The sequence below is a fragment of the Podarcis erhardii genome (assembly GCF_964252035.2).
Source record: "Podarcis erhardii genome assembly, chromosome: 17".
Lineage (NCBI taxonomy): Eukaryota > Metazoa > Chordata > Lepidosauria > Squamata > Lacertidae > Podarcis > Podarcis erhardii.
Window position 1 is genome coordinate 10,250,516 of NC_138515.1, and position 72,089 is coordinate 10,322,604.

At 45.0% G+C, this 72,089-nt stretch overlaps 1 protein-coding gene across 1 annotated transcript; it reads left to right on the top strand.

Moving 5' to 3' along the window:
• The first annotated feature begins 10,210 nt into the window (after positions 1-10,210).
• On the top strand, positions 10,211-38,622 carry GABARAPL1 (GABA type A receptor associated protein like 1). The gene is made up of 4 exons (XM_081845727.1): positions 10,211-10,514; positions 13,891-13,969; positions 30,363-30,481; positions 36,449-38,622. Exons 1-4 carry the CDS (start codon positions 10,425-10,427, stop codon positions 36,512-36,514), a joined length of 354 nt encoding a protein of 117 aa, XP_081701853.1. The 5' UTR covers positions 10,211-10,424; the 3' UTR covers positions 36,515-38,622.
• The last annotated feature ends 33,467 nt before the right edge of the window (positions 38,623-72,089 follow it).

The window sequence follows — 72,089 nt, forward strand, 5'->3', positions numbered from 1 at the left end:
AAAATGCAGGCGTCATGGAGGGTCAGTTGTGGGGGAACAAGAAATGTCCTTCTTTTCATCTGAGGAATGTTGGAGGATATGCTTCTGATGTTCCTAGGAACAGGCTTGCAGTCCTTCTCCACATTCTGCTGATCTAGGCAAAAATGCACCCATTTATTAATACTGAGTGTACTGAGTGGGTGTCTTTAGGGTGCTGTAACAATCATAAAAGTTATTACAGTCATACCTTGGGTTGAATGTGCTTCAGATTGAGCGCTTTCGGGTTGTGCTCCGTGGCAACCCGGAAGTAACGGAGCGCGTTACTTCTGGGTTTTGCCGCTCGCACATGCGCAGATGCTCAAAATGACGTCACATGCATGCGCGGAAGCAGCAAAATGCGACCCACACACGTGCAGATGCACCGTCGTGTCTTACGTTCTATTCAGGATGCGAACGGGGCTCTGGAACGGATCCTGTTCGCATCCCGAGGTACCACTGTATTCTTTTATTATCAAGCACCCGTGTGTTTTCTTATTGGTTGCACTGATTTTTCTCTGCCTTTCTCCCCCTCTCTGTTTGTCTGTACTGCACTTGTACTGATCGCAGGTTTCCTGGGTTTGTCTCATCATGAAATGAACTTGTCAGAACTCCAAGCACCATAGTTAAGCTAAATTTCCAGTGCATTTTCTGATGTCAGACAATAGGTGGCAGTATAACCCACTTGATGGACAGACTCCCAGGAAATCCACCTTTCAGGTGAGCCAACCTCCCATTCCCCACACCCTCCTCTTTTGTTATTGCAACCCAGCTAATGTAAGGTCAATTGGGTTAGCTTTTGGGTAGATGTGGGAGCTGTTCTGAGCATGCTCAGAAGCACACTCTACAGGGCAGATGTAAAGAAGGGAATGGTTGTTAGTTTGGCAGCTTGGTTATTTAATTAATATTTCCTAACAGAGAGAGAGAGAGAGAGAGAGAGAGAGAGAGAGAGAGAGAGAGAGACGTGGGTGGCGCTGTGGTCTAAACCACTGAGCCTCTTGGGCTTGCCGATCAGAAGGTCGGGGGTTCGAATCCCTGTGACGGGGTGAGCTCCTGTTGTTCGCTCCCTGCTCCTGCCAACCTAAATTAAAGTTAATTTGTAAATTAAGTTAATTTGGATCTGCAGAAAATATTAAAATTAAATTTAAGGAACTGTAGAAAAAGGGGGAAGGAAGACGAGTTTTGAAATGTCAAAATGATGGTAAAATTAGTGAAATGTATAAACTTGAAAAGTACAAATACATTTATTTTTTTTAAGAGTAAGCTGTTCTGCCAGGCTTAGCTCACCTTAGGAGGGACTAAGTAATCAAAACTTTGTTCCCCTGGCCTACTTGAGAAGCTCAGCATGTGAAGAGCTTTATGGCTCTTAAAGGCCACTCTTGAGTTCCTAGACCAATAATTTAGGAACTTCCACCACTATAGCGTAACCAAGTTTCACTGCCTACCCAGCTGTTCTGGCTGATTTATGGAAAAGCTCATGAACCTGATCCCTGAAGAGTTTGTAAGTACGTAAACAAATTTTTAGCTTATCAAACGTGGTCTTTTCCAGCCACTTTCTCTCAGCCTATCCTACATCACAGGGTCGCTGTGAGGATAACATAGGCATAGAGAAAAGGAGACCCACCCAAACCACCTTGAGCTCACGGGAGGAAAGGCGTGGACCCAGATTTTGAATCGGTGGAGGGATGCGGGAGGCAGATTTGGATTCATGAAGACTTGACCTAAATAGCAAGGAAAAAGAATCTGGGACACAACCAGGATATTCAGATCTAAGAACAATGGACATTATATGTAGGTCATCAGGAAATCCGATGTGTGCTACACTTGATCTTAGCCAAAAGGCCGAGAAGTGTGTGGACTTCCGGGTTAGCGCCATCGGCAATGGCGGAGCTCCTCTGACTTAGAGGAACCCGCTCCACGAAAATCGGGTCTTGCCACCGCGGCGAAGGTGGAGACCCTTTAGAAATCCCAGGCGGATGAAGCCTGGGAACGTGGGATTCGGCTGACACCAGAAGCGCCCTCCCCTACCCGTAGGGAAACCCCTTTTTGGGGGCTCCGAAACGATGTGGGGTGAGCGGCGCGGTGTTTTGAATCGACCGCTATTTTTACGGAGTGAAGCCGCACAGCCGTTGCCAGAGAGCGCTGACTTTTTCTTGTGTACAATTGGATTTCAAACAACAACCCGTGAGTAGAACGGGAAATTGGGTTTTTAAAACAATTTAATTTGGCAAGGAACGGGGGAAGGTCTAAACAGGAAGTCCACCTCCCCCTTCTGTAAATAGACTGAAGCAAAGAGTTTGTTAACTAAGGTCTTGGAAAGTTCTACGTAAAGGATTAAAACTTCACTGATTGAAACTATTACTTATACTCCCTTTGGAAGCAGGGGAAGCCTGCTGGAGAAGGTAAAATTTTGGAACTGAAGCGTCACGTCTCCAAACCCGGGAGAGGTCCGCGAGGAGCCCATCAACAGTGAATAGACAGGTTTGACAGCTGCCAAATTTGACAACTGTCAAATTTGACAGCTAGCTGTTAAGATACAAAGAAAGACTTTGTTTCCATTGTCCGTTTCTGCATTTAAAAAGAAGGAAAGGTAACTGGAATTGTTATTAATTTACTTTTGAGACTTTTGGGACTGTGCTGGAAGGATTGATAGACTGCTTTCCTCTAGAGGGAGTTTTGGGACATTGTCACAATAATGCAGCTGGGAAATTAGCCTAAAGATAAAAAAGAGTTTTTAGGCTGGGAAATTAGCCTAAAGATAAAAAAGAGAAACTAGCTTTGACCTTGGACATTTCAAGGATGTCGGTGGAGAAAGAAGTTACGCTTGCATTGAATAGGACATTTTATCTGTTGGGAAAGCTGCATGAACAGATAGATGCCATGGCTACCAGCGTTGATATTTTGGGAGCAAAAGTGGGCATTAGTAAAGAAGTCGACAAGAATCCGGTACGAGAATCTTTCTCAATTGAACAAATTGAAGAACCAGAGAAGGAGAAAGTTGTTGTTAAAGTGATGCAAGGGGGAGCTTTAACCCTACAGAGACAATTGGAGGATTACAAGTTGAGGCCTTACATGATTGTAATTAGGAGAAGCCAGTTTTTGGAGATGGGAGCCTGGCTTGATTTGGAAAATGAAAAGTGGAGAGATCACCCTATGTGGGGATCAAATGACTTTTGGGATATGAATTTGAGCCAGGAGGGGATCGAAGTTTCTGGGGCCTTTGGACTCGGAAGAAGTGTGAAACAAGATTGGGAATACTTTATGGGCCCTATCTTTAATTATGGAAATCTGGCAGACTTGATAAGAAGGAATATGACCATCGTTGGGTTGCAGCTCCCCCGAGAACTGCTTTTTAATATTAAAGATTATCAAGAAGATCGGCAGATGGGACATGAAAAAGACTTAAGAGCCTCGGATTTGAGATCTCCAGGTTGATGGACTGTTGTAAGCCGATGGAACTGTTGATAGGGGCCGAGACCGGGGAGGGGAGACGGCGAAAGAAAATTGGGAATTTAAAGTGTATATATTGAGATTTATTTATTTTTTTAAAAAATTGCTTTTAATGAGAGATGGAGAAATCGTGGAATGGAATTTTTATGACCCTAGGGGAAATATCTTAAGAGAATAGGTTTAAATATATCAGTTTTAATGAGAAATAAGATTAAATAAAGTAAAAGTGGATGGTTAATTGGTGAAAGAGAGAATGGAAAATTACAGTATATTAAGATAAAATTATTAGGATAAAAATAAAGATGAAGGATTTGCTGAAATATCTATTTGAACTAGAAAACAAAGAGGGGAGGTGTGAGGCGGTCAAGGAAATAAGTCTTAGAAAGAAAATTATGTAAAGGTTTAACTTGGTTTTTTTCTGTTTTGATTGTATGTATTTCCTAATTATTTTTTTCCTTTTTATCTGTTTTTCCTTTTTTCCTTTTTTTATTTTTTGCATTTTTTCTTGGAAATGTCTTGTTTTTCTGTATTGTGTTTTCTTCCTTTTTTTGTAATGTTTTAAAACCTGAATAAATATTATTATTTTTTTTAAAAAAAGGAAATCCGATGTGTGGTTGTGTGCTGGAACAGGCACCCCCATATTTGTATGTTTGTATAAGAGCAAGAATGCAGGGTGTAATCCATGCTCCTACAGGCTGTGCAAACTGCATTCTTGTCTGAATCACCCCTTGCAGCTTTTTACTTTTCGTAACTGCATTTTAAATTTGCCAAAGCGTTTCATAGTCTTTTATCCTCACAGCAACCCTGTAAAGTAGATCACAGTACAATTTTAGCAAAGCAACAAGAACAGTACTCTCGCTAAGCTTTCATATATATATATATATGATTTTCAGTTATATATATATTTCAATAGTTTCAATAGTACAGTCATTCTAACATTTCAAAACTCGTCTTCCTTCCTCATCTTTCTGCGGTTCCTTAATTATTATTTTTTGTACATTTCCTGCATATTTTAGATTAATTTAATTTATCCTTTTATTCATCTACTTTAAATATATGCTCCTATGAAACTGCAGGTTACTACAATAATCCTGCCAATGTTTTTATCTGTTTACAATTTATCTGTGAATATTCAATAAACCATTTCCATTCTTTTATTTTTAAAAATTGTTATCTTGATTTCTTATTCTTCCGGGAAGTTTCGCCATTTCTGCATATCCCATAAGTTTTCGTATCCATTCTTCCTTTGCTGGGACTTCTGCTGTTGTAAACAAAATCTGCCCTTTTTCCCTTACGGGGTATCCAAGAGCCCATACAGAGTCCTTATGTAGGTTCCCTATTGGTAGGAGAAAATAACAGAGGCCAATAAGAGAATATTGAGAAGCAAAGCAGCTAGTAAGCCTGATCTTTATTGATCTGTTGCAACAGGGTGCTCCCCTCACATGCAGGAGGGAGGAGGGACCCAGAACAATGGCGCTCAAGACCTTATATAGGCATTTTAAATTCACTGCCCTGGAGCTCAAGACCACCCCTCCATACATCATACATACATCATAGAAAAGGTGGTCTAAAACAGAAATCTGAATGACTTGTTTATCTCGTCTGACAGGTTACCTGTTTAATGGTCACTTGATTGGATTGCCTGCTTACTTGATTGGATTGCCTGGGGAGCCTGGCCAGTCTTTTGTAATGATAAATACTTAGTTCCTGGGCCAGGTCACAGGCTCACACCCTATTCAAACACAGACATACCCTTAAGACAGGATTTGTGAAGGAAAAGACAACGGGGAGGCTTTTCCATTTTCCTTTGACCTTGCAGAGAAAACATTTGGTCAGTTTGGGAATCAAAAATGGTTCCAGGTCGGTCTTCCTGGGCTGATCTATGTAGGTGCTTGGTTGGTACACTTATGAACATTTAACATATATCTAAGACCTCAAAATTCCTATCACACTGCTACTTTCCATTTTGGGGCAAGTAGCATTTTTGCCGCTGTAGCAGCATACATGAATAAGTTTCTATACATTTTAGGTAGTTCTTACCCTATAATTCCACAAAGGACAGCTTACTCTTAATGTTAATGTTAATTACAGTGGTACCTCAGGTTAAGTACTTAATTCGTTCTGGAGGTTCGTTCTTAACCTGAAACTGTTCTTGACCTGAAGCACCACTTTAGCTAATGGGGCCTCCTGCTGCTGCCGGGCCGCTGAAGCACGACTTCTGTTCTCATCCTGAAGCAAAGTTCTTAACCTGAAGCACTATTTCTGGGTTAGCGGAGTCTGTAACCTGAAGCGTATGTAACCTGAGGTACCACTGTAGGCTCAAGCATACTGGTCAAATGAGGCTGGTTATCCCACATTCTGAACCAAAGTAAGATGTTTTTCCATTTAGTGAGGTGCAAACTATTTGCAAAAACAGCAATGCTTAAATGTCTGCAATATCTTTGCAAGGGTGGATGATGGGGAGAAAACCATGCCCCTGTGAGCTCTCATTGGCCACAACCCCATGACTTCTTGGGAGCCCCATCAGGTCTAGTGGGCACCAGCTGCCACCGGTTCTCCCCCTGCTGTGCCTTCTGCTCACAATTCTGACTTTGCTTTGAAGGTCATCTGACGCAGTTGTTTACACCGGGACTCAGCCTCAGGCAGGTGATCACAAGACCTAGAAATGCTAAGAATTAGCTGGGCCAGCTCATGTCCAGGACAAGAGGAGAGAAGGGGGTGGTGGCAGCGACGGCAGCAGAAAGTTACGAAACAGGAACATCCAGTAGGAGAAGAGGGCACTTTCCTGAGTCATGCTGCTGTTGTCTATTCCTCCTCCTCCTCCCTTCCTCTTGCAGAGTTGCTAGGATTTCTCTTCACACAGCGCAGCATTCATTCCACAAGCTCCTGAGTCGCAGCAGGACTGTGCACAACGCCATGTGCCCTGCAAAAGGGACACTGCCTTGCACTGATTCACCCCCACCAGCCACATCAGTGTGACTAGCTAATTCCCAGCTGGGTAGGGAAGAGACAGTTTTGTGCTGCATGTGATAGTTAGATCAGCACTGCAAATTATAAGCAAAGCTGGAGGTGTTTATCTGCAGTGCTGTGGCATGGAAATAACAAAGATTTCTTTTTATTTTATTTTAAATTATTATTATTATTATTTTGCGGAAATAGCAAAGCTAACTGGAAGAATCCGATATCAGGGCAATGAGAAATTCCAAAAAGAATGGTCCAAATTTATGGTATACTTAGAGAAAACTGTACATAAATAACGACGCTCACAGGACTGAAATTAAACTCATAACGTTTATTGTAAACATTTGGTTAGACCACAAGATGTAATGCTGTAATATAATAAGGAAGGTATGTCGAAAGTATAATACAAACATTTATTAAGGAATTATAGACATTTATAGAATGTATATATAGTAATCACACTTAAGTAAGAGCAATGTAGAGAAGGCAGAAGAGGAGTGGAGGGAAGTTAATTCGGATAAGATATAGATTGAAAGGAGAATAATATTGTTAAGCTGTATTGTGTTTAAGATATTTGGAAAAGAGATAATAAAAATTATTGGGGGGGGGGGAGGAAATAACAAAGATCTCAGACAATTTCAGCTGGTGAGTGTTAGATGATGGTGTCCAACTGAAAACCACATGTGCTTCTGAAATCTGGTGGTTCCCAAACTCTCACCCCCCACCCACCCACATGGATCACTTGAAAATTGCTAATGGTATTGGTGGATCACTTAATGATTTTTCCTCCCTGCTGTAGGAATTGCACTGCCCTGTGCTAGACAGTTTTTTCTTTGTAGCTGTATTTTTAATGCCTGCTTTATTTCTTAATACCGTATTTGATTGTATTATCATTTGCATTCCGTAGAATTCAAATGGCAATAAAAGAAAACACAATATAGGGAATAGCAGCAAAAATACAATTTAAAAAATCAATGTTAATTTTTAATGCATATGTGCTGTGGACCAACTGAATGAAGCTGGTCCATGGACTAAAAACTGGGAACCCATGCTTTAAGGCAAGGAAACTCTGGTTAAGAATCCTTGCATCGTTTATGTGAATGTTCCATTTCTATCCCACCTTTCCTCCAAGGCTGATGTTTATGGTTCTCCCCCTCCCTAAGAACGCTGAGAGGTAGGTTAGACAGAGATACTGTGACTGGCCCAAGGTCACCCATTGAGCTTGATAGTTGAGTGAACCCTGGCCTCCTGTGTCCTAGTCAAACACTCTAAGCAAGGCCCCTCTCATGGACTTAGTTGGGTGCAGAGGTGTAGAGGGAGGCACCAGCTGGGGAACCCCAAGGGAAGAAGGCTGAGAGCCTGGGTATTGGTGGTAGGACTACAATGAGTGGTCAGAGGGAGAAGAGGGAGCAGCCTAGGAGGAAGTGTCTGAAGCTGAAGAGGTAACAGGGCTTAGTGAGCAGAGAGAGTCTGCGACAGAGAGAAGTCCGGAACCAGAGGCAGAAGCGGAAGCTGGAGTGGAGGGTGTTCAAAAGGCAGGGATGACTCAGGCTGGTGAAGAAGGTAGTGTGCCTCCTCCTCCTGCAGCGACCAGCTCCCTTGCCTACTGTTCTCCCAGAACCAGAAGAGATATGATGAGAGAGGAACAAAGACAGGCATGACAACTGTCTCAGATTGCTTGGGAAGGATCTGGGAGAAGAGAAAAATTTGGTAACTGTGGGAAGGCCTTTAGACTGATGGGGCAAGATTGACCAAGGCAAGTTCCTGTGCTCACTGGGCCTGGCCTCCTTAAGCCGCCCTTGTTTCCTTGAGTAAGGGGTTAACAAGGTATCATTGGAACCTAGAAGCCACCAAAGCTGCTTCTCTGGCGGAGAGGGCAGCGGTGAGGAGGGCACACCAATGGAGGCGCCTCGTGGATTCCTCTGCCTAAGGTGGCTGTCTCAGTTTGCCTCAGGGATGGGCTACCCTGAGCAGCAAGGATGGCTGCTTCAGACCGCCATGCCCACTTAGAATAACAGAACCACAGAATCATAGAATTGTAGAGTTGGAAGGGAACCCGAGGGTCATCTAGTCCAACCCCGTGCAATGTAGGAATCTCAACTAAAGCATCCATGACAGGTGGCCATCTCGCCATAGGATTGGCCCCATAGGCATGAGAAGCATTTGGAAAACCTGCTAGGCTTGCATGGCCTACCTTTTGCCCAGTCTGAGCAAATGATTAACAGAGGCTGTAGCTAGATTTCTCTTTCTGGCTACAAAAACACGGAAGGAAATATCCCCCGTTTAAACCTATCCTGCTGTTCTCATAGGTCACAATTTTTAAACTAGGTATGTACATGCTTGCTTGTATACAAATGACAGCGAATAGGAGCAGCTACCTGCACGGCTTGCCCACCTGCCCTCTCCCTCTTGGAAAGAACAGCCGGCAGGTCGGCAGGTCGGATCACCACGGTGGAGGGAATTCCCGTTGCTCTGTCCAAGCTCCTGCCAACCTAGCTGTTTGAAAGCATCCCTGTGCAAGCAGATAAATAGGTACCACTGCGGCGGGAAGGCAAACAGCATTTCCATGCACTCTGGCACTTGTCGAATACATGCCTATCCAAATTAACTTACCGGTAACTTATTCTTTTATTTATCACACACACACACACACACACACACACACACATGTAACTGCAGGTTATTACAATAATCCTGCCACTGTCTTTATCTGTTTACAATTATCTGCAAATATTCAATAAACCATTTCCATTCTTGTATAAAAAGTTTGTTATCTTGATTTCTTATTTTTTCGATAAGTTTCACCATTCCTGCATATTCCGTATGTCTTTGTATCCATTCTTCTTTTGCTGGGACTTCTGCTTCTATCCATTTTGGGGCAAGTAGCGTTCTTGCCGCTGTAGTCGTATACATGAATAAATTTCTATACAATTTAGGTAGTTCTATCCCTATAATTAAGGGACACGGGTGGAGCTCTGGGTTAAACCACAGAGCCTAGGACTTGCCGATCACAAGGTTTGTGGTTCAAATCCCCGCGACGGGGTGAGCTCCCGTTGCTCGGTCCCTGCTCCTGCCAACCTAGCAGTTCAAAAGCACGTCAAAGTGCGGGAAGATAAACGGCGTTTCCGTGCGCTCCTCTGGTTCGCCAGAAGCGGCTTAGTCATGCTGGCTACATGACCCGGAAGCTGTACGCCGGCTCCCTCGGCCAATAAAGCGAGATGAGCGCCGCAACCCCAGAGTCGGCCACGACTGGACCTAATGGTCAGGGGTCCCTTTACCTTTACCTATATTATAAACATGTCAATAAATTTTTCAAAAACAAGGTTGCTATCTATTTATATCCACATGCCCAGATTTATATCTATACTATAGCATGCAAAACACCTGTGAGTGTGTATACTTATCACCATCAATTTACTGTTTTACATCCTATGCTATAACTTTCCCACCAGCCAAGACGGGACTTCGCAGCTCCTTTAATGGGGGGCAGTGGGAGCGCTCCACTGACCACCCCGAGGGTTGCTGGCCCAGGAAATGTGACGCTTTTGCCACCCTTCTCCGTTAACAGCCAGCAGAACTGCAAGGCACTTGGTTGGGGCACCAGGACGGCGATCTTCTCGAGGACGGTGCAGCCGGAGCTTCAGCCGAGAGACTCGGCGTCCGTTTTGGCAGGCGGACGGCCCTCCCCGCTCGCAGCCCTTGCAATGGTGCAATCTAAGAGGCGGGCCGGCGGGAGGCCGATGCAGATTCGGCGCCGGCGACGTCACAATGCCCGGGCTCGGAAGGCGCGCGCGTGCGCACTGGGTGGCCTTTGATCAGCTGCTGGAGAAACAAGCGAGCGAGAGAGGATCGCGCGCGGGGTTGCAGCGTCGGGATCGCTTTTCGTCCGCCAGATCCTTGCAGGCATTGCGAGCTGCCGGTTCGGAGGGAAGAGAGAGAAAAGGAGGGAAAGAGGGGGAGGGAAAGAAAAGAAGAAACTTGGCGTCTTGGGACAAGCCATGAAGTTCCAGTACAAGGAAGACCACCCTTTCGAGTACAGGAAAAAAGAAGGGGAGAAAATCCGGAAGAAATATCCAGATCGGGTGCCTGTGAGTGGTGCAATAATCGTGCTTTTTGTGTGTGTGCATGATCTTGGCTGGGGGGTTGTTTGGAGGCGAGGGAAGCAGGCTTAAAGATTTAAGGGAGGGAGGAGACGGGTGCCTTTGGCCTGCCAGGTCCCCAGTATTAGAGGGCCGGAATGCAAAGGCTCCTGCGCTTTCCTGGACTTGAGGTCTGGTGGAGAGGAAGGAGTTAAATTCCCCTGTGCCACCTCCCTCGTCCCCCCCCCCCGACGCGCCGCCAAGCAAACATGGAGGCAGAAGGACAATGGATGTGTTAATGATGTCACCTTCAGAAGGAGATTCGGGAGCTCTCTCCCCCCTCCACCATCCCAAATGTTGAGATGCATCTCTTTCCCCCTGCCCTAGATTCTGGCCTGCTTTTGGAGCCTCTCCATCTCCTGGTCCTTAAATGCCAGAGTAAGAAGCAGGCGACTGGAGCGGGGAGGACGCAGGAAAAGCAAAGTCATGGTCTCACAAGCGCCTCACATTTGCCCCATCTTGTTCTGGCCCTTCAAAGCAATCCGTGATTGCAGGAGTGTGCACCTTGCTTCACAATTTTGCCATGACTCGGGATATTTGTCTAAGCCGGAGCGAAATGAGCTTCAATTCAGAATAGCAAAGCGCAGCTATTACTGTATTATTTTCCTCTTTCGTCATGTGCCCCTTGCCGCCAAGATAGTTTCATTTCATTAATGTTGTTCCCCCCCCCCCCCCGTTGGCAGATGGGCAGACTGAGGTTGCCTTATAGGAGCGGTTGGATACTTGTGTCGAAATATTCCCAACCTGTCAGATGTTCTTGGCAACCACTTAGCCTGGGGAGTGGGGGGTGTTCCCACATTGAAGGGAGATGACACAGGATCAGATCAGTGCGGCAATTTCAGTGGCACTTGCAGTACATCAGCCCAGGGGGAATTCCTGGGGAGGAATGTCTGGCATGATGATGGTGATGATTAAACTGTAAACAATCTCAGAACTAGAAGAACAGACTGTGTAACTGAGGGCTGGAAGAGTAGGGGATTAGGCCAAGGCTGGAATAGGGCTGTGTGGGAAAAGCATAAGGCAGCCGAGTTTGTGGCAAGTGCTTTTGGCCTAGTATGGCGCTTCATTTGCAGGAAGAATGGAAGACTGATCCCGTCAGAGGCCTTTGTTTTTGTTGTTCTGTGACTGTGCAGGGCATTTTTCAGCTTCATGCCGGTGTCTGGTGAGGCTCCCTCTGGCCTGTGGCAGAAATGAAATCCACACTGGCAAAGCACAGGCTTCATGTACCAAAAGGTACAATTGTCTGTGTGGGAAGATCCTTTGAAACGCCTGGCAAGGGTGGGCCAGAGCATCCTTGCGTTTCCTCTCTTCTGAAGGCTGGTTTCAGTTCCACCGGCTTTTCCACTGCAGTGCACCCAGCATGCACCCTTTTCCTTTCTATAACAGATCCGTGGCCACAGCAGATGCTACCTAATGACAGACATATCTGCCAAGAGCCTGCGTTATCTTTGTTTTCTACAAAACAAGTAGCCTTCAACAAAATGATTGTCTCGTGGAAGGTTTCTGTTCAGGAGGAGCCAGCCATGCTTCCTAAACATTCTTTTCCATTCCTCTTCCTCTTCCTCTCCTGTTTCCTATTCTGCATCCTTGGTCATCATTCTGTGCCCTTTGCACATGCTCAGTTCTCACTGCACTGAGTTGTTCCCCCCCCCCCGCTACTTTTGCAGCTCTTGGGGTTCCCCCAGGTCTCCCTCCTGTGCAAGGCTACATAATGATCCCCCCAGAGTGAACTGAGTTTGCTATTACGTTTATGAGATCTTTGCTTTCTGCAGCTATATTTTTTTAAAAAAACACACAAAATAAAACATTGCAGAGTTTTAAATTAGGGATAAGCGAGGACAAGGGATGAGAAAGAGGTGGCGATAGCTGAGGTGATACCTTTCAGCTCAAATGTCTTTGCGATCTTATGTTTTACTAACGCAAGAAGGCTGCATCGCTAACCACCTTGTTTGTTTTTGTGCTCCATAGTGCATGTCCTCTTGGACTGGTGTTCTTCCAGGATTTTGCAGGGTCCCTCTGCAAGATACCTTCAGTGCTCCCCCTTAATTTCAGAAGAAATAGCACAAACGAACAGGATTATCTCATTGTGCCTCAAAGCACCTTCTTTGGTGCTCTTTGCAATGTGAAAAATACATGTGCAGGGCCTTAGCTCCCAATGGATCCAGCCCTGCTCCCCTGCCCCCCCCCCAAATTCCTTTGTCTCTTAACTCATTGGTTTCCTACCCCCTGTAGCATACACACACAAACACACACACACACACACTTTCTCTCTCTCTCTCTCTCTGCACCAGTAAGGTCTATAAACTTCAATATATATGTCTTGTTATATGAACTAGGGGAAACTAATGAAATGGACAGGTTTTCATGCAGTGACCAACCTGACCCCATGGAATGCCTGCTGCGGAAAATTAGGAAAGCTAACAATTCAGCGGTTGTTGGGTTGTTGTTGTTTTTAAATTCATGGAGTCGGGGGCATTTTAAACTTGTTCAGTGGAGGTGAATAAATATTCCATGGCCGTGTTACTGAGACAAAGATTTGAGACTTGTTTTGATATAAAAGGTGAAGGATAAAAGTAGGCTCAAGTGAGAAAATTTGCTAGGCGAAAGATGCAGTGTGTCTGCACCACACAGCAATTTCAACAAGCTTTCCCTTAGAGGCAGCCCAAGGAAGGTTTTTTTTAAATGGTGTCTAGATAGAGATATATTGGGTCAAGGACAGCACATTTTGGGTCAAGGACAACACATTTTGCCACTGGCGTATCTGAAAGCAGTAGTTTTGAAGTTTTACAGGCAAATGGAAAGTTGTTTAAGTAATTTCTTTTGCAATATATTCAGAGTCACTCTGTACTAACACAAAACTAGAAACATTTCTGAGAAAAATATATGTATAATACTTAAAGTTCGAAACTGATTTTGAGGTCTAGACCCACTAGCAGTATATATATAAAATGCACGTTTAAAACAGCAGCTTTAACAGACTGAATGAAGTTGCATATGAATAACCCAGATTTATATATGTGTAAGTATTAGGTAGCCTTAGAAACTATGAAGAGGAGTCAAAAGTTTGTGGATGTAAACAATCATCTCTTGTTGCTATTTTTCTTGTTATGCGACTTGTGTTCCTACTGTGGAAAGTTCATGGGATATTTTCTTTCTAATCCAACTGAGGACCCTCACATTGCTGTGTTTTACTTGGCTTGAATTTTGACATGCATCCTTTCCTTATTAAGCTCTACAGAGAGAATTTGCAGTTACAGGGAAAGGTAGCATAGCTTCTCTTGTTTTCTTTGTTCTTATTTTTCTTCCTGCTCCTTTTTTTGTCCAGGTTATTGTGGAGAAGGCGCCCAAAGCCAGAGTACCTGATCTGGACAAGAGGAAGTACCTGGTTCCATCTGATCTCACAGGTAAACAAGTCACATTCTGTAATCTGTTTTTGCATTGGTATTTAAGGAATGTTTTTCAACAAGTTGGTGGCCTCCTCTTTCCCTCAGTCTCATTGCCTTCGGGAAAACTTTTTGTTATCTTCATAGCACAGCGTGAGAAACTCTGGTGAATGCTGTTTCATGGAATTTTAACTCAGTGGTTCTCCGCACCTTGGGCGAACGTATCCAGCTGTTCTTGAAAACAACCTTAACAGGTTGTGTGATAGGAATTTTATGGTCTTAGATATATGGTAATGTTCATAAGTGTACCAACTATGCACATACATAGATCAGCACAGGAAGGCCAAGCTGGAACCATTTTGATTCCTAAACTGAGCAAATGTTTTCTCTGCAAGGTCAAAGTGGGAAACCTCCCATTGTCTCTTTCCTTCACAAATCCTGTCTTAAGGACACATTTAAGTTATGAATAGGGTGTGAGCCTGTGACCTGGCCCAGGAACTAAGTATTTATCACTACAAAAGAATGGCCAGGCTCCCCAGGCAATCCAATCAAGTAACCTGCCAGACAGGAGATAAACAACAATAGGAGAGAAAAAACATTCAAATTTCTGTTTTAGACCCCCTTTTCTCTGATGTTGGTATGATGTATCTGGGGTGGTCTTGATCTACAGGGTGGCAATTTCAAAAGTCTTTATAAGGCCTTGCGCGCCATTTTTCTGGGTCCCTTCTCTCTCCTGCGGGTGAGGGGAGCACCCTGTTGCAACAGTTCAATAAAGATCAGGCTTACTAGCTGCTTTGCTTGTCAGTATTCTCTGGTTGACCTCTGTTATTGTCTCCTACCAATAGGGAACCTATGTAAGGACTCTATATGGGCTCTTGGATACCCCATAAGGGAAAAGGGCAATTTTTTTTTACAACAGTTGCCAGCGTTCAGATTTCTCAGCTGCTAAGCATCCTTCATAGAGATTACAGGCCATCCATCTGCTAGTTGTCATCCCCCAATTAGGACCAAAATAACAAAACAAAGCTAACCTTGTGGTTACTTTGCCCCCCCCCCAAGCAGAGAATTGTACCCTGGCCATTTATCCTCTTGCATACCAAGTATTTATTCTTTTATGGTTCTATAAAACAAATCTAAATAAGATTGATCAGTGGGGAAATTGCAGTTCTGGATTTAAATTTCACCATGATGGCACTTATAACTTCCCTAGGTTGTATTACAGTGGTACCTCTGGTTACATACTTAATTCTTACGTAAAGTCCAAGGATAGTCAGGTCCAAAGACTGTCAAGTCCAACGATTACAATGTACAGTTCCTGTTGGCAATGCCATTTCATACTGATATCTTCCTTCTGCATCGTCCTATGTCTTAAAAGTGTAACAAACGAACTTGCCTTCTGCATAGTCCTAAGTCTTGAGAGTGTAACAAACAGAGCTACTTAGTAACAATAAGGCAGCTGATGATAGACCAGTTCTCAGGATATATACCCTTGTTTAGCCCATTGGGCTTCTTCTTTTTTTAAAAAATGAATATTTATTAGCATTTTCAAAAAACACACAAAAACAAAATTATACAAAAAATAACAGAAATACAAAAAAAAACCAGTTAAAAACACATAAAATTACTTATTTTCATTTAACTTGTTTCTCAGACCTCCTCACACCTCCTCTTCTTGTATTCCAATTTGAATTATTAATTCAGCAAATCCTTATTACCTTATTTTCATTTAATTCAAACCATTTTGAAAACCAATTTTAACTTATCCAAATTTAAACATCAGTACTTATACATTGTTACTCATTCTTAAACATTTTCCCTAAAGTCGACCGAAATTTCCCTTCCACGGCTTTCCCCAATTCCATACAGATAGCAAAACAAAGTAAAAACAAAGCAAGTTATAGTTTTATACCCTTTGGATTCCCAGACTCCACCCACCCCTTTCCCGGTTTCAGTCCCCAACAAGTGATCATCAGTTCAATATATTGTTTAGCTGGAGATCTCGCGTCTGAGGCTCTTAAATCTCTTTCAGTTCCTCTCTGCCGGCCTTAGCCCATTGGGCTTCTTCAGCGACAAGGTTTCCAGGAGATTTTCCAGTAGGTTTTTTTCCAGCCAAAATAGTCCACAGGAACGCAGAAGTTGCCAGTCAGAGACCTGACTATCCTTGGACTTTACGACAACAAAAACATATAGAAGGTTAATAGTAATATGATACGTTATTGCCATCAGGAATTGCCATCTTTTCTCTGCAAAGAGAAAGAGAAACCAGAGTGCACCAATATTTAAAGACTATGGTCCCACCCACCCAATTTGCAACATACAATTTGCCCCAGCAACCCGGTTATCCAATCACAATGCCAGGCAACAACTATTAACCTGCCTGGTGTTACGGCAAAAATCCAGGTGCGGAGTTACCCTTGCCACCCGGCTCGTCGGACGGAGTCCGCGGGTCCTAGCGGAGAAATGAGCTCAGCCGGAGACAGGAGCAATAAACGGAGATCCAAAGTTTATTGCGCAACAGGTTCAAAATGGCATTGAACCCCGATAATGGGGCGACATAAACTTTTAAAAGTTCCCTCCAAGTCCCAGAATACAGTGCAGAAGACGTCACGAATACATCACAGAAAGGTGGGGTTACACAGATCAGCACTTCAGTAATGTGGGTGGAGGTTTACACAGATCAGCATTTCAGTAATGTAGGGGTAGCATGGATCAGCAGTACCGTAACGTAGAGGTAGCATGGATCAGCAGTTCCGTAACGTAGGGGTAGCACGGATCAGCAGTTCCGTAATGTAGGGGTAGCAGAAAGAAAGAAATATGCATAAACGTTCCCTGAGTACAGGTGATGGCAAGACAATGGTGGAGATATGCATCGCCCATCACCTGGCATTGCCCGGAGGAAGGGCTTGACGGAATGATTGGATCAGATTAAGGTCTTCCTGAGTACGTGACCTGCCGCTCAGGGGATTATGGCAGTGAGGCGGCAACATGGAGTCCAGAGGGGAGAGAGTAGAATGATGTTAAAACGGAGAAAATCGGAGCTTTGGCTGATTTTATATCATTTTCCGAAGGTTTCGGCCGCCTCGCCGGCCAAGTGTATATTGTATATTGGAAACGGAAACAAATGGATACATTGTAACCTGTCTTTGACAGTTTTACGAGGTCGCTGGTTTCGGTTCCATTGTTCTCGCAGCGGGGAGCCGTCATCAGCTTGTCAGGGGGTTAAATGAGGCGTGCAAGAGCTCCCTGGGCTAGCTACTGCAGGGGAATGCACGCTCCTGATTGGCTGAGGCGCAGCCATTATAGTCAATGGAGGATGCAGTTCGAAACGGTCAACCCATAATAAAATAAGGCAAAGGAAAGGCATAGAAAAGAAGGGCTTATTCCGCCCGTGTATGAAAGGAAGAATATCGTTTTATGGGGTCAAAGGGGTATAGTGTGGTGCTTGTGCAACAGTGTGGGGTTTCAGGAACTGGGCACCGTTAAGGTCATCGCCTCGGGCCCGCTTCGGAAAAGGGGGAGAACCAGAGAAAAGGTACCCCCCCTCCTCTCCTTCCGTATCAGTCCCCCATTCGGAGATAGATTTGCATTGAAGTTCTGTAGAACTTGCAAATCCTTTCTCCGCACCCTATACCCCTGTGATTTCGTACTCCCCTTCCCCCAGGTGTCTCATTTGCACATATTCAGGGAAGACGGGGGCGCTGTGGGAACGGGAATAGGCTCGGAGGGAAAGGGGGGCGGATGGAGCAGGACAGCGGAGAAGAGAGCAGCAAGGAGAGACACAGTGTATAGCACAGCAGAACACAAGGATGCAAAGGACTATAATAAGGGCAGTAAGCAATATCACCTTAAGCAGCTGTCGGAGCCATCCGATCTTGGGTAGCCATCCCCATAAGTCCATGTCGGACAGTCCTTCATGTCGTATCTCATCCAGCTTCCCTGCCAGTTCGTGAATATTGTTTAAATGTCCGGTGATATTCAAAGTCTGATCAGTCACGTATGTACAACACTCAGTGCCTATAAGGGCACATGTCCCTCCTTGACTGGACAGGAGAAAGTCCGTCGCAATCCTGGTCTGTAAACTAAGTTGTCTCACCTCTGACAGCTCCGACATCAAGGAATCTGTGATTTGGGTTGCCTCTTGCATGAACTTTAGAAGGATGTCGGTAAGCCGGAGAATGTCCACATGATTAGAGCCGGCCCCATAGGCAGGGAAGAGTGCTCGACCGACAGTTTCCCCATTAGCAGCGACATCGGACAGATCTGACAGCCCCTTCTGTTCTCTCTTATTCCTCTGTCTCCCAGGGGGTAGATGTGGGACTACCCTTATACCGGGGACAATGTACCCCACAAAGCAGGAACCAGACATATGTGGGCTCACCCAGGTGTATGCGCGATGGCCACATATCCAGAATAGGCCGCTGAGGTATGATTCCATCCGTCCGGACGCAAAGGCAAGCAACAGCATGGAGTCAGCGGGCTGAGGCTGCCAGGTTGGAGGGTGTCCGATAACGGTAGTCCAAGCAAGGGTGAGATTCGGGAATGTGTGGGATCCGGTCATATCAGTAACGGTGACATGGCCGGTGGGTAAGAGTTCTATGTTGGAGGTGCAAGTGCTGGACCCAATGAAAGTCCCTTCTCCGGTGAAAATGCGACACAGGGGTCCCTTTGTAGGGCCAGTAAGGTAGAGGTATTGGTGGGTCAGGTTCAGGGCAGTCAGGTTCCAAGAAGCGACGTCCCCAGACCGGAACTGTTCAGTGGTCACAGGTACCGGAACAAGGGGAAGACTTTGTTGGAGGTGGCTGGGTGCGTGTGCACATATCCAGCACTCCGGATAGGGTGCCTCTTTAGCCACCTGGCCAAGGAGTTTGATGTAAGAGTTCTGTTCCCAAGAGGAAAGGAGATCCTCCCCCGGAAGGGCAGGATCTATGCCGAGCTGGCGAGGTGCCGTGCCGAATGGATGAAGTGGGTCGGTGGTATTGAGGAGTCGCCTGTCCTTGGCTATGCCCCCGCACCTCAGGGGACCAACGTTATCCCAAGTGGGAGAGCGTGAGGGATGCGCCGGATGATACCACCCTTCTAAATACTCTGCCCCTCTCCAGTCGTGGGTGACCCCAAGGTTCCAGAGACAGCAAAATCCTCTCAGGCAAAGTCCTTGTAGTTGGGGTTTTCGGGGTTTTGGGGTCATGAGGAGGCATTGGAATCCGAAAATCAGGTTATCAGAGGGGTTTGTCGAATCGGTGTAAGATGAAGCGGCCCCTCCGTTTTCGACTGCGGTCCAATTTGGGTTCCTCAGGAGTTCGCCGTTGCCATAAAGGAAATGAGTTCCGTTCCTACAGGTGAGGCGGTAGTAGGAATGGTCAAGGGTGACTGCTGCTGACCCAATTCGATGTACGTATCTGTCCCGGATGAAAAGTTCCCAGTAATCGTTGTCAGTTAACCGGGGTACCAAGGAATGGCGCAGCAATGTCCGGGACTCTGGGAGGCAAAAGTCAAAGTCCCCCATTCGTGCGGGATTTGACTTTCCACCGGTTTCGACTCTATGATAGTCCATATAATGGTAGTCCGTGGTTAGTCCAGTGCAATGATCCATGGGTGTAGCTGGAGATCGGGCCAAAGTTCCATAGACGAGGGAGATGAAAGAGAGGTTCACAATCAAAGTGCGGGAATGGTGAGGCATTGTCAAGGGGAGGAGTTATCGAAAGGGAGTCGTCAAGAGGACTGTCGAAGGCGGACTTTCAGAGGAGCAAAGGGGCTGTCGAAGGCGCGCTGTCGAAGGAGCTGTCAAAGGCGCGCTGTCAAAGGAGCTGTCAAAGGCGCGCTGTCAAAGGAGCTGTCAAAGGCGCGCTGTCAAAGGAGCTGTCAAAGGCGCGCTGTCAAAGGAGCTGTCAATGGCGCGCTGTCAAAGGAGCTGTCAAAGGCGCGCTGTCAAAGGAGCGGTCAAAGGCGCGCTGTCAAAGGAGCGGTCAAAGGCGCGCTGTCAAAGGAGCGGTCAAAGGCGCGCTGTCAAAGGAGCGGTCAAAGGCGCGCTGTCAAAGGAGCTGTCAAAGGCGCGCTGTCAAAGGAGCTGTCAAAGGCGCGCTGTCAAAGGAGCTGTCAAAGGCGCGCTGTCAAAGGAGCTGTCAAAGGCGCGCTGTCAAAGGAGCTGTCAAAGGCGCGCTGTCAAAGGAGCTGTCAAAGGCGCGCTGTCAAAGGAGCTGTCAAAGGCGCGCTGTCAAAGGAGCTGTCAAAGGCGCGCTGTCAAAGGGGCTGTCAAAGGCGCGCTGTCAAAGGAGCTGTCAAAGGCGCGCTGTCAAAGGAGCTGTCAAAGGCGTTTCAAGCGTAGTTTGATAGAGTTGGGATCTGGGACGATCTCGGATGTCCAATTGGGTGGAGTTGCGTCTGGTCCGGTCTGTTGGGCCCGATTCTGGCCCCGATCCGGTCCGGTCTGTTGGGCCCGATTCTGGCCCCGATCTGGTCCGGTCTGTTGGGCCCGATTCTGGCCCCGATCTGGTCCGGTCTGTTGGTCGTCGTCGTCGTCAATGTATGAGGTTGGTGGAGTGGGGGGGGTCGAAAAGGTGAAGTCGTCGCCGACGTCTTCCTCCGTCTCCGTGGGGGGTGGCGATGACTTACATCTGGTGTGGTGTAACCATGAGTGTTTCTCACCTACTTTCACGGCGGTTGGCGATGTCAGGAGGATTTGGTAGGGGCCTTCCCACGCTGGTTGAAGGGGTGCCCTTTGGTAGACCTTGACTAGGATCCAATCGCCTGGTTCGAAGGAGTGGGCTTGGGCGTCGATGGGCAGGTTTTGTCCTTCGATAGCCGCGTAGTGGTGGAGACGTTGTAGCTGTGTCTGGAGCTGAATAACATAGTTAGTGAGCTCTGCTTCTCCTAGTTCAAGTTCTGAGAGTGGAAATAAAGTGTTATAAATGGGAGGGGGTCTCCCAAATAAAAGTTCATATGGAGATAGTTTCAGTGGTCCAGTTGGGGCACTCCGTATATTGTGGAGAACTAGTGGAAGTGCGTTTACCCATTTCAGCCCAGTGAGTTTGCATAGCTTTCCTAATTGTGTTTTAACTTCCTGGTTCATGCGCTCTACTTGGCCTGAAGACTGTGGGTGATAAGGTGTATGAAGGTCCCATTTTATTTGTAGGGCTTTGGCCACCAGTTGTACTATTTGGGCTGTGAAATGAGTTCCTCGGTCGCTGTCTAGTCGACGGGGTACCCCGAATCGAGGGATAATGTCCTGTAGGAGGGCCCTGGCCACTACAGAGGCGGTGGGTTTCTTGCAGGGAAATCCCTCTACCCAGGAGGAGAGTTTATCGACTATGATCAAGGCGTGTTTGAAACCCTGACAGTGTGGTAAGTCGATAAAATCTAATTGCAGACTTTCGAAAGGGACGAATGCCCATAGCCTGGCTCCTGGCGGTGCTCTGGGTTGTCGTTTGGGGTTAAAGGAGCTGCAGGTAACACAGTTCTTTGACGCGGTCGTGGCTGCGACTGCAAGTCCGGGAGCGTACCAGGACCTTTTAACATGTTCTATCAGTCTCCCTTTTCCCCAGTGTGTACGTTGATGGAGGACCCTCACTAATTTTGGAACCCAGGCCTTTGGAAGGACAGTTCTGCCATCAGGGAGAACCCAAACGTCATTTTGTTCGATTGCGCCCACAGAGCGCCAGAGAGTCTTTTCTTCTTCGGGGGCTTCTTTGTAAATTTGTGTGGGATCTATGTTGAGTGGGATTTGTAAGGCTTGGAATTCTGATTCGTTGTTAGGGGGGCGGAGTGCGGCTGATTGGGCTGCTCTATCAGCTCGCCTGTTACCCCTCGAGATAGGGTCTTTACCACGGGTGTGAGCCTTACAATGGACCACTGCGATTGCGGTAGGTAGGTGGATAGCAGTCAGTAGTCTCTCTACCAGGGCGGAATGTGAAATTTTAGAACCCGCAGCGGTTAGGAAGCCTCTTTGTAACCATATCTGCCCCGTTGTATGGACTAGTCCGAAACAGTATTTACTGTCGGTGTAGATCGTAGTTCGCTTGCCTTCACTGATCTCACAGGCACGTATGAGTGCTATTAACTCTGCAGCTTGGGCACTGTATTGCGGGTTTATCGGATTAGATTCTACTACTTCAAAGTCCGTGACTACAGCGTATCCTGTTTTCCTTTCTCCTTCCACAACTTTTGAACTACCGTCTGTATAGAGTATTAAGTCTGGGTTTTCTAAGGGTAGGTGATCTAGGTCCTCTCTGGGTTTCTCGGCTTGGCGGACTATGGTCGCGCAGTCATGGTGTGGGGTTCCATCCTCGGGAAGAGGAAGAAGGGTGGCTGGGTTGAGGGAGTTAACTCTCTTTATAGTGACGTTTGATGGTGTTAGTAGAAGAGCTTCATATTTATTTAGTCGAGAGTTTGAAAAATGATGACAGCCTCTCAGAGTTAATAGGGTGGAGACGGAGTGGGGCACATGGACGGTGATTTCATGTCCCAGGACCGTTTCCTGAGCCTTTTCAAGGAGGATCGCGGCGGCGGCTATGGCTCTTAGGCAGCTTACTGCCCCTTTTGCGGTGGTGTCCAATTGAAGACTATAGTATGCTACGGGTCTTTCTTGGTCTCGGAATGGCTGAGTCAATACCCCTGAGGCTACCCCCATTTGTTCATGGATAAACAAGTTAAATGGGATCCTGTAGTCGGGTAAGCCTAGGGCAGGGGCGGACCTCAATTCTCGCTTTAATCGTTCAAAAGATTTGTATGCCTCTTCTTCCCAGACTAGGGTGTCTGGATGATCTTGGCGGGTCATTGCGGATAGGGGTTTTGTTATTTCGCTATAACCCGCGATCCAGGCTCTGCAGAAGCCAGCCATTCCTAAAAATCCTCGAAGTTGTCGTTTAGTTTTTGGAAGGGGAATTTTAGTGACTGCTTCGATCCTATCGGTTGCTAAGCTTCGGGTGCCTACTCCTAGGATATGCCCGAGGTACTTAACTTCTTGTTTGCAGTATTGCAACTTTTTTGGTGATACTTTGTGTCCCTTTCTGGCTAATTCCGAAAGGAGATGCTTGGTGTCTTTTTTACATGCTTCCTCACTGGTGGAACAAAGGAGGAGGTCATCTACGTAAAGCAAGAGGGCGGAGCTTGCTGGGAGATGGATATCTTGTAAATCTTGGTGTAAGATGGCCGAAAATATTGCAGGTGATTCCACATATCCTTGGGGTAGTCTCGTCCAAGTTAATTGACTGGGTCCCCAGGTAAAAGCGAAAAGGAATTGGCTAGCTGGGTCCAGGGGAATACTAAAGAAAGCGGAACACAGGTCTGCAGCAGTGTACCATTTGGTTTCTGCTGGAATGGCGTTCAAGAGGGAGTTTGGGTTGCCCACTACTGGATGGCGGGGAATCACGAATTGATTCACCAGCCTCAAGTCCTGTACAAAACGGTACCGTACTGGGGCGCCCTCTGTCGATGGTTTCTTTACTGGGAGTACCGGAGTATTACATGGGGATGCACAGGGAATCAAGATGCCTTTCTCTAGGAAGTCCTCTATCATAGGAGTTAGTCCCTCGATGGCTTCCTTGGGCAACGGATATTGTTTGGTACATGGAAAGGGCAAGTCGGTTCTGTAGGTGATCTTTACTGGGGCTGCCGACAATAGGAGGCCTACTGAGGTTGACTCCGTGCCCCATAGAGAGGAGGGCAAGTCACTTTCCAGTTCGGGAGGGAGTTCCGGAAATTGCCTGTCAGTTTTTGTTTCTTCAATTATCCCTTGGAAGGCGGGAATGGATTCCTCTGGCATGTATAAGTAGATGCCTTCTTCGGAACATTTAATGGTTGCGTTTAATTTACAAAGTAGGTCCCTTCCTAAGAGGTTTACTGGGCTGCTCGTTAAAAGGAAGGTATGTTCAGCCAGTAGGGGTCCAAGGGTGACTTTAGTCGGACGTGATAATGGACAAGTACGGGGTATCCCATCCAGACCCATGACCTTTCTTGTCTCCAAACTTGGTTCTAAGTGGCTATCAGTTAAGGTGGAGAAGGTAGGTCCGGTGTCTAATAGACATTGATATGGATGGCCGTCTATTTCAATAGTACAAAACGGTTCGTCGGAGGACAACGTTAGAACTGGGCAGATTGTTTGGGTTTGATTGGGATCCCCTTCTAATTGTCAATAATTCTCTTGGTCATCTGGAGGGGGTTGGTTAGGGGGGTGTAAGGGAGGTGCTGTGGCGTTCGTCCACGGGTGTGTGGATGGAGTGACTGCGGGCATTTGGGTCCTTGGTCCTGGTAGGGGTCTTTGGTTTTGAGTAGGCGCGTTTGGAGGCGGTGGTGGTTTGTAAGGGGCGGGAGCCGTCTGAGGATTATAGGCGACGGGCGGTGGGTTTCCATATCCATGGGTTGTTTTAGGATGCGGTGTAGCGTAAACTGTGTTATTGAGGTAGGGGCAAAACCTTCTAATGTGTCCCTCTTCTTGACAATAAAAGCATCCGCTGGTAGTAGGTCCCCAGGGTCTATGGGGATTGGAAGACCCTCCTCCCCGTATTCCTTTTCCTCGGGCGAAACCCCTGCCCCTGTTGGGGTTTAACTCCATGCTGAGGGCAAGGACTCGTTCAACTTCAGACTTAGGATCTTTTTTCTTCCTCTCGTCCCGTGAATTATATACTGATTTAGCGATGGAGAGGATTTCGCTGATGCTCTTTCCATCGTACCCTATTTGCAAATTTAGGGCTTTCCTAATATCAGGGCAGGCTTGATCTTTAAAGAAGCCTTTCACTATTACTTCGTGCTGGGAGTTCTCTGGGTCTATCCCTCCCCAGGTCTTTATGGCGGACACCAATCTTGTATAATAATCAGACGGGTGTTCATTCGCCCCTTGTAGCACGGTTTGGACTTTCGTCCAATTGACGGTGCGTTGTCCAGCGGCCTTAATGCCGTCCAAAATGGCCTTTTTAAACAAATTTAGGCACCATATCCCATTTGTAGTGTTATAGTCCCATGTTGGTTCGGTGCGGAGGCATTGGGCCGTGAGTGCTTCTAACCCTGCTGGACGACCTGTCTGGTAATCTGGGAGTTCAATCGCTTCGCCAGCTTTGGCTAAAATATCCGCTTTCTCGGCCTCGTTGAAAAGCGCGTTCAAAAGAACGTGTACATCTGGCCAGGTCGGTTTATGGGTTGAAAATATCGCGCTAACCTGGCGGTGACATTTATCCGGGTCGTCTCTTAATGATGGCATTTGATTCGACCAAGTTACTAAATCTGCCGTATAGAATGGTTGGTGGGTATATACCATTCGGGGGGGTCCGTCTGGCTGTAACGGCGGGATCGGCAAAGCCCTTAAGGGCATCTGGACGGCTGTAGAGTCCGGTTGCCTTGACGTTGTTGGGGCCCCTTCAGGTCTGTCTAAGGGGTTTGAGCCTTCTAGAGTAGCATTTTGTATTTCTCTGGTTAAGGAATTGATGTTTTCTGAGATAGTGTTCTGTATTTCTCTTACTCGTGCTAAAGGGCTAGTGTTTTCTGCGGTAGCACCTTGTGCCTCCCTGGTTCTTGCCTGGGAGCTAAGATTTTCTGAGGTGGCACTCTGCATCCCTCTGGTCCGTTGTCTGGTCATTATTTGGTTCGCCCCCCCCCCGTGCTCCTTGTTCCCCTGTCTCTTCGCTGCTATCGTTACCACCCTGGTCATTGTCCTGACCGTCGCTTGGGGCGGGTGGGGCGTTTTGCCTGTAGTAGAAGGGGATGAGTGCTTGTTCCACAGAATCGTCTATAGGGTGCCCTTCGTAAGGGGGGGGCAGAGACGGCCTTCCATGATTTAAGATAGGCAGTTGGTAGGTCGTAGCTCCCTTTGTAACTTGGAGCAATCCTCTGACTGTTTCAAAGGCGGCTAGGTATTCTAGTTGACGAGGTCTTTCTTCTATCAAATAGTTTCTTAGGTATTTCAGGCGACCTTCATTAAAAGAGCCTCCTGTTGGCCAGCGCAACTCAGGCTTCGCGTTGGCAGTCCCGGCAGGCCAGGTTTCTTTACATAGATCTTCTAATTTCTGCCTCGATAACAAGTTGTGCCCGGGAATAGACTTCCAATAAGAGATGACAAATTCAAGAGGGGAGTCGGGGTCTCTCTGGGATTCGGATGGCTTCCTTGAAGCCTTCCTCCCGGAGTGAGTCCGCTCATGCTTGGAAGCTTGGGTACCCATTTTGTTCACGCGTGTCTGGGTAAGAGAGGGAGAAGGGAGGTCGTTAGGGTTTACTTAGGGGTAAGAGGGTTTTCAATAAGGGGTTTGAGAGCTCTTTTCTACTTATTCCTTATTTCCTTCCTTTCTTAATTTCAATTCCTGGGGTTCCTTTTCCACTCTGCCAAGTCCCGCCCAATCCTCCCTGGGCTATGCCTCCTGGCAACCTCCTACCTATCGTCAATCTCAGGAAGAGGGGCCCTACTGAACGCCCGCGCAGTGCGGTGCCAGATCGGGTGATCCCTTGATAGAGTTTCGAACGGAAAATCCCCCTTGCTTTCGGAAGCGGGCTCACGCACGATTCACGTGTTACGTGGCTCGACCGGTGCGGCTGGGATTGGTACAGACAGCAAGACCCCTTCCTGCCCCCTCCGTAAGGGCGCTCGGGAAGTTCGGAAAAGAATTCCAGCCCCTTGCTCTCAACTAGGATGTCCGTTGCGGGGAGTCGGCTATCTTTTCAAGCCGGGTCTCTCCGTCTTATTTTCGGACCCTAATTGGTGCGGCTGACTGGAGAGTTTGGGAGAAGAAGGAGATAGAGCTCAGAACCCCCCTTTGGGTCGAGCGGTGGTCCACGTTACCTCTCGCCGAACGGACCAAGAGAAGTAGGGTGAGAGAGATCGATAGAGAAGAGGGCAGAGAATTCAGTTGCCAGGAGATTCCAACCCCCTTATCCACCAGTGCACTGGGTTTCTCTACTATACTCACGAGTCTTCAACGTTGATCCCGGGATCGATGAATATGCCGGCCGGATTCCTTTTGCTCCCCGGCTGAACCCCTGGGGCGTTCGATTACCGCCCGGGAGATGGCCGGGGGTCCTAAGGATCTTCCCAGGCAAATGGCCTGGTGCCGGCTGAAGACTTCGGGGCCCCCGGTCAGCAACACGGGAGAACCGCCTTGCCCCACGTTGGGCGCCAAATGTTACGGCAAAAATCCAGGTGCGGAGTTACCCTTGCCACCCGGCTCGTCGGACGGAGTCCGCGGGTCCTAGCGGAGAAATGAGCTCAGCCGGAGACAGGAGCAATAAACGGAGATCCAAAGTTTATTGCGCAACAGGTTCAAAATGGCATTGAACCCCGATAATGGGGCGACATAAACTTTTAAAAGTTCCCTCCAAGTCCCAGAATACAGTGCAGAAGACGTCACGAATACATCACAGAAAGGTGGGGTTACACAGATCAGCACTTCAGTAATGTGGGTGGAGGTTTACACAGATCAGCATTTCAGTAATGTAGGGGTAGCATGGATCAGCAGTACCGTAACGTAGAGGTAGCATGGATCAGCAGTTCCGTAACGTAGGGGTAGCACGGATCAGCAGTTCCGTAATGTAGGGGTAGCAGAAAGAAAGAAATATGCATAAACGTTCCCTGAGTACAGGTGATGGCAAGACAATGGTGGAGATATGCATCGCCCATCACCTGGCATTGCCCGGAGGAAGGGCTTGACGGAATGATTGGATCAGATTAAGGTCTTCCTGAGTACGTGACCTGCCGCTCAGGGGATTATGGCAGTGAGGCGGCAACATGGAGTCCAGAGGGGAGAGAGTAGAATGATGTTAAAACGGAGAAAATCGGAGCTTTGGCTGATTTTATATCATTTTCCGAAGGTTTCGGCCGCCTCGCCGGCCAAGTGTATATTGTATATTGGAAACGGAAACAAATGGATACATTGTAACCTGTCTTTGACAGTTTTACGAGGTCGCTGGTTTCGGTTCCATTGTTCTCGCAGCGGGGAGCCGTCATCAGCTTGTCAGGGGGTTAAATGAGGCGTGCAAGAGCTCCCTGGGCTAGCTACTGCAGGGGAATGCACGCTCCTGATTGGCTGAGGCGCAGCCATTATAGTCAATGGAGGATGCAGTTCGAAACGGTCAACCCATAATAAAATAAGGCAAAGGAAAGGCATAGAAAAGAAGGGCTTATTCCGCCCGTGTATGAAAGGAAGAATATCGTTTTATGGGGTCAAAGGGGTATAGTGTGGTGCTTGTGCAACAGTGTGGGGTTTCAGGAACTGGGCACCGTTAAGGTCATCGCCTCGGGCCCGCTTCGGAAAAGGGGGAGAACCAGAGAAAAGGTACCCCCCCTCCTCTCCTTCCGTATCACTGGCAACAAGAGGCCTGGCCCGGCGGCCCACACCGCAACACGTGCTCTCATTTATTGGAGAACACGCTTTGCGTGTGTAGGTCCCCAGGCCACCCCTCAAATAACTTCACACATAACACGTAATTTTAGTTTAGGTTTTTGGGCACTATTTTGGCCACAACTTTATTAAAATACAAAATCAGTGATTGGTTGTTTAGACATTGGTTATGACTATCTGTCCCCCCGCCTGGGACAGAACTGGCATCCCGAGGTCCGATTGGTAGCCAGTAGAAGGGAAAGTCAAACTTGGGGGTCATTTGAGCTAAGCGTCGGACCTACGCCGCTCACCCCAGCAGCTCCCCAAAAGCTTGCCGGCCCTGGTCCCATGACAGGGATTGGACGAAATCGTGGCAAGCCCCAGGATTCCTTTAACGGAATTCCCTTCAGCGCAATAGGTGGGGCAGGCACAGCCTATCCTGACCCCTCCACCACCAACATATTATAACCAATGCCTAACTGCCACCCGAGCTTTAACGCTCGCCACCAACCACTCACAAACCCAACCAGGAACCTAATTTTTCAGCCACAGCATCCAACCAAATATCATTCCCCAAATCAGAAAGGTGCACTCCATCCGCCCGGTAAAGGGCTTTCGCCTTAAAATAAATGCTAGGGTGGGGAATCACCAAACCACCCAGCTCCAATACCTTCCCACAAACAGCAGAGTTAATGCGCTTCCTGGCCCTTTTAGCGGCCTCCGGGCGGGAAACACCGCGCCAGGTGTGCCTCTGCAACAGGTGAGACCAAATTATTTTCACTGAATAAGGCTGCCAATGTCTCCAAATCCCTTTTGGATTGAGGTGGGAGCGCAAAACAAGGCAATCAATAGTTGCCACATCATTTCCCCAAAGCTGCACCACTATGGCCATAGGGTAAGGGGGTCCAAGAGCAGCCAGCGACCAATTTGCAATTTTTTGATATGACAATTAAATTACAGTTTTATTATATATAATGTTATGTTACTTTACAGCCAGTTATGTGTACGTTGTGGAATCTTTTGCCCAACATGGGTCTTGAACCTTGAGATTAAGAGTCTCATTTAGTACTTTTGTATCTTTCCCCTCAGCGATGATCTCAGGGCAGCTAGCAATAAGAATTTCAGTAAGAAACCAAAAGTATATATAATAAAACAGGAGTTGGGTAACACAAAACTAGAACAACGTAGCAGGAGGATAGAACAATGGTTGTTGTTTTTTTAAAAAGTTAATGTTTAAGAAGCACTGGGCAAATCAAGTCTTGTTATCAGAAAGCATGGGAGTAGATGCCAGATTAATCTTCCGTGAGGAGAATGTTCCAGAACTGGGGGGCCACAACTGAGAAGGACCCCTCTTGTCACCCTCCACCTCACTTGAGAAGTCAGGGGTTACCAGAATAGGGCCTCCAAGAAAGATCTCGGCATGTGGACACATATATGTGGGGAAATGTGGTCCCTCAGCTAGTTATCTCTCAAACTGTACATCAGGGGTCAGCAAATTTATTCAGCAGGGGGCCGGTCCACTGTCCTTCAGACTCTGTGGGGGGCCGGACTATATTTTGAAAGGGGGAAAATGAACAAATTCCTATGCCCCACAAATAACCCAGAGTTGTGTTTTAGATACAGTGGTACCTTGGGTTAAGAACTTAATTCGTTCCGGAGGTCTTAACCTGAAACTGTTCTTAACCTGAAGCACCACTTTAGCTAATGGGGCCTCCCACTGCTGCCGCGCCACTGCCGCATGATTTCTGTTCTCATCCTGAAGCAAAGTTCTTAACCTGAGGTACTATTTCTGGGTTAGTGGAGTCCGTAACCTGAAGCGTCTGTAACCTGAAGCATATGTAACCTGAAGTACCCCTGTAAAAGCACACAGTCTACTCATGTAAAAACACCAGGCAGGCCCCACAAATAAACCAGAGTTGCGTTTTAAATAAAAGGACACATTCTACTCATGTAAAAACTACGCTGATTCCCGGACCATCCGCAGGCCGGATTTTGAAGGCGATTGGGCTGGATCCAGCCCCTGGGCCTTAGTTTGCCTACCCATGTGGTACAGGGTTTGGAAATTTGAATGATTGCCAATATAGCTCTTTTTTTTTTACTCTTCCTCTCCCCACCAACTGTAGTTGGCCAGTTCTACTTCTTGATCCGAAAGCGAATCCACCTGAGGCCAGAGGACGCCCTGTTCTTCTTTGTCAACAACACCATTCCTCCCACCAGCGCTACGATGGGCCAGCTGTACGAAGTAAGTAAGAGGCTGTCATTCCATCCTAATGGTGGACTTCCTGGAGCTTAATAATAGCTTGTCGCGTGACACGTTCTGGTTCTGTGGGCAGTATGAAATGAAAGGCTGAGAACGTGCAAACTTGCAAGAGGCTGCAGACTCCTCCGAACTGACTTAGTTCAGAAGAATTTCCCAAGAATATGGTATGAAGGCGCATGAAGCCACCACCTGGGTAAAACTCAGCAGGTCTGGTCAGTTCCTGTCTGGAAAACACACGTACCACACTTTCTTCCAGGACAGGAGACGAGGCAGGACATAAATGTAAGAAAATGAATTAAAATAATTAAATAATGCAACAAACTCTCCATTAATCTGCAAAAAAAAACCCACCCCAAAAACGAGAAAGAAAATATTCCCTCTGAGGGAAGAGAATTAGGAAACCTAGTTACTAATTAATTATCTTGCCTGCCTAAAGGACATTTTCTATTATTAACCAAACAGGGAGGTATCATCCTCCAGGGCAAGCTATTAAGGTCATATCCTGGAGATGCTTAGACTAAACTTCTGAATTAATTCCTGGGCTGATCAGTAGCCAAATTCAGCTGAATAGCTTGTGTTGCTCGGAGCTTTCCTTGGAACGCAGTACGATCTGATATCTAGAGTGATGCTGGCCCGTCTATAAGTAATTAAAATATATTTCAACATCAAGAGGAGGAGAAACTTTGTCAGTGTCAGAGAAATAAAGATGATGATGATGATGATGATGATTTGTACCCTGCTCATCTGACTGGGTTGCCCCAGGCACTCTGGTGCCCATTAGTGTTCCCAGATGAATCAGAGAATTGTACAGTTGAAATGGACCACAAGGATCATCTAGTCCAACCGCCTGAAATACAGGAATCTTTTGCCCAGCATAGGGCTCAAACCCACAACCCTGAGATTATGAGTCTCATGCTCAACCGACTGAGCTATTCAGCTTATGGTAACATTTAATTTAAAAAACAAACTCGGAGTACTATATTATCGTGTTACCTGTTGGTGGAAGCTGTATGGAAGTATTTCAAGTTAGAAATCAAGTTACCACATAGGTCATTTATGGAGAAGCAATGTTCTAGAGCAGAAGGGCACAACTCTTCATAGATACAGTAAGCTTGGGTGGCATACTTTGCTTTAATAGAACTCATATTTTGTAAAGCTAGAATAAGAGGCAGGGAGAGAGAGAGTTGTCCTACATACACATGCCCATTTCTCTATTGTACATTGTATTGTTTCATAAGCAAAGGAGCAAGCAGACAAGAAGTGCAAGTCTCCTTTGTGGAAAATAATTTATATCACTTCCATGCCCTGCAAATTATTGAGAAGAATCTTATATTTTTCTTGTGCAGTTCAGTTGTTTTATGTGAGCATTTGGAAGAAGACCACACTGGGAAGGTGCTGTCATTAGAATTCTCATACTAGATAGATAGGGAGATTTATGGTTCCTGGTAGTTTTCTTCCTCTGTTGGATAAGGATAGATACTCTGGAAATGGAGGAAATACAGGTGAAACTCAGAAAATTAGAATATTGTGGAAAAGTTCATTTATTTCAGTAATTCAACTTAAAAGGTGAAACTAATATATGAGAGAAACTCATGACATGCAAAGCGAGAGATGTCAAGCCTTTATTTGTTATAATTGTGATGTTTATGGTGTACAGCTGATGAAAATTAACAATATCAGAAAATTAGAATATTAAAGGAAATCAGCAAAACAAGGACTGCAAATAGAGCAATATTGGACCTCTGAGAAGTAGAAGCATGCACCTGTACTCAGTACTTGGTTTGGGCCCCTTTTTTGCTGATTTCATTTAATATTCTAATTTTCTGAGATTGTTAATTTGGGGTTTTCATCAGCTGTATGCCATAAACATCACAATTATAACAATATCTCGCTTTGCATGTCATGAGTCTATCTCATATATTAGTTTCACCTTTTAAGTTGAATTACTGAAATAAATGAATTCTTCCACAATATTCTAATTTTCCGAGTTTCACCTGTATTTTTAGCTATCGTATAGTTTGGCAGCTATCAACTTTTCTCCTTGAGCGCATCATCTGTTTTAAAAACTCTTTCTTCTAGTGCCCATATCCCGAGCTCTCTCACTGGTAAAAGAAATAATACTAACTGTGGATTGCAGTATTTTGAATTCCTTCCTACTGCTGTAGATTTAAGCACCTCCTTCAGAAAAACAACCCAGCTCTGGGTGGCCATCTCTTCTGTCAGTACAGTATGGCCTTTTCTCTAGCTGCATACACTACACTCCTTTTGTGTGGGCGTCTTACAATCCTTGTTAAATGATAATGAAACCGTTCTAGTAGGAGTGCTGCAACTTCATCTTACCTGGGTCAGGAGCTAATCAACTTAATTGATATTTAATTGATCAACATTATTTATTCATTTTATTGGGTTTTATAAACAACTGACCAACATTTTTGGAAGAACCAGCATAGCTGTAGTTTTGTCATTTTGCCTCAAGCTTCAAGCACGATACGCTGGTTCTCATGTAATCTGAAACCAAAGTTAAAAATAAATAATGGTTTACCACAAATGGGCAATGTTCTGGTGCGTGCTGTCTTAAAATGCCATGGTGCTGTTCCACCACTTCTCCTTTTAAGTACATGGGAGGAAACAAACAAGCTTTCTGGTTTAGCGTCATGTGCAAACCACAAAACAGCCAGAAACAAATATTGGCTTCCTTTCATGGTTTGTTTGGAGATAAACAAATCAGACACTGGTCAGTGCTGTGACTTATTTCCTTCTGGCTGCCGGGTGAGGAGCAAAGCAGCTACAATATTAGAGTGGCATTTACCAACACACTGAAAATTTGTTTTAAACGGTGGTTTATTTTTAACTATGGTTTAGCATTGCATGTGAACCAGCTCAGTATAAATCAGTTTCCCACACTTCAGTCTCCAGCTGTTTTTGGACTATAATTCCCATTATCCCCTGACCACTGGTCCTGCTAGCTAGGGATGATGGGAGTTGTAGTCTAATAACAGCTGGAGATCCAAGTTTGGGAAACCCTGGTATAAATGAAGCTTTCCAAACTGGCAACTACAGATGTACCCCATCTAGTCAAAGTTGGGAACATTTGTCTTCCGCTGATTTTAAGGGAACATTCTAACTCTTCCCCCAATAAACTATGGGGATTAAAAATGTTTACCTTCAGCTGATCTGTGCCCTTGTTTTATCTTAAATGCAAACAAAACAAACAAAAACAGGAAAGCGTAAACAGCTTGCATTTCAGTCATGAATCCTCCAAGCCAGGTTGATGGGTTTGACTTTGAACAAGTCTCCCAGCCTTTGTTCCCCATCTGAAAATGGGGGTAACATGGAAGGGTTAAAATGTATTGTGATATTTGGGGGGAATAGTCTAAAAAAAAAATGATGCAATTTTACTGTTGAAATTTAGCAGGCTGTTTAGCAGAAGACTCTCAGGGAGCAATATGTAAGCTGTTTTGAGTTCTCAAAGGGATATCAATATAAGAACAGGGTAGCCTGACTATCTAAAGAAGTAAAAAGTATTTCCCCCCCTTAGGTTTACTACCCTCTTCAGTCAAATTGGGACTTTGTAAATGTTCTTCATAGATACGTTAACTTCTTTAGCTTCTTGCGCCACTCCCTCCCCCCAAAAAACCCCTTCCTGCCTAGATCTCATTTTTAATTTAAGTTGAGTTATTTTTTAAAGGTAGGCCTTCAGGTAAGTTGAGTTGTGGACAAAGGCTAGCATGCTTTCCATACTTTTGCATATTTTTGGTGACCTCCCCAATCTGCAAGCGGTGCGAGATTCCAGAGGCTCCAGGCAAGCTTAAGGTTCGAATCCCCGCTACGGGGTGAGCTCCCGTTGATCGGTCCCAGCTCCTGCCAACCTAGCAGTTCAAAAGCACGTCAAAGTGCAAGTAGATAAATAGATACTGCTCCGGTGGGAAGGTAAATGGTGTTTCCATGCGCTGCTCTGGTTCGCCAGAAGTGGCTTAGTCATGCTGGCCACATGACCCGGAAGCTGTACGCCGGCTCCCTCGGCCAATAAAGTGAGATGAGCGCTGTAACCCCAGAGTCATCCGCGACTGGACCTAATGGTCAGGGGTCCCTTTACCTTTAGCTTACAGCATCAGCTCCCCAAGAGGTTCTTGTTTCTCCCAGACTTGGATTCAAACAGAAATCAAACATTGCTCTCAAGCGTTGCTCTGACTCTCTCTCCAGATTGCTGCTTTACTTCTGAGTCACATCGCTGCCAAACTGCACTCCAAACTCTGGCTTTGTCTTCCAACTGACCATGAGCTTGGGTGGGTGTGTGTCATCCATTTAGTGGCTCATACAGAGCCCCTTTCCTTGGTTTCCATTAATGGCCCATCACAGAGCCTATCTCCCCCAACAGAGGAAGCTAGCCTGCCTTATCTTTAAACAGTTGCTGGATCCAAAGGTTAGAAGGATCTCTCCATACAGCCTATCTCCTCCTCCACACCAAGGAATAACATTGGCTCCCAGCACGTTTCCAAGCACAATTCAAAATGTTGACAGCAGGGGGAGAACTGGTGGCAGCTGGTGCCCACTAGACCCGATGGGGCTACCAAGAAGTCATAGAGATGTGGCCAATGAGAGCTCACAGGGGCATGGACCGGTTAGGGTTTTCTCCCTATCATCCACCCTTGCAAAGATATTTCACACATTTAAGCATTGCTGTTTTACAAATAGTTTGCACCTAGCTTAATGGAAAAACATGTTACTTTGGTTCAGAATGTGGGATAACCAGCCTCATTTGACCAGCATGCTTGAGCCTAATTCAAAGTGTTGGTGCTGACCTTTAAAACCCTAAATGGCCTTGGCCCAGTATACCTGAAGGAGTGTCTCCACCCCCAACATTCAGCCCAGACACTGACGTCCAGCTCTGAGGGCATTCTGGTGGTTCCCTCACTGCGAGAAATGAGGTTACAGGGAATCAGGCAGAGGGCTGATCAGACATGATCTGACACCATCAGATGTCAAGGAAATAATCAACTATCTGACTTTTCTTTAGAAGACATCTGAAGGCAACCCTGTTTAGGGAAGTTTTTAATGTTTGATGTTTTATTGTGTTTTTAATATTCTGTTGGGCGGGGTATAAATAAATTATCATTACCGTGGTACCTTGGGTTAAGTACTTAATTTGTTCCAGAGGTCCGTTCTTAACCTGAAACTGTTCTTAACATGATTCACCACTTTAGCTAATGGGGCCTCCTGCTGCCGCTGTGCCGCCGGAGCACGATTTCTGTTCTCATTCTGAAGCAAAGTTCTTAACCCGAGGTACTATTTCTGGGTTAGTGGAGTCTGTAACCTGAAGCGTATGTAACCTGAGGTACCACTGTAAAGTCATACAGTGTTACGGACGCTTCAGGTTATGTGTTTTCGGGTTGCGTACTGCGGGAAACCCGGAAGTACTGGGTTGGGTTACTTCCGGTTTTCACTACTTGCGCATGCGCAGAAGACCAAATCACACCGGTGCAGACGCGGCACTTAAGGATGCGAACACTGCGGGTTGCGGATGTGTGTCATGGATTACATCCGCAACCCAAGGTTCCATTGTATTATTATTATTATTATTATTATTATTATTATTATTATTATTATTATCATCATCATCATCATCATCATCATCATCATCATTATTATTATTATTAAAACAAAACAAATTCCTTCCAGTAGCACCTTAAAGACCAACTAAGTCAGTTCTTGGTATGAGCTTTCGTGTGCATGCACACTTCTTCAGATACACTCTGAAGAAGTGTGCATGCACACGAAAGCTACTGGAAGGAATTTGTTTTGTTTTGACTATGGCAGACCAACACGGCTACCTATCTGTAACTGAATCATCATTATTATTATTATTATTATTATTATTATTATTTAGATTACAATGATGTTGACTTCTGCTCCTCTCTTTCCTCCCACCCCACATTTTTATTTCCCCAGGATAATCACGAGGAGGATTATTTTCTGTATGTGGCTTACAGTGACGAAAGCGTGTACGGCAAATGAGCCCCTCGCTCGCTGTCCTCACAGTTGCGATGGCCTGAAATGACTGTTCTGGGAGGGCGTTTCTGCGTCAGACAGAAGCAAGAAGAGGGAGGAAGAACTGGACAACAAGCCACATAATCTCATGCCATCATTCCTTGCACCTTTATTTTAAATTAATTATTACTGTTGTTTTATTTAATCCATTGGGGGAAAGAATAGTTGGTGCTTTGCGGCGGTCAGGGCTTTGGGATGGAGAGATCTGTTTGCCCAGTTCCCACCTTCCACTACACTACTTGGCTCTTCCATCAATGCCCAGTGAGAGGAGAGGATGCTATCTAGTGATATTGTCGGAACTGCCAAAGGGAACTGTGGTTCTCCCTGTAGCATCTAATCTTTAATTTGCCTATTTTTTAAAGACGGCAGCCCCCTCTCCCGTGCATGAAGGAGATATTAATTTCTGTTAATTTGTGAGCCTTTTCTGCCCACCCTTTGCCCTCCTTTCCTTGGCCCTGATCCCAGCGGTACGTGTGCACCCCTCTCCCGTCTTCCTCATGCGTAGCATCTCTGATTTGAGTTCATCCATCACTCTAGCAGCATGTCAGCCTCCTATAAGCAGAACCATGCAGATGCCATGCAGTATGGAGAAAACCAGCTTCCTAAGCAGTTTGGCTAACTTAAAACAATGACAGCACGTCCCTTTCTTTCACGGTGTTACCAATGAATTGGACCTTGGGCGTCTATCCTATATTGCATTCTGCACGAGTGTTTTGTGATGTTCTGTGTCCTTGCTTGCCAGTGAAAGGCTGTCCTCTGCTAGGTCGCCATCCTGATACCTGTCTTGTGTTTCCTTTGCTGCTATCGATTCAATATGGAAAGGGAAAAATATTGGGATTAACCTGCACCCACAGCCTTGCCTCTAAGCATATATTCTGCAGTCCTTTTGTGAAAACAGTTGTGTTTTTTTTCTAAGGAGAGCAGCACCACTCTCCCACATCCCTGACAATAGCCATCAATATTGAAAAAGAATTCGCCCAAAGTAGGTATTTATGCTGCAGGGGCCACAGCAGTTTCTTTGTGACAGTAGTATTGGTCTCTCTCTCTCTCTTTACACTGGTTGCTCCCTGTTGAGAAATCATGGTGAAATGTAGGACATTTTGTGTTGTGGCTTATCTTTTTCATTGCTCCCGATGGTTAGATCTTGTAGTTGTGTAGCAACTGAGCATATTTAGAAGGGAGGTGAAGGATGAACAAAGGATGGCAGCTACATAATCTTAGACTGGAGAAGAAAAATGATTGCCTCTGGAATCCTGAACTCTTTAGGTGACACCTATTCTTGAGAAATGTCTGAGTTTATGGAAACTGGTGACATGCCCGCCTCTGCTTCTCTGTTTAACTCCTCCCCCTGCTCATAGCTTTATAGCGTCATTCCTACAAGAGTATCACCAGATGGCAAGGGGCCTAGTGGACCAGAACTCTCTTAGGCAGGGGCCAAGGATTTGAAGGGATGGTAAAGAATTTAAATTTAAATTGCACAGCTGGGGAGCGGAAGTGACACAAATAGCTGGAGGGATACCTGTTAGTTTCGGTGTGTCTTGTCTGGATGCACTCCTTGTGGCAAGACTGGTTCTTCTTAGTATGCCTAGTTCCTTCCAGTACAAATTTCACTTGACTCCACTTCCGTTTCCTCAGCCTTTCTGTCTTTCAGGATGTCTTCAAGTCTCACATTCCGAATTCTTACAGGTCAGGCAAGTCCGGTGTGAGTCAGGGCATGCCTGCATGTGCGATTGTGTGCACCAGTGTATTCCCTCCCTCATCTCTGCTTGGGGAAATATAACGGATGTTGAAAGAGACTATGATCTACCCCCTTCCCCCAATGCTGCTGCTGGTCTTTAACCGACGTTCATGGGCTCTCAACATACCCATTTCTTACATATGAAGGATTATGTTTGAAGGTTTTTTATTTAAAACGGATTGTGGCGTTTACTTTTCATTTTCGCTTTTCTCCAGTATGTAAAACGCAGTGTTTGATTATACTTTGTCATTAACTCCAACCAGCTTCAGATTCCTGTAAGATAAAATCCATGTCACATCGGCTCAAATCAATAAACACACATTTAAAGATCTGAGAACCAGAGTGGAATGGTAATTTTGTTATGCATTTGACTTAGGCCGGGAGCTCTAATTTAAGTGTTAACAGCTTGCCAAAGAACTTTGAATCATTCCAGTTTCAGCTCATGTTTGTGTTCATCTATGGCTGCTATACAGTGGTACCTCTGGTTGCGAACGGGATCCATTCCGGAGGCCCGTTCGCAACATGAAAAGAGCACAACCCGCAGCGGCGCGTCTGCGCGGGTGGCGATTCGCCGCTTCTGCGCATGTGCGTGACGTAATTTTGCGCGTCTGCACATGCGCGGGTGGCAAAACCAGGAAGTGACAATTTCCGGTACTTCTGGGTCGCTGTGGGACGTAACCAGAAAGAACGTAACATGAAGCGAACGTAACATGAGGTATGACTGTATTTGGGAACACTGAGAATATCGGTAACAGATATTCTACCCTTGTTTTTGAGTCAGTGTGCTTCTGTATATCAGTTGCTGGAAGCAACAGGAGAGGAGAGTGTTTCTGCACTCACATCTCACTTTCAGGTGTTCTAAAGGCATATGCTTGGCCACTGGATACCAGGATGCTTGGCTAGTTGAGCCACTGGTCTGATGGAAAAGGTTCATCATACATTCTTAAATACTGGAGTACTGCATTTTTATTTGTATCTGATCCTTTCAAAGGCATGCCAATTGTATTGCTTCATTTTATCCTTGCAGCAATCCTGGAAGGTAGGTTAGGCTAAGGGAGAATGCAGCATGCACAAAATCACAAAAGAGTGAGCTTCATGGCCAAGTAAGGATTCAAACTTAGGTCTCCATGGATGAAGACCACCCTCTACACCACAGTGGCATTTTCAGAAGAACTGGGAAACCAACAAGTAAACTGATAACATTAGAAATCTTTGGCAATTTTTACTAAAGTGCCAATTTTTAATGCAAAAACACATCGTTCTCACCGATAGTATATTCTTAGGACACCAGAGACAATAAAAACACTTGAAATAAATATGCTTTCTTCTTCTTTGGCGATTGCTCATTGTCGAGTAAGATTGTCTTCCATAAACACGGTTTTAACAATGAGTCCGTAAGTGACTGTGGAGGCCAATTCTGGATCCACACGTCCTTCCACAGTGGGGACATTGGTTTCCGGGTGGGAGTTGATCACCGTGTGGATTTGCCAAGTGTGCCTTCCTCTTAGAACGTTTCTCCCTTGCATCCTGAGTTCGAGTGTCTTCAAAGCCCATGACACCTTTGGTAAAGGCTGTTCTCCAACTGGAGCGCTTGCAAGCCAGTGTTTCCCAATTGTTGGTGTTTATACTACATTTTTAAAGATTTGCCTTGAGAGAGTCTTTAAACCTCTTGTTGACCACCAGCATTACACTTTCCATTTTTAAGTTCAGGATAGAGTAGTTGCTTTGAAAGATGATAATCAGACTTCTCCACAACATGACCAGTCCAGCGAAACTGATGTTGAAGAATTATTGCTTCAACACTGGTGATCTTTGCTGCTTCCAGTACACTGGTATTAGGGTGCCTGTCTTCCCAAGTGATGTGTAAAATTTTCCGGAGACACTGTTGATGGCATCTTTCGAGGCGTTGAAGATGACGTTTATAAGTGCTCCATGTTTCACAAGCATACAGTAAGGTTGGTAGTACAATAGCTTTGTAGACAAACATTTTGGTTTCCCTGAGAATGTCACAGTCCTCAGACACTCTGCACTTCAATCGAAATACATATGCACACACACACTGCTTCCGACTGCAATATTCCAGATGTGTCCAGGAAATTCCGGGTGTATGGCAACTGTACTTTTAATCAATGTATACATAAATATAGAGTGGTACCTCAGGTTACATACGCTTCAGGTTACAGACTCTGCTAACCCAGAAATAGTGCTTCAGGTTAAGAACTTTGCTTCAGGATGAGAACAGAAATCATGCTCTGGCGGCGTGGCGGCAGCAGGAGGCCCCATTAGCTAAAGTGGTGCTTCAGGTTAAGAACAGTTTCAGGTTAAGAACAGACCTCCGGAACGAATTAAGTACTTAACCCGAGGTACCACTGTACATTGATTAAAAGTATGGTTGCCATACGTCCGGAATTTACTGGACACATCTGGAATACTGCAGTCAGAAGCAGTGTCTGGATGGAAATCACTAAAATGTCTGGGAAAATCATACATATGGCAACCCATGTCAGCAGTGTCAGTTTTGGCAATCCATGTGAGATGTAGTGCATATCCTAGATAGTATAGGATCCGGTTGAGTCCGCATTCTGATCTGGGATGGCTTCACGAATATCTGCTCCAAAGCGTGCTCGTAATTGTTCCTCCTCACCCTGGGGAAAAGTGACTTGTTGGGTGCCACAGGGTTCTGTCCTGGGCCTGTTGGTGTTCAACATCTTTATAAATGACTTGGATGAAGGAATTGAGGGGATGCTCATCAAATTCGCAGATAACACCAAATTGGGAGGGGTAGCTTATGCCACAGAAGGCAGAATTGAGATTCAATATGACCATAATATATTGGCGAACTGGGCCTAAACTACAAAATGAATTTCAATAGGGTTCCATGTAGGGCTGTAAACTTAGGCAGGAATAACCAGCTGCACCAGTATAAGATGGGGGACATCTGGCTTGCCAGTAGTGCATGTGGAAAAAAACCTAGGGGCCTTCGTAGACCTCAAGCTTAACATGAGTTAACAGAATGATGCAGCAGCAAAAAAGCTAACGCTAGTCTAGATTGCATCAGCAGAAGTACAATGGTACCTTGGGTTACAGACGCTTCAGGTTACAGACTCTTCTAACCCAGAAATAGTACCTCAGGTTAAGAACTTTGCATTAGGATGAGAACAGAAATCGTGCAGTGGCGGCGCGGTGGCTGCGGGAGGCCCCATTAGCTAAAGTGGTGCTTCAGGTTAAGAACATTTTCAGGTTAAGAACAGACCTCTGGAACGAATTAGGTTCTTAACCTGAGGTACTACTGTATAGTGTTCAGATCATGGGTAGGCAAACTAAGGCCTGGGGGCTGGATGTGGCCCAATCGCCTTCTAAATCCAGCCCACGGACGGTCCAGGAATCAGCATGTTTTTACATGAGTAGAATGTGTCCTTTTATTTAAAATGCATCTCTGGGTTATTTGTGCGGCATAGGAATTCGGTTTTTTCCCCTTCAAAATATAGTCCAGCCCCCCACAAGGTCTGAGGGACAGTGGACCGGCCCCCTGCTGAAAAAGTTTGCTGACCCCTAGTCCAGATCAAGGGAACTAATAGTACTGCTTTATTCCACCTTGGTCAGACCATACCTGGAGTACTGTCCAGTTCTGGGTGCCACAGTTTAAGAAGGATGTTGACAAGCTGGGACATGTGAAGAGGAAGGCAACCAAGATGATCAATGGTCTGGAAACCAAGCCTTATGAAGAATGGTTGAAGTAGCTGGGTATGTTTAGCCTGGAAAAGAGGAGACAGAGGAGAAATGATGGCCATCTTCAAATATTTAAAGGGCTGTCACATGAAGCCAGCTTGTTTACTGCTGCTCTAGAGGCTAAGACCCAAACTAGTGGATCCACGTTAAACAAAAGGAGATTCTGACTAAACATCAGGAAGGACTTTCTGACAATATGAGATGTTCAACAGTGGAATGGACTCCTTCAGAGGTGTTGAACTCTCTTGGCCTGTCTGAGATTGCCTTTTGAAATGGATAGCTTGACTCCTGAATCCATTGTGGATTCCTGAATCCACTGTGGATTCCTGAATCCACTGTGGATTCCTGAATCCATTGTTTCATGCATACATGGATATCTGCCCTTTTGACAGGTCAGCTTGGCCATTTAACAGATACTTGTCAAAGCCGTTCAGGTATCAGGAATTTCCTGCTATGTGACCTGAGGGGGTCTCTGAGGTTGACTAGGGACTAAACATAGCTGCTGAATTGCTCTCTGTGCTATTTCAGACATGTGGTTTATGTACTTATGTAGAAACAAAATAAAAAAATTCCTTCCAGTAGCACCTTAAAGACCAACTGAGTTAGTTCTAGGTATGAGCTTTCGTGTGCATGCACACTTCTTCAGATACACTTCAGATATATCTGTAACAGATATATCTGTAACAGATACACTTCAGATATATCTGTAACTGTACTTATGTAGGTGTGTTAACTTGTGCACTTGCGAACATGCGTTTTATTTATGACACCTTAGAATTCTTATGACATACCGATCAGCTGACATGACTGGTGGTGTCAGCTGATGGGCGGGAGGACAAGGTTTAATCCTGCACTGGCTGTACAGCCCTGTTCCCAGCAGAGAACAGTACCATGCAGCCTGGGCAGCATGATTTAACCTCTGCTAATCAACTGATAAACAGAAATTACGTAGCTTGTCAAGGAATTTTTTGCCTTTGGAAGTCTCCTTCCACTTTAAAATCATGGAGAATAAGAAATCAAAATGATAAAAGATATAAGGAGAATTGGATATTTTTATTGTGTATATGAAAAAGTGTTGTAAGCAGATAATTGACCTATTAGGATGGTAATGTTCTCAGGAGTGTAAGAAATAACTAGTTAACATGAAGGGTTGTGATAGATGTTTAGGGAAGCTTTTAATATCTGAAGGAGTATTGTATTTTTATATTTTGTTGGAAGCTGCCCAGAGTGGCAGGCGAAAGCCAGCCCGATGGACGGGGTATTATTATTATTATTATTATTATTATTATTATTATTATTATTATTAAAGGGGCGAACCAAGAAAAATAGGAGATTAAAGGAACCATGTAAGGAGAGGAAGGGAAGTTGGTCAAGGAATGCTGGATTTCTGTTTTTCTGTTCTTTCTAAACCTTCATTTTAGTTACTATTTCAGAGATACTTTTCTTTTTGTTTTATTTATGTTTATAGTTTCCCTGCATTGAAATGTATTAGAAACACAAAAAAATCACAGAGAGATTGGACTTCAAAGCGAAGGCAAGAGACTTCTCACCCAGCTTTTTAAAAAGATTTTTCTCGCTGCAAAATCAAAGGAAGCAGCTCATACTGTCTTTGGGAGTCTCTCCCTCCATCTTCTTTTCATTCTAAATAGGTTTTTGTTTAAAAAAATATATATTTCATTTTCAATAACCTTAGCACTCAAGGATGAAATAGGAGTTGACCAAATATTCGTTATTAGGAACACCAGAAGTTACAGATTACTGAGAAATGGAGGCACAAGCAGGGATGGGGGAGGACACAATGGCAAAAAAAGGAAGATCAGCTGTTGGAGCCAAAGGCCAATTTACATGACCCTGTTTTTTAATACAAACTTAGATGGAAATTGGAGCCGGCCTCCTGTAACATCTGGGAATTGCTGTTCCTTCGCAGAAAATGGAGAGGAGTGGCAAAGCTGATTCTGGGATGAACATTTATTTAGTTATCTCAAATATTTTAATTCAGAACCTGTTCACTCTCTCACTTCTCAGTTTAATATACAACAGACAGGACAAAAGTCTTATAGGTCGTAAATTTCAGTCCATCCCTTCTTACTAGCATTGTCCTGAAATCCCCACAAGGTGGCAATATTGCTATAGTCGTAGAATAACAAAGTTCTAAAGGTAGGACTCTTCTGCATCACCATTCAAAATCCACATTTTCCAAATAAGTTTTTTCCCCAGTTGTAGGCCCTCTACGTTTCCATACAAGTTGGTGTGCCCTGTACTCGCATTTGAGAAGAAATATGGAAAGCACATGCGTTCTGCTTGCTTCTCCCTCCCCTGATATATTTTGAGAGCATCATTACATTGCAGCTAGGTAAAGATACCCCTGCCCGTACGGGCCAGTCGTGACCGACTCTAGGGTTGCGCGCTCATCTCACTCAGGAGGCTGGGAGCCGGTGCCATCCGAAGACACTTCCGGGTCATGTGGCCAGCGTGACGAAGCTGCAACTGGTGAGCCAGCACCAGTGCCGCACACGGAAACGCCGTTTACCTTCCCGCTATAAAGCAGTACCTATTTATCTACTTGTACTTAGGGGTGCTTTCGAACTGCTAGGTGGGCAGGAGCTGGGACCGAAAGACGGGAGCTCACCGGCTGCGGGGATTTGAACCGCCGACCTTACGATCAGCAAGTCCTAGGCACTGAGGTTTTACCCACAGCGCCACCCGCGTCCCACTACATTGCAGCTACGCTCCGACTAAATTTCATTTCCGTGTCTACCGAACAATGGGTTTTGGCGATCAGCATCATTATCTTGCCCTGCTATCAGCCATGCAATGGTTTGTGCTAAGTATGACTCATAAGGATGACTTCATTTCATTCCAGCGCATGATTGGTGATGGGGTGCAGGGACTACATAGCTGTTTTGGTTAAGGGCCATTTGGTGATTTGGCATAGCCTTAACTTTCTCCTACTGTTCTGTTCTCCGTTTGTCAGGATGCTGCCAGCAGCTCCCGGCTGGTTGCCCAGATAAGTAAAAAGACAAGGGGAGGTTTCTTTTTTCTTTCTTTCAAAAAATTTATTGATTTTCACATTTATCACAACAATAACATAACAAAACACACAACAAAGAAAAACACATCGCAATGCAATACACTAAGCACAAAGAAAAATTGTTTCTTTCGATATCTCATTCTCATTACATTATTAGCTGACTTCCTCAAATCCCCTCTAACTGAATTTCATTATATCACCTGTGTAACAGTTCTCCAAATTCATATTTCTTATCATATTAACTGCTTTTATTTACTAACCTCTTTTCCTTTATTAATATTCTAATCCTTAATATTTACTGACACATATTCTTATTCTACCCCTAAGCCTGTTTGTTACTTCCAAGAATTTTCTAATTCTCTTATATCACAATATTTAGCTAAATATTCTTTAAATTTCTTCAACAAGGGGAGGTCTCTTACTGTCTTTTTTATTCAATATTTACAGAGAGAGGCTATGGAATCCAGCCTCTTGGATGATGGTATTGTCCTGAGTGAATCTCCACCCCCGTCTTTCCCACTTCCTCATTCGTCATTCTCATCGTCTCCTCTACGGGTGCTGCTACGTGCCCTCTATCTTTGAGCTCTTTGCTCTCCTACTTTCAAGGCTCACCAGGTTTCCGCCCGGACACTGCTTCCGACTGCAGCATTCCGGGTATGTCTGGGAAATTCCGGATGTATTATGGCAACTATGGAGGTGACGCTCCGCTTTGTGAAGGCAAACCTTGCACCAGACATGCAACAGTATGTCCAGGAGCGTTACGCTTGCTTTCCCTGACCTTCTTGGCTAGAAAACAGGGTTTTCCCCTCTGACCTTTTGTCCTTTCACAAATTGTTTGCAAGGGGTTGGACTCGATGGCCCTTGTGGTCTCTTCCAACTCTATGATTCTATGACATAACGCTTGGCTGGAGCATGACTGGGGACGCAGATGTAATCAAGTATTGGGGAAAACTTTGAGGGAAACACCTGCTGACATGTGTATTTGCTAATGATGGAAATGTGCTTAGATGGAAATACGTTAAGTTCAGGGTGGTTTCACTACTGTTTCCAATTGTTGACTTCTGCTAATAAAAGGAACCTCAGCAAAGCTAGCCAGCAGCTTGTTTGGAGCATACTTGCCAGCGTGCTTCTGCACAGGTCGCCTGCATTCAACCTATCGTCTCCGTTATTCCTACAGGCAATGGTTACCAAGAGGGGCTGAAGTACCATATTTTTCACTCTATAAGACGCACCAGACCACAAGACACACCTAATTTTTGGAGGAGGAAAACAAGAAAAAAAATATTCTGAATCTCAGAAGCCAGAACAGCAAGAGGGATCGCTGCGCAATGAAAGCAGCAATCCCTCTTGCTGTTCTGGCTTCTGGGATAGCTGCACAGCCTGCATTCGCTCCATAAGACGCACACACATTTCCCCTTACTTTTTAGGAGGGAAAAAGTGAATCCTATAGAGCAAAAAATACGGTAAGTTCTACTTCTAGGATTTGTAAAAATTAGACATCTTAGCTATCAAACTAAGGTTACCAGACATCCCCGTTTCCCAGAGACAGTCCCCGGATTTACAAATCAGTCCCCTGACAAAATCCATTGTAGTTGAAAAGTGTCCCTGGATTCATTGAAAAAAAATCTGGTAACCTTATATCAAACTGCTACAAGGTATTTAGAAGAGGAGAAATCCGTAACTTCCAAGTTGCAAATTAACTTTACAATAAAAATATTCTTTATTCAATGTTCCCCTGCAACAGATATTCCTTGAGGCAGATACCTATCTTTTTGGTTGTAGAATTATGTAAAGTGTCATTGATAGAGCAGTATAGGTAAAGGTAAAGGTACCCCTGCCTGTACGGGCCAGTCATGACCGACTCTAGGGTTGCGCGCTCATCTCGCTCAAGAGGCCGGGAGCCGGCGCCGTCCGAAGACACTTCCGGGTCACGTGGCCAGCGTGACGAAGCTGCAACTGGCAAGCCAGCACCAGTGCCGCACACGGAAACGCCGTTTACATAGGAAAGTCCAATGTCAAAATTTCCATAAAAATAAAGGTACAGCAATTTTAACCCTTGGGTACCCCCCCTTTTGTAGTACTTAGGTTGTTGTGTAACTTTGCCAGTGTAACATCAGGGGCAAAACTGGCTGTGTTGGAATTACTTGTCAATTAGAGAGATACACTGGTGCAAATCCTTAATACAAAGCTGTAAGGAAGTTTGTATGAATCCAGATTATGCCCACAGATGCATCTGATTTTGCCACTAATAGCATAATAGGACTGAAATTGACATGACCGTTTTTTAGTCTCCTACTCTGCCAATGCAGGCCTACCATAACATTTTACCACAATCACTACAAATTATGTAATTTCATCCTGGCGTGATTGCATTATTGCTATTCAAAATGTGAAGAATAAATTTAAAGTTGCATAATAGCAACGAACGCTGATTATATATTGTTTGGTGAGCTGCTTAGGAAAATAGATCTTAGCGGAAAAACCGTCACTCTCAGTTACAACTGTCATTGATTCCCATGATTAATCTCGGTTCAATCTGAATTGCACCTCAGTTTTAAAACTGCTCTGGGTACAAGGCCTGGAGCAAAGCGCTTCTGAGTTTGTGTATACTGTACCTTCATACTGAGGAGAATAATTTGTCCCCTACAGATTCAGGTGTCAGCTGTCAATATTCTGAGTGAATGATATGGTGTAACTTCCTTAATATCCATATGGTTGGGAATGCAAGGAAACAGAACACATTACAAAGCTTCTCTGACAAAGATTTATTGCTGTCGCATAAAAATGTCACCAAAGTCAGTTGATGGCAAATTACAGGAATACTTGTACAAGCAAATCTGAGACAGCACCTTGATGGAAAAATTAACTAAATGCATTACGTAATCCAAAGACAAAAGAACCTTTCCTCAAACGACATAAGACTTTGCTTTGAAGCAAGGTGTCCCTCCTACGGGGGATGCAAAAACGTGATATGAGAGAGATGCTAAGAAAAAGCTGCCCCCATTTTCTCCCCTGTTAGTTCTTCTCTTGTTAAATGCTGCCATGTATGGGATTCTTCTTTTTAATAAAAAATAATAAACAAACCTAGACAGCATCTTAAAAAGCAGAGACATCACCTTGCCAACAAAGGTCCGTATAGTTAAGCTAGGGTTTTCCCAGTAGTGATGTATGGAAGTGAGAGCTGGACCGTAAAGAAGGCTGATCACCAAAGAATTGATGTTTTTGAATTCTGGTGCTGGAGAAGACTCTTGAGAGTCCCATGGACGACAAGAAGATCAAATCTATCCATTCTGAAGGAAATCAGCCCTGAGTGCTCACTGGAAGGACAGATCCTGAAGCTGAGGCTCCAATACTTTGGCCACCTCATGAGAAGAGAAGACTCCCTGGAAAAGATCCTGATGTTGGGAAAGATTGAGGGCACAAGGAGAAGGGGACGACAGAGAACGAGATGGTTGGACAGTGTCCTCGAAGCTACCAGCATGAGTTTGACCCAACTGCGGGAGGCAGTGGAAGACAGGAGTGCCTGGCGTGCTCTGGTCCATGGGGCACGAAGAGTCGGACACGACAAAACGACTAAATAATAACAACAAAAAATATGATTTTAAGGAAATTACAGCTGAGTTGTTCCAGCATGAGTTTTGAGACCCCGATAGACTAAAATCTTTCGTGGAAGAGTTAATGAAAGATATACAGGGGAACCAAGTGGCCTCAAAGTTCTCTGACTTTAGTTTGCCCTTTTGAAAGCTTGCCTTATGTATCAGTTTTCTGGAAAGGGCAATTTGCCAAATACAATTATATGATACAGTAAGAGTGAAGCCCAATGAAGTTTTCCAACCTGCAGCCACTAACAGCATAGCAGCAACTGGAAGATCAGGTAAGATCATTTGGGACCAGTCTGTACAGGGAGTAGTGCCAATAACATTTTACCCTAACCCTGCTATTTTGGGAAAAGACCTTTAATAACAAAATATAAACAACAAAATAGTAAAGGGGCTTTGGAAACCTCCTGCTCAGCAAGTTTTGCTATATAATATAAAAAACAAACAAACCCCAAATGGTGATCACATAGGGACAATGCCAACAGATTTGAACTGATTCCCCAAGATCTACTTCCTATTCTGGATTTAGACCAGTAAAGGACATCAGTGAACATATCACAAATTGCTGAGACCAGCCCTTTTCTGCAATCTGTCTGCTGTAAATATTTATTCTCAAAAAGGATCAATGATCTATGTTTGCTCAGTTACTTTAAAGGTAAAGGTAAATGACCCCTGACAGTTAAGTCCAGTTGTGAATGACTCTGGGATTGCTGCTCTCATCTCGCTTTACTGGCCGAGGGAGCCGATATTTGTCCGCAGAGAGTTTTTCCGGGTCATGTGGCCAGCATGACTAAGCCGCTTCTGGCAAAACCAGAGCAGCACACGGAAATGCTGTTTACCTTCCCGCCAGAGCGGTACCTATTTATCTACTTGCACTTTGACATGCTTCCGAACTGCTAGGTTGGCAGGAGCAGGGACCGAGCAACGGGAGCTCACCCCATTGCGGGGATTTGAACCGCTGACCTTCCGATCGGCAAGCCCAATAAGCTCAGTAGTTTAGACAACAGTGCCACCCCTGTCCCCCTCAGTTACCTTAAAGGGTAAAGGGAACCCCTGACCATTAGGTCCAGTCGTGACCAACTCTGGGGTTGTGGCACTCATCTTGCTCTATAAGCCGAGGGAGCCGGCGTTTGTCCACAGACAGCTTCCGGGTCATGTGGCCAGCATGACTAAGCCACTTCTGGCGAACCAGAGCAGCGCATGGAAACGCCTTTTACCTTCCCGCCGGAGCGGTACCTATTTATCTACTTGCACTTTGACGTGCTTTCGAACTGCTAGGTTGGCAGGAGCAGGGATTGAGCAATGGGAGTTCACCCCATCGTGGGGATTCGAACCGCCGACCTTCGGATCGACAAGTCCTAGACTCTGTGGTTTAACCCACAGCGCCACCCGCGTCCCTCTCAGTTACCTTACCCACCTTCAAACAAGTCATTGGCTTTCATGATCACATTTTCTTCCCAAAGCTTAAAATTCTCAGGCAGGCAGAGAGGGGAAGGTTGTGGGTCTGCACAACCTACTCCAGATAATTAATGCAGATTTTGCAGAGTTGGAAGGGGTCCTGAGGATCATCTAGTCCAACCCCCTGCAATGCAGGAATATGCAGCTCTCCCATATGGGGACTGAACCTGCAACCTCAGCCTGATCAGCACCAAGCTCTAACCAGCTGAGCTATCCAGGATCAGATGACGTGAATGTGAATATTCTGCAGCTACATAGAGGAAAGTAAGCAAAAAGGCAAAGCCTGTAATATTGGGGTGTCATATGACACTTTGTGGTCATTTTCAATTATTGGCAGCAGCTGACATAACTTATAAGCCTCCCAAAAGAGATTGTGGTTGGGCGCACCTAGCCTCCTTCTCTGGGTTTTTTTTTTCTAAAGCCATCTTCCCCAGTCTTGCTTGCTTCCCCCTACACAACAGATGCCCCGTGCAAATTTTTGCTAGTAATTCATAGTAATGTCTATTTACGTCAGCTAATTGTGATGTGCTGTTACCCACTTCAACTATCTCTAGTTCAGTTCCTTTACCCTGTATATTTTTGTACACCCTGTAACTCTGCTGCCCTTGCAGATGGCCAATTTCAGCTAGTATTTGCTGGTCTGTTCTCAACATTTACATGTTGTACTAGCTGCCTGTTATGTATATATAACATAAATTTTGTTGATATGCAAAATAGCCGAGTAGCTTACAGCCAGGAAGCTAAATAACTCTTCTAGAATCTAGATGATGGATAGCTGCTTTGTAAAGACAACTCTTTATGTTCCAAATAACTTTACTTTCATAAACATATAACAGAGAAGAATATATTTACAATATCATGCTTATTCAAACCTGGGGACGTTCTCACTTGAGTTGGAGACTGAAATCTTCTTAATTAGACTTATAAACAAAACTGCGTTGAGACTTTTGCGCCAGAGTTTTACCTCACTCAGGCATTTCTTGTGAATTTTTTTTTTTACTTTCACCTCAGCAGTATTCTCTTTGTTACAAAGAGCTCTTGAACTATTAACGTTTAACATGTTTTTCTGTTCTAACGATTTCTACCAGTTTCCCTTGCTCTCTGGTCTTGGCTTAATAGGCAAGAACTACATCTGATTTGTTCATTAGTAAGTAAATCCTGACATACAAGATGCAGCGTAATCATACAGGAAGTAAGAGGGTTTTAAAAGAATTGGTAAGAAAGAGTGGAGCTAGATGTCATATAAGCTAGATGTCATATAAAATGATGCAGCTATTGTGTATTTTAAAAAAACTATTTTAAAAATCTTTAGCAATTTCCCCCCCCCAATTGCTTACTTATTTTGCCCTATTAAGAGACCCAGTAATAGATGAATAAAGGATGCATCACACATTTTATTTCTGTGATCACAGGAGCATGATAAGAAAGGCCTATTTTAGATTGCAGCAAGTAATGTTAAGAAATCAGTAGATATTTCTGGTATATGTACAGTCATACTCTCTCATTAAATTCCTCTCTGAATGAAAACCATACCTATAAAGCCTCTAAATTCAGAGGTATGGTAGAAAACGTTAGCAATTTCAGAGTCAAACGTACATGGCGGAATGAGGCTGGCTTTCTAGGGCACAGTCAAGTCTCAAGAAATTACTGATAAAATCAATTGTAACTAGAGATAGCTTCAGCTTCAGATGAAAGAATTGGCTGAACAAAGGGATGATGTGTTCATATGCCCTCCAACATTTCTCAGATGAAATTAGGGACGTTCCATTCCGTAATGATAATTTTACTATTTATACCCCACACATCTGACTGGGTTGCCCCATCCACTCTGGGCAGCTTCCAACATATATAAAAACATAATAAAACATTAAACATTTTTTAAAACTTCAGACGGCTCGGGGGGTCGGATAACTCCATACCCTCCAACAGTTCTCCAATGCAAATAGGGACATCCTAAGGAAAAGTGGGACATTCCAGGATCAAATCAGAAACCAGGATGGCTTCTCTAAATCAGGGACATCCCTGGAAGATAGGGACCCTTGGAGGGTCTGTGTTCATAATTGTGGACCAAAATTTAAAATAGTGTACACATGGTAGGTTACAGGCTTGTCCTTACCATTATTCACAACGTGGCAAGAGAACCAATCATCTGTGTGGTGAATCACAAATATATTTGATGTGCCTAATTCCTTCATTCCTTTCACAGCCTGCCCACTTTTGAACATCCATGCAGGGATATTCTTACTATACTGTGAAAGTAGTTTATTTTTATTTTTATTTTTCCCCAAAAAAATTTTATTAGATTTTCACAATTATAACAAATACTACATAGAGAAAAGAAAAAACAAACAACAAGATAACACAGAGACTAAAAGTAAAGCAAAAAAAATTAACACATATCTCTTGTAAAACCCAATTTATCTTGCATTGTTAATTGACTTCCTCGAATTCCTCCCTTCTGAATTTCATTGTATCTGCATATAACAGCTCTCCAATATTATTCTTCTACTAACATTTCTCGTAGCAATTAACTATCTTCTTCTCTTTTCTTAATATTCTAAATCCAACTTACTTACAATTAAGTCTTATTTTAATCCCAAGTCTGTTTGGTGCTTTTAAGTATCTTCAAATTATTTATATTACAATATTTAGTTAAATAGTCTTTAAATTTCTTCCAGTCTTCTTGATATTCCTCTTCCTTCTGGTCGTGGATTCTTCCAGTCAGGTTGGCTAGCTCCACAAAGTCCAACATCTTCATCTGCCATTCTTCCACCGTTGGAATTTCTTGTGATTTCCAGTTTTTAGCTAACAGCAGTCTTGCCACTGTTGTTGTTGTTGTTTAGTCGTTTAGTCGTGTCCGAGTCTTCATGACCCCATGGACCAGAGCACGCCAGGCACTCCTGTCTTCCACTGCCTCCCGCAGTTTGGTCAAACTCATGCTGGTAGCTTCGAGAACACGGTCCAACCATCTTGTCCTCTGTCGTCCCCTTCTCCTTGTGCCCTCCATCTTTCCCAACATCAGGGTTTTTCCAGTGAGTCTTCTCTTCTCATGAGGTGGCCAAAGTATTGGAGTCTCAGCTTCGCGACCTGTCCTTCTAGTGAGCACTCAGGGCTGATTTCCTTCAGAATGGATAGGTTTGATCTTCTTGCAGTCCATGGGACTCTCAAGAGTCTCCTCCAGCACCATAATTCAAAGCATCAATTCTTCGGCAATCAGCCTTCTTTATGGTCCAGCTCTCACTTCCATACATACATACTGGGAAAACCATAGCTTTAACTATACGGACCTTTGTTGCTTGCCACTGTAGTGGCATACAAAAATAGTCTAACATCTTTGGAGGTAATGCCATTCCTATCATGAAAGTAACTTAATGTTTTTTTTTCCATCAGTGTTCTGGGGGTTCTCCCATCACCCCAAACCAAATTCATGGCAGGGAGGGGTGCACAGAAGGAGGAGGAGGGGAAGATCCCTGTTGCACAAGCAGAAGTCCTTCCATGGAGAAAACCCTTAGATGAATCTCACCCAATATGTGCAGCAGAGGGCACTCACAGGTCAAAGTTCCATAATACATACAGAATTTCTGCCTTTTAAGCTCTGCTCACTAACCTTCAGGTTTCACCATGAGGGAAATTTGAATTGTCTGTGATGTTGCGTAGAATAACACAGTAAAATAAAAACAAAACACCAGAGAGATGCCTATCTTAACATTAGCTGTCTTAATTAATACAGAGCTGGTGTAGGAAGAGCAGAAATCTCTTCCTGCTTACTGCAGACCTTGCAAGTGTCCCTATTTTTCAGGAACAGTCCTGGAGTTACAGAAGCCATTCTAGTTTCTGATGTGAGCTCAGAATGTCCCGCTTTTCCTTAGGACATCCCTATTTTCATTGGAGAAATGTTGGAGGGTATGGAGTTATGTGACCCCCCCCCCCAAGCCAAAGAGATAACTATATAACCATTAGAAGGCATCTGAGAGTAGCCCTGTTTAGGCAAGGTTTTTAATACATGATGTTTTATTATGTTTTTATATATGCTGGAAGACGCCCAACGTTGTGAAATAGGACGTCCCTATTTTCATTGGAGAAATGCTGGAGGGCATAATAGTGACCTGGCATTAACTAGAAGCAGGTACAGCCTGAAGGCAGGGGCAGAGGAAGGGGTGTGTGGTGGGGCGGGTCGCCCTGGGTGCCACCACCGCCCCAGGTGACAAAATGCCGAGTGGCACTTACCACAGGGCCTGCAGTGTGCCTGAGCCACACGTCTTTCCTGGGAGTGATGTGGTGGCTTGGGTGCCTGCAGGCTCCGCGCTGCACCAAATGGTCTGCCTGCCACCTCCCCCTCAGCTGTAGGGCAGCTGAGAGGGAGGAGGCAGGCATAATAATAATAATAATAATAATAATAATAATAATAATAATTTATTATTTATACCCCGCCCATCTGGCTGGGTTTCCCCATCCACCCTGGGCGGCTTCCAACAAAACACTAAAATACAATAACCTATTAAACATTAAAAGCTTCCCTAAACAGGGCTGCCTTCAGATGTCTTCTAAAAGTTTGGTAGTTATTTTTCTCTTTGACATCTGGTGGGAGGGCGTTCCACAGGGTGGGTGCCACTACCGAGAAGGCCCTCTGCCTGGTTCCCTGTAACTTGGCTTCTCGCAGCGAGGGAACCACCAGAAGGCCCTCAGAGCTGGACCTCAGTGTCCAGGCAGAACGATGGAGGTGGAGATGCACCTTCAGGTATACTGGACCAAGGTAGATCCCTCAGAGCCCTATGGAGCGTCCTGCCCCGGCTGGCCCCGCCCCTGGGCGCAGGGCACACGCATCACACCAGGCGCCCAATCGGCTTGCTCCGCCGCTGCCTGAAGGGGACTGTAAACAAGACCCCAGAAGCATTGAGTCTGAAAATGGAGTGGAGCTGAAAGCACCCAACACTGTCTTGACCGCATCCTCTTTACACACAGAGCAGGACTTATACAGAATGCCCACTCACTCACTCAGACCTACTCAGATGGCCAAGGGGTAGGCAAAAGTGCCAGGTGACTGTGTCAGGTGACAGACACATGGAACCGAGACGCTTGCGTTAAAATCCTTGAGCAGCCATCAAGGTCACTGGGTGCTCTTGGGACAACCTCTCTCATTTATGCAACCTCACAGTTATGAAAATTTGTTTTTAATAACAACAACAACAACAACAACAATAACAATAAATAATTTTATTTATACCCCACCCTCCCCAGCCAAGACTGGGCTCAGGGCAGCTAACCCCCGATATAAAAACAAATTGACTGAAATACAACTTAAAAACAAGATTAAAATACAATATTAAAACATTAAAATACAGCCTCATTTCAATGGAAACTCAAATCAAAAACTTTTTGGAGGGGATGAAAATGTCAAGTCTTCACCAAGGCTAACTTTCCAGACTGGTCTGGAAAGTTTTAAAGGGTATCTCCCACCCATACCTCCACCCACTCCTCGAAGGGCGCCGGGACAAAACCTGATAAAATAATTAAGGCAGTAGGAACTCAGAAGAACAACAACAAGCAATAGCGGTGTCAAATCTCTTCCAGGTGACTAGGAGCAAAGCTAACTAGCCACCAAGTCAGCCTGGATAGCTCAGTTGGTTAGAGCATGGTGTTGTTAATGCCAAGGTTGCAGGTTTGATCCCCGTATGGGACAGCTGCATATTCCTGCATTGCAGGGGGTTGGACTAGATGATCCTCAGGACCCCTTCAAACTCTATGATTCTATAGTGTGTGATGGGGGCACATCTCTTGCGTAAGCAGCAGGGCAGACTCAACATCCTTTGCTGGAGACCCATTTGAAATTTGATGTGTGCATGGCAGCTCAGCTGGGATCTCTTAAAGTGTGCTGAGACTTAGGTTTGCCCGGAGAGTGCTGGGTAAGATGGCTGACTCCCAGCCAGTTTGAGAGCTTTCTGTATCTACTAGATTGGGTCCAAGATGGCGATGGCTTAGCAAGCAGGCTTCGGAGCTGTATCTACTAATGCACGATCCAGTTCATAGTATGATTTGCCTCACCCACAACCCAAATGTGTTTGGAATTTCACAACCCTCATACTTATGTAATAGTCTGATTTGGGAGTTAGTCATCAGCATTCTTGTTTTTCATATGCTGTATTTTGGATTTAACAAAAATATATTTAAAATGTTTAATGTTTTACTTAGAGAGAATATTTTTATTTTGCTTTACTTTGTACAACTCTAGGTGGCTCTAACGCAGTGGTATTTGGTAACAATCCACCAACTACCAGTTTTAGATGTAGGATTGGTATAAAAGCACAAAAGCTGTAATATAATTTGTGGGTGCTAGAGATAGATGTCACCAGTGGCACAGATTTCTGGCAATCACACCAGTACTACTGCCTTTAAAGCATGTCTCCATTCTTGACCGTTGCCCTGGTCAAAATGCGAGTGATTAATCATTGAAAGGAAATATGCTCTTGAACAGATCCTGTTCATTTTTCAATGAGTCTTCTGCAAAAATATTTCATTAGTGTTATTTCATGTGGATTTCCTGTCCTGTATATTAAAATGCCTGGCACCAACAGTTAGAACATTTGCCTGGCTCAAGTTCTTTTGAGCTGAAATGCACTGCCCCCCCAAATATTTTAAAATATAGCTTAACATTAAATAGACTTGGTGATTTTTGGTTTTTTTAAAAAGGAACTCACTTGTGGATAATTCCTGCACAGCTTGGATTTCCAAGCTAGCAGAAAGGTAGCATGTAAAGGATTACAAATTTCCTAAGAGCCCGTTTCTGGGTCAATCTCTGAGTCTTTGCAGGCAGAAGCTAGAAACTTGGGAATTGTGATTATGGTACCCAGTTATGTTGAAGTGTTGTGGGTCTCAAGGAGTTAACCCTCTGTGCTAAGTGGAAATGCTGATTCAGCAGCATGTGATGAGTCAGCATCGCAAGACACGGGGAGTTGCTTAATAGGTCTATAGCTGATTCCGGGATTGAAGAAGGCTGATATACGATGATGCAAGACAGCCACTGGAATGAAGTCCTGCTTAAAATACAACTTCACTCCTGAGTGCTTCACGTGGGGCTTCTGTATATTGTGATAGGAATTTTGAGGTCTTAGATATGTGGTAATGTTCATAAGCGTACCAACCAAGCATGTACATAGATCAGCACAGGAAGACCGACCTGGAACCATTTTGATTCCTAAACTGAGCAAATGTTTTCTCTGCAAGGTCAAAGTGGAAAACCTCCCATTGTCTCTTTCCTCACAAATCCTGTCTTAAGGGCACATTTAAGATATGAATAGGGTGTGAGCCTGTGACTTGGCCCAGGAACTAAGTATTTATCACTACAAAAGACTGGCCAGGCTCCCCAGGCAATCCAATCAAGTAACCTGCCAGACAGGAGATAAACAACCACAGGAGAAAAACAACATTCAAATTTCTCTCACCTAAGAGATCTACAGCAAACCTTTTTAGAACTAAAATACCCAGCAGATGAAGTTAGACAACAGATCAACAGAGCCAGACTGATACCCAGAGAGAACTTGCTGCAAGACAGACCCAAAAAAGAAAATAACAGAACACCTCTAGTCATCACATACAGCTCCCAAGTTAAAACAGTACAACGCATCATCAGAGATCTACAACCTCTCCTGGACAATGACAGTTCTCTTTCTCAAGCTCTGGGAGGAAGACCTTTCATTGCCTACAGACAGCCACCCAATCTTAAACAACTCCTAACCCACAATAATACTACAACCAGACTTAACACGGACACTGGCACCAGAGCCTGCAATAAACCCAGATGCCAACTTTGCTGCCACATACACCCGGACAACACCATTACTGGCCCCAACAACATCACACATACCATCTCGGGACTATTTAATTGCTCATCGTCTAACATTGTGTATGCCATCAAATGCCAACAGTGTCCTTCAGCTCTCTATGTTGGACAAACAGGCCAAACCTTACGCCAAAGGATAAACGGACATAAATCTGACATCAGGAATCACAAGACAGAGAAACCAGTAGGAGAACACTTCAATCTCCCAGGACATTCTATACAAGATCTCAAAGTAGCTGTTCTATTACAAAGGAATTCCAGAAATAGACTGGAAAGAGAAGCTGCTGAATTGCAACTTATTACCAAACTTAAAACCATGGAGAGACCTGGTCTGAACAAAGACATTGGATTCTTATCTCATTATACATGACAAAGCCATTTTTCACCTTCTCACCCCTTGCTTTTTCCTGTAAGACCTATTGCAGTCGTTAAGAGTCATCAACAGGCTCATCACAGCTATCTGCCAATCACCCATTCCCACCACCCTTCTGAGTAATACCCCTCCCCACCTTCTCACTATATAGAAGGGTCTGGTGACTTCTGTTTCAGTGTATCTGAAGAAGTGTGCATGCACACGAAAGCTCATACCAAGAACTAACTTAGTTGGTCTTTAAGGTGCTACTGGAAGGAATTTTTTTATTTTGTTTTGACTATGGCAGACCAACACGGCTACCTATCTGTAATTCAAATTTCTGTTTTAGACCGCCTTTTCTGTGATGTAGGTATGATGTATCTGGGGGGTGGTCTTAGGTTACACCCCTTCTGTGATGTAGGTATGATGTTTCTGGGGATGGTCTTGATCTACAGGGTAGCAATTTCAAAAGTCTTTATAAGGCCTTGTGCACCATTTTTCTGGGTTCCTCCTCTCTCCTGCGGGTGAGGGGAGCACCCTGTTACAACAGATCAATAAAGATCAAGCTTACTAGCTGCTTTGCTTCTCAATATTCTCTGGTTGGCCTCTGTTATCTTCTCCTACCAATAGGGACCCTACGTAAGAACTCTATATGGGCTCTTGGATACCCCATAAGGGAAAAGGGCAATTTTTGTTTACAACAATATCATGACAAGTTACGCATCACATGATAATTCTTTGTCAAGCCCAAATGCCCTCTGCAACCAAAGTGCCTTTTGCCAGCTTCATCGGGTTCAACAGCCATGGCTGTTCCTGGACAGTACTAGCCCTGACCACTGCAGTCCATGGGCTGGTAACTTGCAGGCTAGATTACTGCAATGAGTTCTATGTGTCTGCCCTTCAGATTAGTCCAGAAACAGCAGCTGGTCAGGATGCAGCGGCCAGACTGCTGAGAAGGGCATCTGGCCTGGAACATGTGGCACCATTTTAAAAACAGCTGCACTGGCTGCTCATCTGCTAGAGAGCCAGATTTGAGGTCCCTGTATTAATTTGCGAAGCCCTGAACCATTTAGGTCCAAGGTACCATAGGGATCTCCTGAACCCTTATATCCCATCTTGATCACTGAGATCATCTGCGGGAGCGTCGTTCGTTGTTCCCCCAGTTTATGAGGCTCCGTTGATTTGAATCTTTCTCAAATCTTTAATATCAAATAAATGCAGCAGCAGTGTGGTCAAGTTCCAATAGTCCTCAAATTTTATAAGGATCATAAAAACAAATTAGTGCAAATGCAAATTAGAGCACACTAATTGTCACATTTCCTTGAAGTGGCCAACTTGCATTAGACTTAATTATGTCCTTTCACCAGAAAAAAGGCTGCAAAGGCTGTATGCGCGTTTTCCCTCGATTGCCTGGAATTTATTCCCTGTGACCCTCTAAGCTTTTGAAAGTTTCCATGGCAACAGCTTTTTGCAAACATTTAAATGGCTACAGATGGAAGCCCTCCCATCCTTGCCCGAGCATAATTCCTTAGGGCCAGCACAAATGTGTTGGGCTCAAGTTATCTCCATGGTCCAGGCCCATCTAGATGGGTGATGCTCTGCAGTCCTAATGAGATGATGGTTTTGGGAGGAGGGGAACATTCTGGGACAAGGTAGACCTGTACAAAACAGGATGGAACCAGACTGTTGGCGCTTAAGACCAAAAAGGTGGCAGAGCAGCTTTTAAACTGATTGAGGGTCCAGTTTGGAACAAATCTCCCCCTGGGATGAGGATAATACAATCAATGAAAAATTTAAATGGGCTAGGTGAAATGAACCTAGGTGTTGCGAGTGCAGGGGCCCAGGATAATTCAGAGAGGTTAAGGTACTACTACTACTACTACTACTACTACTACTACTAATAATAATAATTTATTTATACTCTGCACATCTGGCTGGGTTTTCCCAGCCACTCTGGGCAGCTCCCAACAGAATATTAAAATAAATACTTGTGATATAAGGTACTTTAAACTAATGTTATTTGCTAATGCTGAACAAATATAAAGCAGGTATTTAATTTTATTTGTTGATAATGATATATTAAAATTGGAAAAAATAAAAACCAGATAATTAAAACTAATTATATCTGTGTGTAAAAATGTATTAAAATTGAAAATAATGATTGCTAACAACACTGGGAAGGAGCAAAGGAATGAGGGCAGTGGGGATTGAACTGAACTAGCAGACAAGGTCCTGTTGTCTTGCACCGGCAGGACAGAAAGTGTAGGCGAGTCTGTTTTCCTGGAAACAAACAGTAGACCTCCCCCGTTGTTCCCCTCACACCAATTGAAAGCATGGAGAGGGGAAATCATCACCAACTTCAACATGGCACACTTTATGGGTCAAACATTGGGTACCTAGTAGTAGATCCAAAGTCATCTCAGATCTGCCCCTAAAATGCTCTGCTTCAAGGCTTCAGTGGAATCTGCACACATATAAAAAAACGCTGTGAAAATGCTTTTTTAAAAAAAACGTTTTGAAAAACACATTGCATTTGGCATAGCTCACTGTCGCCATCTAGCATCACATTTGTATATTGTACTTTACAACACATTTAAAACATTTTATTTGCAGCTCCCATCACCTCCTGGCAAATAGAAGGAGAAGAAATGGAGGCAATGAGAGATTTTACTTTCTTGGGCTTCATGATCACTGCAGATGGTGACAGCAGTCATGAAATTAAAAGACACCTGCTTCTTGGTAGGAAAGCAATGACAAAGCTAGACAGCATCTTAAAAAGCAGAGACATCGCCTTGCCGACAAAGGTCCGTATAGTTAAAGCTCTGGTTTTCCCAGTAGTGATGTATGGAAGTGAGAGCTGGACCATAAAGAAGGCTGATCGTGGAAGAATTGATGCTTTTGAATTACAGTGGTACCTCGGGTTACATATGCTTCAGGTTACATAACGCTTCAGATTACAGACTCCGCTAACCCAGAAATAGTACCTCGGGTTAAGAACTTTGCTTCAGGATGAGAACAGAAATTGCACTCCGGCGGCGTGGTGGCAGCAGGAGGCCCCATTAGCTAAAGTGGTGCTTCAGGTTAAGAACAGTTTCAGGTTAAGAACGGACCTCCGGAACGAATTAAGTACTTAACTTGAGGTACCACGGTATAGTGCTGGAGGAGACTCTTGAGAGTCCCATGGACTGCAAGAAGATCGAACCTATCCATTCTTAAGGAAATCAGCCCTGAGTGCTCCCTGGAAGGACAGATCCTGAAGCTGAGGCTCCAATACTTTGGCCACCTTATGAGAAGAGAAGACTCCCTGGAAAAGACCCTGATATTGGGAAAGATTGAGGGCACAAGGAGAAGGAGACGAGAGAGGATGAGATGGTTGGCCAGTGTTCTCGAAGCTACCAGCATGAGTTTGACCAAGCTGCAGGAGGCAGTGGAAGACAGGAGTGCCTGGCGTGCTCTGGTCCATGGGGTCACAAAGAGTCGGACACGACCAAACGACTAAACAACAACAGCTGAGTCCCTAGCACTGTCTTATTGATCTGCAGCCAGAGTGCTATATGAAGCCATACCTGGATTTTCCATTGTGGATGCACACACACACGCACACACGGCAGAGCTCACTTACTCCAGCCAAAGATAATTTCTGCCTTCTCCCAGCAGATCTGCAGGATTGGATTGGACTGACAGCCACCAAATGTCGAAGCTTGTCACAATTTTGAAGCTATATAGAAAGCTTATGGAATTTCCACAGAAGAAATTCATGTTGAGATATTCTATTATTACACGACTGTATCTGCTCACTTTCACCACATGCATTGGATATATACCTGGAGGGAAATAAATAGATTTTATATAAACTTTAAAAATTTGACAAAATTAACTTTCCACAGGCATTGGAGGATAGGAGAGCAATGCACTGTGCTGAATCATTTGTATGGGCAGCCTGGAGAGAAAACAATGATTGCGTGAGAATGCTAATTCCATACATCTGAAGCTAACATATAATTCTGCATCCACATAATGGAGGCTTCATTATGTTAAAGAACAAAAATAAAAACCGAAATTCTGCTCAATTTAATCACATAGTCTTTGTGTGTTAGAAAGTCAATAAAGCAATAGATTTTCTATGCTTTTGGTTGGGCGATGGGAGGGGGAGAAACAATAATTTGCAACAGGCTAAGCTAGCAGTGACATGCGAGGCACATAAAGTGTCTCCTAATTTCGTAAAAACATTAATAACAAGGCAGGCTGCAAGGGAAGGGTGTTTAATCACTTCATTTCCTAGCAATTCATTTTTTTCTGATTAAATCACTCCTCAACTATTTTGCCACCCATAGTTGAAAACATACTGGATTAAACTTGTGTGCATTTAAGTGTTTTATGTTGTTGAGAATCTTGGAACATAGTATTTTCGAACGAGGCATTCAATAAGACGCAGCTCCAAAGGATGTGTAAGGTACAATAGCCTTTTCTGCATATTCTCCTGGGCCAGTCAGCAGACAAAATAAGTTCCTGAAGCCTTTTCTTCACAAAGCAGATTACGTCCCAGATAAGACAGTGATCATGGCTTATGCAAAAGTGATACCTTATTGTTTCCTCCAGTGTGTGGGGTTGGGGTTGGGGGCGGCGGAGGCGGAGAATAGGTAAAGATAAAGGACCCCTGGACAGATTAAGTCTATGGGGTTGCGGCGCTCATTTCGCTTTCAGGCCGAGGGAGTCGGCATTTGCCCACAAACATGTGGCCAACATGACTAAACCACTTCTGGCACAATGGAACACCATAATGGAAATCAGAGCGCATGGAAACGCCGTTTACCTTCCTGCCGGAGCGATACCTATTTATCTACTCTCACTGGTATGCTTTCGAACTGCTAGGTTGGCAGGAGCTGGGACAGAGCAACCGAAGCTCACCCTGTCGTGGGGATTCAATCAGCCAATCTTCTGATCAGCAAGCCCAAGAGGCTCAGTGATTTAGACCACAGCACCACCCGTGTCCCTATGGTGGCGGGGAATGTTACCAGTTGGGACAGGTTGGATTTTCAAATGCTGGCGGGTACATAAGTCATATAGCCTTGTTCTATTCCTCTTCTAATGCCAGTGACGGAATTTGTCTCCTGCTAACATGCAGGAAGAAACTGCACCCATCTGTAAGAGGGTTTCTGAGAGCTCACCTACGGCACAGGTGATTCATGCTCAAATCCTCTAAAGCAGGTGTGGATAACCTCTGGCCCCCAGATGTTCTTAAACTACAACTCTCATCCCTGATCATTGGCCATGCTTGCTGGAGCTGATGGGAGTTGTAGTTCTGCAACTTCTGGAATCATAGAATTATGTAGTTGGAAGAGACCATGAGAATCATCTATGGTCCAGCCATTTGCAATACAGTGGTACTCTTCAGGTTACAGACTTCACTAACCCAGAAATAGTACCTCAAGTTAAGAACTTTGCTTCAGGATGAGAACAGAAATCGCGCGGCGGTGGCACGGCGGTAGCAGGAGGCCCCATTAGCTAAAGTGGTACCTCAGGTTAAGAGCAGTTTCAGGTTAAGAACCATAGCTGTCAACTTACAGATTTGAAAATAAGGGACCAGCAGCCTCAAAAATAAAGGATCAGCAGCCAAAATAAGGAATTTTAGTCAACCAGCTCCTGAGCCAAAGGCAGAAAGCCCAGCCAGCAGACAAACTAAGCCTCAAGTGGTGGTTCCCACAGCACAGCAACCTGGCAAAGGGGATGCAGCAAGGAAAACCACGTCACCTCTCCGCTGGGAAACGCTGAGCAAAGGCGAGTCACCAGGCAACGCGCACAAGGCATGCAAGCTCCACCCCCCCAGTCGTTCTTAGACTCCTTATTGGGTGAGCAACGCAGCCAAGCAACACAGTTGGAGCCTCCCTCCTCCCTGGCCGGCAGGAAGGGAGGGAGAGGAGCTGCTTCCTTTGAAACCCGGGAAATTTAAGGGACATCATCAATAAGGGACAGCAGTGGGACACGGAGTTGGGATAAGGGACTTTCCCGCCAAATAAGGGACAGTTGACAGCTATGTTAAGAATTAAGTTCATAACCAGAGGTACCACTGTACAGGAATATGTAGCTGTCCTATATGGGGATCGAACCTGCAACCTTGGTGTTATTAGCACCACTCTCTAACCAACTGAACTACCCCATGGAGGGCCCAAGGTTCTCTGCACCTGACTCTAAAGAACAGTAGCTTATTCTCCGGAATCAAAATAACATTCCTGTAAAGAAATTAGGGTGCATTACCAAATGTACCAGCAGGGTATATCGTTCAGAACTTGGCATTTGAAAACGCCTGATTTCTTTTCACACCATTCAAAACGAACTGATCCACTTTACTATCCTTTTCTTCTGGGCTTCAAAAATATAATTCCGACAAGAAAAGCCCCTTTGTAAGGTAAACGGTAGGGCTGCGACAGTATCACAGCTTCGAGAAGTTGAGTTCCATTGAATTTCAAGCCTCCGGGGCTCTGAAGTGGCTACAGAAAGACTTTTCAGGGCTTTGTAAAAAAAATAATAATGTTAATATAATCACATATTTCAGCACAAAGCTGAAAAGGCAGCCCAGCTACCAATGGCAAAATGTATTTTTCTCCATTTATGTCTGAGGGTTACATGTGAGCAGGTTAAAATGCTCCAGCTTTAAAATTTGAATCTGTGGTTTGCGAAACCAGATGACCGGAGAACAAAACCTTCGCCCTCCTTTCTCCCTCACTTCTCCGTATCTGATATCGTTATAGCCACTCATGTCAATTTTGCTTTTCTTCTCAAGCTAACATAGAATGCGCCACAAGTAGGATTCTGCATTCTCAAAAAAACAATACTGTACATATATTCTTAAAGTAGGGCCTGAATCAGAAACTGTATCAAGAGGTACAATTCTGTGGCTGTCATGGAAGGAGTTTGTTTTGAGAATTATTTAGTTTAATTGGAAGTATAATTCCTCATTTATCCTCAGTTGGACAGAAGGATGAAAGGAATCTACGGACTTGCCAGGGAACTGATAAGGTTCTTTACTGAGACATTTGCAGTTCGACAGACCACTCTTCTTCCCAGGCTGAGAAGAGAAATGGTGAGAACAGGTTATTTATTGGGACAGGGTGGTTTTTGCAGCTGTTGTTAAAGTTGCAAAACAACGAAGCACAGGATGGAGTGATGGAGAAATTTCTGAAACAACAATGGGATATCAGCTCCGCCCAAGACATGACGGAGAACAGCAACAACTGGGGAAAAGAAAGACATAACATCTTACAAGGACAGGAAGAAACACCATGGGCAGAATAATTGCCACACACAGGAAGAACAAGGAAATAGTCTGAGTTCCTCACTTGTAATTTTATAAATCATTTAATGTGGAAACACAAATAGATGTTATTAATATTGCAGTTGCTGTATAAGGGATTATTATTATGACCAGAATGTAATGGAAATTAATAAGATTTTGGAACGCAGAAATAGAGCAAATAATCAAGCCATCAATTCTAGCACGTGGGGGGCCACCAGTGGAGTACAGGATCAGGTTTAAGGTGCTGGCTTTAACCTTTAAAGCCCTATATGGCCTAGGACCGTCGTACCTACGGGACTGCCTCTCCTGGTATGTCCCACGGAGGATCTTATGGTCTTCAAATAAAAATATATTGGAGATCCTGGGCCACAGGGAGGTTAGGCTGGCCTCAACCAGAGCCAGGGCATTTTCGGCTGTGGCCCCGATCTGGTGGAACACTCTGTCACAATAGACTAGGGCCCTTTGGGACTTGACATCTTTCCGCAGGGCCTGCAAGACAGAGCTGTTCCACCAGGCCTTTGGCCAAGGTACAGTCTGAGCCCCATCTGCTTCTGTAATCCTCATAGAACTCTAGCCCAATGGTTGCCATTAATTTGATTCTGAATTGATTTTAGAATGTATTTCAATTAATTTACTGTGATTTTATGTAAGCTGTGCTATTTTTATTGTTGTTAGCCGCTCTGAGCCCAGCTTTGGCTGGGGAGGGCAGGATATAAATAACATCTTCTTCTTCTTTGTTAAGTTCTGGGTGAACATATCAGACGACACAGTGATTCTTCAAACAGCTCTTGTTTATTCACAGGCCAGAACAGAACTGAACTGAAGGGTTCAGCCAGCCTGCTTATATAGAGCTCCAGTACAATGCAACAGTAACCACTTTCTGTAACTATCCAATCACTGAACGTCACTTTCAATCCCTTATTTGCATATGTGGATCTGAGCGAAAACTATCTACAGTATCCCCCTGCTGGCCCAGGGTGGGAACTTCAGTACATAACCTTCTTCTTCAAAACAAAATAAAAAAAATTCCTTCCAGTAGCACCTTAAAGACCAACTAAGTTAGTTCTTGGTATGAGCTTTCGTGTGCATGCACACTTCTTCAGATACACTGAAACAGAAGTCACCAGACCCTTCTATATAGTGAGAAGGTGGGGAGGGGTATTACTCAGAAGGGTGGTGGGAATGGGTGATTGGCAGATAGCTGTGATGAGCCTGTTGATGACTCTTAACGACTGCAATAGGTCTTACAGGAAAAAGCAAGGGGTGAGAAGGTGAAAAATGGCTTTGTCGTGTATAATGAGATAAGAATCCAATGTCTTTGTTCAGATCAGGTGTCTCCATGGTTTTAAGTTTGGTAATAAGTTGCAATTCAGCAGCTTCTCTTTCCAGTCTATTTCTGAAATTCCTTTGTAATAGAACAGCTACTTTGAGATCTTGTATAGAATGTCCTGGGAGATTGAAGTGTTCTCCTACTGGTTTCTCTGTCTTGTGATTCCTGATGTCCGATTTATGTCCGTTTATTCTTTGGCGTAAGGTTTGGCCTGTTTGTCCAACATAGAGAGCTGAAGGGCACTGTTGGCATTTGATGGCATACACAATGTTAAACGATGAGCAATTAAATAGTCCCGAGATGGTATGTGTGATGTTGTTGGGGCCAGTAATGGTGTTGTCCGGGTGTATGTGGCAGCAAAGTTGGCATCTGGGTTTATTGCAGGCTCTGGTGCCAGTGTCTAAAATACTAAAATACCCAGCAGATGAAGTTAGACAACAGACCAACAGAGCCAGACTGATACCCAGAGAGAACTTGCTGCAAGACAGACCCAAAAAAGAAAATAACAGAACACCTCTAGTCATCACATACAGCTCCCAAGTTAAAACAGTACAACGCATGATCAGAGATCTACAACCTCTCCTGGACAATGACAGTTCTCTTTCTCAAGCTCTGGGAGGAAGACCTTTCATTGCCTACAGACAGCCACCCAATCTTAAACAACTCCTAACCCACAATAATACTACAACCAGACTTAACACGGACACTGGCACCAGAGCCTGCAATAAACCCAGATGCCAACTTTGCTGCCACATACACCCGGACAACACCATTACTGGCCCCAACAACATCACACATACCATCTCGGAACTATTTAATTGCTCATCGTCTAACATTGTGTATGCCATCAAATGCCAACAGTGCCCTTCAGCTCTCTATATTGGACAAACAGGCCAAACCTTACGCCAAAGAATAAACGGACATAAATCGGACATCAGGAATCACAAGACAGAGAAACCAGTAGGAGAACACTTCAATCTCCCAGGACATTCTATACAAGATCTCAAGGTAGCTGTTCTATTACAAAGGAATTTCAGAAATAGACTGGAAAGAGAAGCTGCTGAATTGCAACTTATTACCAAACTTAAAACCATGGAGAGACCTGGTCTGAACAGAGACATTGGATTCTTATCTCATTATACATGACAAAGCCATTTTTCACCTTTTCACCCCTTGCTTTTTCCTGTAAGACCTATTGCAGTCGTTAAGAGTCATCAACAGGCTCATCACAGCTATCTGCCAATCACCCATTCCCACCACCCTTCTGAGTAATACCCCTCCCCACCTTCTCACTATATAGAAGGGTCTGGTGACTTCTGTTTCAGTGTTATCTGAAGAAGTGTGCATGCACAGGAAAGCTCATACCAAGAACTAACTTAGTTGGTCTTTAAGGTGCTACTGGAAGGAATTTTTTTATTTTGTTTTGACTATGGCAGACCAACACGGCTACCTATCTGTAACTTCTTCTTCTTATCTAAATTATATAATTCGGTATTTGAACTATTGGTGTTAATAATTGTATTATAAATTGGTATTGTTATAATGAGGCTATTATTAGATTATAATTGAAAACTAATAAAAATATTATTATTATGAGAGAGAGAGAGAGAGAGAGAGAGAGAGAGAGAGAGAGAATTCTTACATGCCATTTCAATCTATGAAAACTGGTAGGTGAGTCTGCATTCCCCTAGGTCCACCTTTGGAACTACCCCCCAAAAATGGGTATCTGTAATCACCCCCCAAGTAAATTGCACCATCTAATAGCCAGTTGCTCCAGGTCCTATTAGCTTTGGGCTTCTGGAATTGCACAACATCCCTGTAGAGGTTGACCAGGACTCCCGCAATGAATAACATTCAGGGCCATGGAAAAGGCTGAGGAGTGAAACAAGGCAGTACAAATTGAACAGGAGCAGAGAATAATTTAGGGACTGTGTTTGTGCAACTAGTTGGAGTGCTGAATTCCATGAAGAGTTCTAAAGGGAAGCAATTTGGCAACGTATTATGCGGCGGGCCATGAAGATGCTCCTGTCTTTTCAGAGCATGTATTTATCTGAATTGCCTTTGACTTAGCATTCTCTTGGATCACTTATGAAGTGCTGAGAGCAATATACCCACAGCTGGCACTCGCTGGGTTCTTATATATATTTTTCTATTCCGTTACATTTCCAGTTCACAGGAAACAAAGGTTTGCTGTTAGAAGGACTCTCTGCCTTTGTACTGGGCTCAGTTACTGCTCCCCTTTCATCACAGGGGCAAAATGCAAAGGCAGCCACAGAGATCACAAGAAGCAGCTACAAACCATTAGAAGTAGCAGCTAGCAGAAATCAGGCATTTCTTAAGCAGCCACTGCTACACAGTGTTTATAGTACAAAAAGAGCAAAGTATGCTTTCGGAAAGGTGCTGAGAATTGTTGAAAGGGACCCCACTCCTTTAATCCAATATGTAATTCAATAAAATGCAGCTTTCCTGACAAATTGCATTTCCTCTAGTTAGTGCTATTATGAAGATCAAAATATGCTTCCGCTGTGGTTTATAGCACATCTCTTGTAGGCCAATTGCCCAGGGGAGAAAAGAGAAAAGAAGCCATTTAGCGCTTCATGTTATTTCATACCGTTAATGAGCTTGTGGGTGCCAAACACCCTAAATTCCTGAGTCTGGTAGGTGTTAGAATTTAATTAAGGCTTGGGGTGTTAAAACTGGGGAATAGTCAAGCCTGTGTGAATTAAGCTGTGTGTTATGTACTGAGTCGAATAGGATCCAAACTGCAGCAGTCTGATTGGTCCTAGAACAATAGGATCCAAAAGGCAGCAGTCTGATTGGTCCTAGAACAATAGGATTCAGAATGCAGCAGTCTGATTGGTCCTAGAACAATGCAGCAGTATGATTGGTTGGCAGGAACCACCCAATCATGCTCCAGATTGAAGTGAATCCACAACCTGATTGGTTTACAGTACAATTCCGGAATTAGCCAATCATGTGCAGCCCATTGTGTAAATAATGTATATAAGGCAGATACTTTGAGGGGACTTTGATTCATTCCTCCTCACCACTATGAGCTGAATAAAGAGCATGAAATCACTTTGCGACTCCGAGTATATTTCACTGGCGACGAAGGTGGGATCCCGCTGAGCTGACTGCCACACACAGCACCGCAGCACCGCCACCTGCCGCACCGCTGCCTCGCACCGTGTATCCAGGCTTCAGCTCCGGGACACAAGGAACTCAGAATGGCAACTGACAGCAACTTCTCGCCGTTCAACCCAGCATCTGGAGACTGGGAAGCGTACGCCTCCCGTTTCACTTTCCTCCTAGAAGCCAAAGGGGTCACCGATGATGAAGACGCCAAGAAGAGGGCAATATTCTTCAGCGTCTGCGGAGAGGAGACATTTGAAATCGCCCGGGCTCTCCTTGCGCCTGAAGACGTTGCTACTGTTCCATACAAAACAATAATGGAACAGCTGAAGGGGCACTTTTCGCCACAGCCCTCAGTGGTGGCTCGTCGAAATGCCTTCTACGCAAAGCGGCAAGCCCCTGGGGAAACCATAACTGGGTTTGTGACCTCTCTCCGCCAAGCCGCCCGGTTCTGCAACTTCTCAGAGCTGGAGAACATGCTTCGTGACCGCCTCGTCGGTGGCCTGAGGGATGAGAAGCTGCAACGACGCCTCTACACTAAGAAGAACCTAACGTTCCAGGTCGCTCTGGAGGAGGCCCTGGCAACGGAAGCTGCCGAGAGGTCGACACAAGAGGCACGGCCGAGCCAGCCGTCCCAACCGAGGGTCCACCATGAAGACCTCACCGACGACTCAGGATTTGACAGGGAGGAGGTGCACCGAGTACAGCAGCGCACTCAAGCAGCCCACATACCACAGCTGCCTCGACGAGAAGGAGGGAACTGCGCAAGCTGTGGAGAAAGTCATGAGAGGAGGACCTGCCGTTTCCGCAATGCAGAGTGCAGACAGTGCAGAAAATCGGGACACATCGCCCGGGTGTGTCGGGCTCGGCCCACCCGACACCAGGCATCAGACGACCAATCCAAGAACCCCAGGTCCCGGGGCCCAACACACCAAGGCAACTCGACAGAGCTCACGGACTTCCAGGTATACCAGTTGCCCCACCCCAACATAGAGAAAATTTATGTAGAGGTACAGATAGAGGGGGCCCCATGCCGCATGGAGCTTGACACGGGTTCAACTCTATCCATAATCTCGGCAAGGACCTTAAGGAAACTGTGTCCTACTGGGGGTCCCAAACTCAGGCCGGCCCCATTCACCCTCCGGGACTTCCAGAAACGTAAGGTCCCCACAATGGGGGTGGGGACCTTCAGGGTGCAATACCGAGGGCGGACGCGGCAACTGGACTTGCTTGTGGTCAAGGGCCCCTACATTAGCTTACTGGGATTGGCATGGTTTGGACCACTGGGGCTAGCTGTCACCGGGGTGAACCACACTAGCTTACAAGTGGACGTGGACGCCATATGCAAGGAATTTCCGGGGGTTTTCGATGGGAAATTGGGACAGTATACGGGCCCCCCCATTGCTCTACAGCTTGACCCCGCAGTACGACCAGTCAGGCTCAAGGCCCGCCGGGTCCCGTTCGCTCTGAAACCCCGTATAGACGAGGAATTGGACCGGCTCGTGGAGCAAGGAGTGCTGGAACCGGTACCTAATGCCCCCTGGGAAACCCCAATCGTCACACCTGTCAAGCCTAATGGCTCAGTCCGCATCTGCGCAGACTACAAATGTACCATAAACAAGGCCCTCACGGCCCATGCATACCCAGTGCCAGTGGTCAGCCATGTCCTTGCCACCCTGGCTGGGTCGAAAATTTTTGGCAAGCTGGACTTGGCCCAAGCATATCAACAGCTGCCAGTAGATGAGGCAACAGCAGAGGCACAGACGATTGTGACGCACAGAGGAGCATTCAGGGTAAAGCGGCTGCAATTCGGTGTCAGCGTGGCACCAGGCATATTCCAGAATCTAATGGACTCTCTCCTTAAAGGGATTCCTGGCGTCACCCCCTTCTTCGATGATGTGTTGATTGCCGGGCCCACACCAGAGGAGTTTGAGGACCGCCTCCGCACCGTTCTGCACCGTTTCCAGACAGCGGGTCTCAAGGTAAAGCGGGAAAAATGTCTACTAGGAGTGCCCCAGGTGGACTTTCTGGGATTCATGGTG

What these genes read in the sequence shown, in the direction of transcription:
- GABARAPL1 (XM_081845727.1), top strand. Translation starts at nt 10,425, where the DNA reads ATGAAGTTCCAGTACAAGGAAGACCACCCTTTCGAGTACAGGAAAAAA. An exon ending in AATATCCAGATCGGGTGCCT is followed by an intron (nt 10,515 to 13,890) that starts GTGAGTGGTGCA and finishes TTTTTTGTCCAG; the next exon opens with GTTATTGTGGAGAAGGCGCC. An exon ending in GGTTCCATCTGATCTCACAG is followed by an intron (nt 13,970 to 30,362) that starts GTAAACAAGTCA and finishes CACCAACTGTAG; the next exon opens with TTGGCCAGTTCTACTTCTTG.